The following is a 72,089-nucleotide window of genomic DNA, read 5'->3' as shown; positions in this document are numbered from 1 at the left end:
GTTACATTACTTTCTCAAACATGTCCTGAAATGCTGAAATGCACTGCCACATATTTATCGATTAACATATAAACCTGAGGAGACAGTCCTACGAGCTGACGCAGATCCCTGTCCTGATGAGGAGAAAAATACTATCTTTCGTTCAGTGCTTAAGTATGAACACAAAGCAAAGCTGAAAACCAGCACAAAGAGACTTCACTGTGATTCTACTGTGGAAATATTTCCAGGTACAAATGGAGGCTGCAATGCTGCAAGTCTGACTGCTCCTCACCGCCTTTGTTACCTGCTGAAGATCAGACTCTGGCTGCTGGGCTGGGGGCAGCATGCACTCAACCTTAACATCACTCTGGGTTCTTTTCTAGCTTTGTCTTTGCTAGCTGTTTGTGCAGATGTTTGCAAAGAACCCACGCTGTGTTAGCACTATTTTCTTAATGTAAACATTGCAGATTCTTGCAGACCGAAGAAATTGTTTCAGTTTAAACGTTTGAAATGTTTTATATGTTTAGGTTTGAATAAAATATGGGTTTATGAGCAAAGCATTGTTTTATGTGGCATGGTCCCCACATTTTTGGAATAGGGGTTTTACTCCAGAGTTCAATATTTTATAACCTGCTTGGGCCCAGCTAAAAAGTTCAAAGGTAGCAAAGAATAAGGAAGCAAACAAGCCAATGCTAACTAAGTTTTAGGTGTATTGTAACTACAGACCATCCAGACATCCATTTATTAGCCAGTTATCCAGTTAACGGTCGAAAGAGCGCCATCCCCATTTTTTTCATTGTCTTCTCAAAAAAATCTCATCTTTTCAAGTTGTTGCAGCATCTCACACTGTCAAATCTCTGAGACCCTGTGCCGCTATTTCATTGGCTATAATAGTGTGCTGTGCACATAAGGTTAGAAAAACTGAGACACCTGTAATGCATCCAATTTAGAATTGCCAGCAGCCTCCTGCCCCTCTGGCTCCTGGCAGTAGGATCTTTAGGAGTAAAAATTCCCAAGTTGTAGAACACATAATTGCAGGTCTTGGTAGATCTCCATGGGGTGCATATGAGCCTTGGTGAATTCAAAGCAATATTTTAAAAACTTGACCTCTGACCTTGACCTTGAGGTCAGAGTTGCAGAGATTTGAAGATTTTTTTGGAGAGATTTCATCTGAGATGTTTAGAAGATGTGTCTATGGTATTGATTTTAAAATCCTACGTTGCCTCATTCTCGAGTTATCGTGTTCACAAAGTTGGGCGTCCACGCCGCTTGCTGCCATCCTGGCGAGGAGATGACAGTACCCCATCAGGCTTTCGGCCTGAGGGGTAAAAAGTCTCCAAGGGTAACAGCTGAACTTAATCTTGAGTTAGGTACACTGTAGACCTTTTTGGTAAATATTGCAAAATCAATTGTTTGAACCTCTGAGGTAATCACTGTCTTTGCTAGAATATGAGAAACATTTTGTCTAATCAGCTCACTGAAAGTTTTACCATCTATTCCTCTGTTCTAACCACACAGCACTGAATCTGACCACTCACTGATACAGTACTTATATGATAAAGAGACTGACAGACAAACTTGCAGGCCACAGCACAAATGTAATGCAGAATTTGGCGGGCAGCTGTTGTTAATTTCCCAACCTGCCTGTCACCCAGGCCATTTTTGCAACTGAGGGCATTCTGAACTTCCTCTATGGCTCCAAAGAGGCCAATAAAATGAGCCATAATTGTTATGTAGATGAGGAGTGAGGTTATGTCCTCGGGTATATAAATATATCTTTATATGGGAGCATGGTAGGTAATGAGCAGTCATTATGATAGGAGCTGTCTTAGATTGCACACTGAGTCACATCCCAAGGGCTCCATGCTGCAACATAAACACAAACACGCACACAAACACACACACACACACACACACAATGCTGGTAGTTTTCCCTCTGGTCTGCAAATGGAAGGCCAGAAAAGGGGGGAAAGAAGGAGGGTGAACAGAACAGCAAGCTGAAACCGAAGCTTTTTAATGGTCTCGCAGAGAAAGTGAGATTCGCGGGGAGAAGAAGTTACACACAGAAAATACTGAACGAGAGAAAATCCCACCACCCAGCTGTAGGAATGTCTTGGCTTTTACACACGTCTAACATCAGTACAGAAAAAAAGAAAGAAAAAAAAAGAAGACAGGGAGGATCGGTGTGTTTGGCAGCAACACCCTCTAAATCAAACACAAGAGCCAGAGCGAGGGGAAACCACTGCAAGCAAACCATGAATATGATTTTATCAGCGTAGCTTCTCCTATCTTTTTGTTCCACTGCAGCAGTTTCTGAGCCTCATGCAGTAATCTCACGTTTGAATACTAGTGCTGAGTCAGATAAAAGCAAAAAAAGGCCACCACTATCATTTTCAACACAAGAGCACCCACATTCACAGCTTTGGCTCTCTTCAATAAACTAAACTCCGCTGTGCTGGCGAACACTAACTGGTGTCAAGTGAAAGTGGTTGCTCGTTATAATGAACTAACCGGAAGTTGTTGCCCACCCTGCAGTGTTTTTGCGTCTGTGTGATTTGGCCTCTTGAATTGTGCTGTTTTAATTCAGCAATGTTTGAAAAACTTTGACCTGTTAGATACATTATACATGTTCTTTTTTGGATTATACAGTATGCTTATAGAACAATGACAATTGTTTGCATTGAACACAATCTATATTAATCTACACTTATTGCTGATCTTCATTAGGGAAAGACAAAGACTTTAGGCCCTCTGACTTTTCATGCTATTTCTTTTGCTCTTTGCTGGGTAATAGGCTCTGCAGCCTAATTTACCATGACGCTGTACCCCGGTAAGAAGTGAACTGCCTCTGTAATACAGAAAGTCCAGGGTTAAACTTGAAGTTACCTGCTTCACAGTCCTTGGACTCCTGCTTCACAGCACAGGCCTCTGGTACTTTGTTGTTTTTCTGCCACTTTGTATCTTTAGCTTCCTTAATTGCACGTACTGCCTGTTTTCCCCTGTCTCTATTTTTATTCTAAGTGTTGGATTTCATAGACCTGCTGGTCCACTGTGTGGATGCCGCGCTTTGCCTGTCCTAGGCGTGAAATGGACGCGCATGCTTAAAGCTGCATGCTTAAAAGCTGCAGTACCACCAAGGTGTGATAATTTATTTAAAGCCAACAAGTCACTGTCACCTTTGTCCTTATTAGCAGCCATTTCAGTGATACCACACTGCGAGGATCAGTTAAGAAAAAGAAAAGACGAGACGATGGGTGAAAGGAGGCCAAATGTAAATACATATCAGCCATCTAGCTTGTTGGCTTTAAATAAATTATCGCTCCCTGCTGCTAGTGTGTCTCTCTGTGTGTTCACAGTGACATATACTTTTTTTTGGATTCCCGTTTTTGTTTCGCTCTTGGACTTCGTGTTTTCTGGATCTCAGGAGTCAAATTGCAGGCTCGCTTGTTTATTTTTTCAACCTGCCTCCTCATTCCGCATATGCGACCTCTTTTCCTTTAGTTTAACATGGGACACATTCTTCAGGGTGAAAGGCTTTTCTATGACCTTCTCATCCACCATGACCAAGACCCTGCCCATACATAGATATTTTCACTCTTTATTACTTTTCCCCTTACGGGACCAGCCATATTTAAGTGGTTTTCCCAGCTTCACAAAGTGATGAATACAGCAGAGTGACTGGTCTGTTGCACCGCTGGTCCTAGAGCAACACCGGCATGATGTAAAAACAACTGGTGCATGTCATGTAGTGAGAAAACAGACTAAATAAAGATTAATGTTCTGTGTCTGCTGGATGTATAAGTAGGTAACTATTAATTAACACATTAGAAATATCTTTAAGGTGTTGCAATGTCTTTTTTTTTTTTATGTAGCTTGTTCTGCTCCTAAGTTGGAGAAAAAAAATCAGCACAAGGTCAGCGGTTATCAAGCTGCCTGTCTGTCTGTGGGTGGAGTCAATGGACCACAGAGAAGGTAGAGGAAGAGGTAAGTGGAGATCTTATCTTATGTGTGCTGTGCATGCTCTGTTAAAAAAGAAACTTTTCTTCAACTGTCTATCAGGAAGAAGTTGTTTATTTACATAACATTTGCAAACCCATGAGATTAATCTGTACGGGCACCCTAATGAAAGATTTGATTTCTTTTTGGGTTTATTTTCTATTCAGACTATCAACAGAAAACCTGGCACATCTCGCCATGGTGTTAAGTGTGTCCTTAAAAAAATGAGGAATCTCAACAAGTGGAGGACAAAAGAAGAAGTGGCAGGCCTAAAAAAACACAGTAGATCCACAGTAGATGAACAGTATCTAAAAATCATGTCATGTTAGTTGGATTCCTCCCTCATGTCAAGTCCCCTGTGTTTAGTTCTGGCACCTGACTACCTCCAGTAAAGCCATCCTTGTTATTTCCTGTCACTTCACAATAAATCACGTTTAAGTTCTGCTTTGTTCTACGAGTCCTGCATTCTGGGTCCAGCCTCGCCTGCCACACAGCAAACCATAACACCTTTTGCTTGGGGAAAATGAGTATTCACCAAACAGTTGGCAAAAACCTCCCAGTAATTGCGTTGTTTGCAAGCATATTTCTGTGGCCGTAGTTTGAATGGAAGTAACACGCTTGTCTACAGCTTTTACTCTGAAGGCGAACCTTCATTTCCAGTTTGCATCCCACTTTTTCAAGTTTTTCTACCACTCAGCTAGTAGTTAGCGTGTATTTGCAGACAAAGATACAGGCAACTATGGCAATCTGCTAGCAACCAAAGCAGTACCTTCTTTGCAACCAGTTTCATCCAGTGAGAGCCAGAAAACTCCAGGAACCACTTGCAACGTGTCAGGGAACTATAGAAGTACATGGGAATAGCTGAGCTCTGACCTGACCTCTCTAAACACTTTCAACCAATCGGTATGGGTCATATTGAATATTACATTAAATCAATTATGTGAATTTTGTTCATACTGAGGATTATCTGGGGTATGCTTGGCTTGACCAGTGGCTTGTCAATAACAGTGAGACAGAACCCTTTGTTATTACATCCGGTTTCACCAAAATGGCAGAAAATGCTCATCTCGTGGCTTCAAAACGTGACTCCACAAACCAGTGTTTGACGTTACAGTAGCTATAGCCTGTTTATAGTCAAAATCCATGCATTATACGTATATATTACAATTATGTAGTGTACTACTTACATGGAAAAACAAAATCTGAATTGAGACCCATTGTTCCTTCCCTAACCTTAAACAAAATGCTTTTGATGCCAGAACCTAACCTCAGACAGGATCTGGTGCCAAGCTCCAGTCTTTCCTGTGACAGCTGTGCCTTTCACACCTATCATCCACCCCAACAGCCTCCTCATAGTTGCAGTGCATGCATGTGATGCTCCCCTCATTTAAACAGAATGTGTCTGAATGTAATGTAGTCCACAATTATAGTACACATAATTAAAAATAAATCTATTTAGAAGTATTATATTATGTACTTTATGGGGTTGGAAGATGATGCTGTGACACTGGTGTGTTGAGATCTTACAAAGCTGAGCAGACCTGATGAGAACTGCATGGATCGACTCTGTTCTTCTGGTTTTTCACTGCAAGCAAACCCCTTCACATTATAAACAATCATGTGAGCCATGACTCTCACACTTAGTCCATGAATATAAGCTTACCTACTTCTCTTTTTTTCTTGTTGCTATACAAAATCTCTTTGGTGATTCAGCGAAGGTAAGCGGGGGAAGCACAGTAAGGTAAACAGCTAGGATGAGATGAAGTTCATCATGAGCTGACAATAATATTTATTCAGGGTCAAATAAGGGAAAAAAAAACAGTAACAGATGGAACCTCCTGTGTACTACATGAGCCAACAGTGAGTAAACATGGATGCATGTGACTCAAACTGAAACTCATTTTTATTAGTTTGCACACTCACACACACCCAATATATATATACACATACATGAACAAGTTACACATCTTTTAAAATTATAGATTGAAGACACTTAAACTACTTTACCACATGTTGCTGAGTGGTGGATGAAATGAATACTCTGCTGATTGGAAAGTCAGAAATCTCGAGCTGAATGATGAGTTTCAGATCATGTTTCAACCTCAAAACTGACAGCCTAAAATTTTTTTTGGAAGCCAACATATGCTCCAACCACCGAGCCATAAGTTATGCCCTGGTAGGAAATCATGGAGAACACAGAGGCTCAAATTCATTCCTTGTCAAAACAGGACATACTACAGCGGCCATTAAATTGAAAGGAATGTAGGGAGCGCGTCTCATAATTTCTCTCTCTGTCTCTCTTAACCTCTGCCTTTTGGAAAAGCAAAATGAAAGACAGGCTATTGTTCACGTGCACAGTTTCAACATGCTGAACTATGAGGGCAAATGCATGTGTGTTTGTGTGTGTGGGTAAGTGAGGGATTATTAGATAATTTTTGTCGATCCCTTTGTCTCACTTTGTTTTTATCTTTCTACCTGTCCCCTCTGTTTTTGGGGGGTTTTTGGGTTTTTTTTTTTTGGACAACTAATAAAGTCCACTAATCTAATTAGGGTTTGCTTAAAGAGACAAAGTGGAGCCTCATGTGGACAGAGTTCCAGAAAACACAGACTTTGTTATGAACTGAGGTTTGGAAAATCTCCAGTCTTGAGGGAGGAGCAGGGATTTTTTCTTATCATCATTGCTTCACTTCCCACCTCTTTGCTGTTTGCAGGTTTGCTTCTATGTGGAAAAGATCATATCTCTGGGAGCTGCCTGAAAATTTCCCCAGGCCTCCAAAAAGTGCTGCACTTAAGGTGATCACACAGGCATATAAGAAAGATGCTCAGGTTGACTCAAGAGATAGGCAACAAGTGAAAGATGAGAAGCAGTTGTAAAATAAAGCAGGATTTAAAATGAAATTATTATTAATAGCGGTAGATTAATTCCTGGTTTCATGCCAGTCTTTTAATGTGTATTATATAGTCCATATTAGATGTAAGAGACCCCAGAATAATTTTCCATTCTGAGAAGCCACATATGGCTGATTAATAATGGCGATGGAGCTGGCAGTCCACATGTATACAATATGTTCAAGAACCGCTAACTAAAACAGTACACTGTAATGTATCCAAAACATGCCAAGTCATCATGATGGTAGCTATTATATTACAATGGAACTCACAGCATTAAAATGAATAACTATAAATATGCAGTAAGATAGGAAACCTGATAATGTCACACACATTATCATCTCGATGGTGCAGTGTTGCAGCAGCACTTGAGTTTTATTTGGCTTGTGGTACGATTGTGTGTGATTTTACTACAACAAGGGTGTGGCTGCGTTCAACTTTACCACACAAGGCACGCGCGCGAGCACACACACACACACACACACACACACACACACACACACACGCACACACACACACACACACACACACACACACACACACACACACACACACACACACACAGTGTCTTTCAGCAGTAAAGAGCCAGTCTAGTCATGAATGTGAAATCCTCACTGCTGTTTCTCTTGCGCGTGTGTAACAACGCATTAACTCCAGATTTATATTATTATTCTGATTTAGGTCTTAAGTTTTTCTGAATGTAAGCATTTTATCTAAACTGTATGTACACATATTTAAAACGGTTGTTTAATTCCTCATTACCACAAATATCTAATCAGCGTCTCTCGTGGCAGCACTTCATGGCATTCGGGCATGCAGACATGTAGAAGTTCAAACTGAGCATCAGAATGAGGAAGACAGTTGATTTGAGTGATTTTGAATGTGGCATGGCAGTTTGCACCAGACGGGTTGGTCTGAGTATTTCAGAAACTGCTGATCTGCTGGGATTTTCCCACACAACCATCTCTAGTGTTTACACAGAATGGTCTAAAAAAGAGAAAATATCCAGCGAGCACCATTTTCTCTGGGTAAAAAATGCCTTGTTGTTGTCGGAGATCAGAGCTGATGTGAAGGCGACAGCAACTCAAATAACCACTCATTGCTACCAAAGTATGCAGAAGAACAGCTCTGAACACACACCACATGAAACCTTGAAGCAGACGGGCTACAGCAGCAGAAGACCACACCAGATGCCACACCTGTCAACTAAGAACAGGGAGCTGAGGCTACAGTTCACACCAAAAGAGGACAATAGAAGAGTGAAAAAAATGTCTGATCTGATGAGCCTCAATTTCTACCGTCACATTAAGATGGGAGGGTCAGAATATGAATGCTGCCTTGTATCAAAGGTTCAGGCTGTGCTGGTGGTGTAATGATATGGGAGATATTTTCTTGGCACATTTTAGGCAACTTAGTACCAACTGAGCATTGTTTTAACTCCACAGCCTGCCTGGGTATTGTTGCTAACCATGTCCATCCCTTTATGACCACAGTTTTTTTTTCTTTCTTTTTTTTCTTTTTAAATGCCACTTCATGTTCATGTCACCAGATCTCAATCCAACAAAGCACCTTTGGTATGTGGCAGAACTGGAGATTCCCATCATGGATGTGCAGCTGACAAATCTGCAGCAACTGTGTGATGCTATCATGTCAGCATGGACCAGAATCTCTGAAGCACATTTACAGCACCTTAAAGAATCTGTCATGAAGAATTAAAGCAGTTCTCATGGCAGAAGAGGAAATCTCTTATGTGTACTCGGGCATCACAAATTGTGCGACTTAAAAATTGAACACAAACAGCTAAAACATGCGTAGAGGAGCTGTTTTTATTACTAGCAGTGTCAACCAAACCGGTCAAGCAAGCCAACAGGAGCCAAGTTTTTTTTTATCCTCCCCCAAAACAGTTGGGCGGTGACGTGGCTGCACGGGTGACAGCACATAAAGTTACAGCACAGAAGCAGGAGGAAGTATTTATTATAACTTGATGTGATAAGTTTAACGAATCATAAGGAAAGAATCATAGTGTGCTCCCCAAATTGTGTGTACAGTGCATTTATTGGCAACTGGGTGCGCTTGTTTACCTTTGCACACAGGTCCACGATTATAATTGTTTGAACACTATGACCCTCGTAGGCGCAGCTCAGTGTGAACTCTTGCGTGCGTGCAGACCGAGGTAAAGCTTTTACAGCGACAGCCGTAAATCATGTCATGCAGCTGGTGATTAAATCTGCATTACAGGCAATAAAATTCTGGGCTATGTGCTGTAGATCATCAACATGTGTTTGTGTATTTACATATGTCATAAAATTGCTGTTCCAGGATGAATCAGCAGTGATACGTCCACCTCAGTGCCAGCAGATACTGATTTAACACAGATTAAAAATACACATATTAGACACACAATATGTCACCTAATGAACATGACTTCCCTTTTGAATATCATTTAAATGTGGATTCACTTCCTTTTACTGTAGATTACTGAAACTCATTCCTTGTGTTTTATTACAGTTAACTGCACACTCACAAAAAGTCACAACTTACTCATTCAGTTGTTAAGCTCATATCAATAACTATCTCAGTCGAACTCCAGCTTTTGAATATTGATGCTTTAACTAATTTTGTATAACCCTGCCTCTCCAGCCTCAACTGACCTTTAGTCAGTATTCTTCTGGTAACCACCCTGACCCACAAACCACTCTGGATCACTTGGCTCTGGCTTTCCACTTCCCCTCTTAGCTCAACCTGGTAACATCGATCCCTCTGCACTGCAGGGATTAAGGGCAGCATAATATTAGACTTTATTAAAAAAAACTGAACGGCTGTGGATTTAGCTTTGGGCATCTGGATTTAGCTTTGGGCAGACACTCTTGTGCTGCTGGATTTAAAGAGTATTGACTAAAGAGGTTCTTAAGGCTAAAGTGCACACAATATAAAAAAAAACAAAGCCTGAACATAGATCGTATCAGGAATAAAACAAAGCCAGCAACGTTGAGTCACGTGCGTAAATTAGTGCAACTCCATCTTATTAATAACTTCAGCTCAAGCACATACACTGTATTTTGTGTTCTCTGATCTCGATGGACCAGAAAAGGCTCAGTGCATTAAGCTCTCAACCCTAACCTAACCCTAACCCTTTGAGGCATCCCTGTGTTTTGTATAAGATTTGTTTGAGCAGGGTGAGAGTGAATAAGCTAGCATTCAGTATATCACACACAATAGTTTTGTAAGTTGATAATATTTTAATTTCTTTTAGAAACCTGTTCTGATTGTTGTAAATACATCCAATCACCTGATAGCAAGGTCAGAGTTCCCCCAAAAGCTGCTGGAGGTCTGGGTCTGCTAAAATATCTCTTCATCTATCTATTAAACAGCAAAGACTCTAGCTTGATTACATCATCTTTAACTGCCTTGATGTACTGTAACTCCCCTACACACACACACACACACACACACACACACACACACACACACACACACACACACACACACACACACACACACACACACACACACACACACACACAGAGTCCCCTTACCACAGAATGAACTACCAAGTACTCCAGTACTCCCCGCCTGCCTTGTCTTATCTTGAGCTTTAACTTGAGCTTGAGCACTTCATTAGTTACACCTTGCGATTATTGGGTTGGACCAAGAAAACACATTACACCACCACACCACCAGTCTGTATTGCTGATACAAACCAGAGTGGATCCATGCTTTCATGTTGTATTTGCCAAATTCTGACCCTGCCATCAGATGTCCCAGCACAAATTGAGACTCATCTGGCAACATTTTTCCAATCTTCCAATGTCCAGTTGAGCCAATGTTAACTGTGACTTCGGTTTCCTTTTCCCATCAGCTCAAAGCGATTTTGGCCATTCTCTGAAATCAACAATTTCCTCTTTTTCAGGCCGTTCTCTGTAAACCCAGAGATGCTTGTGTGGGAAAATCCCGGTAGATCAGCAGTTTCTGAAATACTCAAACCAGCTCATCTGTCACCAACAGCCATGACACATTCAAAGTCACTTAAATCACCTTTCCTCCCCTATCATGATGCTCGGTCTGAACTTCAGCATGTAGTCTTGACCATGTTTAATTAGATGTGCATTTACAGCATGTTCAAGATCTAAGAATATTCAGTGGAATCTATAACAAATGTGTAAAATGCGTGAAATTAACAAAGCCAGCCTGTGGTTACTGGTTTGACCTCTAATACATCCCTGGTCTTATGAGAGGCTTTTGGGTGGCACGAGGAATCACTGTGTTGGAAAACTTCTAAATTAAGACAGAGGAAAAAGGGAAGAGAAGATTTTTTTTTCTTAGTGTTTGTTGACTATCTGTCAGGGTGCCATGGAAACCCTGGGTGTTGGTGCTTGTAGCCACATGTGTGTAGAGGAGATTGTTTGGTGACACAGCTTCCCTATCTCCTCTTATCCAACCTCAAACCAGGTGCTCACACAAGTATGCAACAACAATAATCCAAAACAGGAAATGTTGACAGAAACAGCAAGATGTCACTGCCTCTGTTGGTCTGTGAAAATGATTTGGCTTCACCAGCTGATAAATCAGTGAATGGAAAGGTGAAGAAATGTCTGTAAATGTCAAACAAAATCTAAAACTGAAATGTACCTTAATGGTCCTCCTCTGAGCCAGATTCTGTATAAAATGAAAAAGAAAAAAACCCAGAAAAACAGACCATTTTAAAACTTTTAGTTTTGCATTACATTAAAAGATCTTCTATTGCTCTAAACCATTGAAAGCTCAAAATGAACTGTTCCAAGTGACTGGAAAGAGCCTTTTGCATAAATAAAATTAAAAAGGAAAATTAATTACACTAACATATATCCCATTATTATAGCAGAACAAGCTGCTAAGTGCATACATGGATTAACAGAGCTATGAAAATGAGAAAACCTGGGTGAGCCGGATACATTCACAGCTCATTATGTATCACATTTTGTTTCACTTAAGAGGTATTTGTGCACAAATCAATATGCCCTGTTTATACTGATTTGGGTTAGGTTAATTGGTGATTCTAAATTGCCCATAAGTGTGAATGTGAGTGTGAATGGTTGTCTGTCTCTCCGTTAGCCCTACAACAGGGTGTACTTTGCCTCTCACCCTATGACATCTGGGATATTTTCCAGCCCCACTGTGAGAATGGATGGATGGAGCATCGCACAGTTGGTGCAGATTTGTCTGCTGCACATCCATGACATTCCAAAGGTGCTCTTTTGGATTGTGAACTGATGACTGTGGAGACCATTTGGGTAGAGTGAGCTCATCGTCATTGTCATTTTGAGATGATTTGAGTTTTGTGATATGGTGCATTATCCTGCTGGAAGCAGCCATCAGAAGATGGGTGCACTGTGGTCATAAACGGATGACGTGGTCATCAACAATACTCAGGTAGGTTGTGGCATTTAACCAACGCTCAGTTGGTACCAAAGGGCCCAAACTGTGTTCAGAAAATGTCCCCTGCACCATTACACCAACAAAACCAGCCTGAACCTTTGATTCAAGGAAGGATGGATCCATGCTTTCAAATTCTGACCCTACTGTCCGAAGTTGAGCAGAAGTTAAGACTCATCAGTCGAAACAATATTTTCCCAATCTTTTACAGTGTTGTTGAGCCTGTATGCTTTGCAGGCACAGTTTCCCATTAGCTGACAGGAATGGTACCTGGTGTAGTCTTCTGCTGCTGTAGCCCATTTGTTTCAAGGTTCAACATGCTGTGCATTCAGAGATGCTCTTCTGCATACCTTGGTTGTCTGAGTGGTTATTTGAGTTACTGTTGCCTCCCATTCAGCTTGAAGCAGTCTAGCCATTCTCCTCTTTTCTCATCTGTCTATATGTCTAAATGCATTGAACTGCTGCCACAAGACTGGCTGATTATAGTTATGTTAACAAGCAGTCGACACTGCAGATCTCCACATTTTCCCCATTTTACTGAACATTTCAAACACAGCTTTGTGCATTAGCTAGCCATACTAATGTCACTCATTGATTAGCAGACCACCAGCAGGGCTTTTTAAAAAAATTAAATACAAAATTTGGCTAGGCCTATGATCTGTATGAATATGGCCATATTGAATCCATCCATCCATCCATCCTCTTCCACTTATCCTGTTCAGAGTTGCGGGGTGCCTGTACAGGCTGTACAGAGTGTTGGAGGGCTAACACAGAGAGAGACAGACAACCATTCACACTCGCATTCACACCTATGGGTATAATACACTTAATACAAAATATACTTAGTGAAAAACTAAGATTGACTCCTCTGATTGATTTTTAAACAATATTAGAGTCAGTATAGTTACACCTTTAACATTAAGGCAGTTTTTTATTTTCTTTTTTTTTAGTTTTTTTTGTACTTTTTCATAGTTTCAGTTTTCAGCCCCAGAGGTTGTTGCTTAATAGAAACCCAGAGCAGCAGGATGTTCACTGAAAGCCAGTATCCCTCTAGCAATGCAAAATAATCAGGCTACATGGACATAATGGATACATTTTTAAAGAGTAGCTTTGAGTGGACTTGCACACTCAAATGTCAGATCTGGATAAAAATTAAGGCTCAGACGACCTTCTTTCTCAACCTTTCTTGCCAGGCTGGCGCCAAGGCTCCATGGATACCACTGCTGAAATGTCGCTCAGTCTTTCCACCTACTGGATGGCTGGCCAATAAATGTTGCAGAGATGGTGATCGTACCCAGATAATTTATTTATGTAAGCCTAAGGCGAACCCCTGGATAGTTTCCCTAAAAGACACATGCTGTTCATGATAGAAAGAAAATACTGAGGGCCACAATAGTTTTGGCATGGAGAGAGCAGCTGTCTGAAAGGACATTTCCTCCAAACAAACCAACAAAGAGTTTATGACTGCACATCACAACCAGATGTGATGGTGTCCTCGATGGGGTAATCCCATTAGCTTAAATCAACAGCAGCCTGGAAACCTGGATGCTGGCAAAGCAAACTGAAACATATTGTTTGCACGGGGAGGAGGTCAGATGAAATTTGAAGTGTAGTTGATCTGAAGTCCGTTGGCTAAAACACGCAGTCAGCATGGTTATTAAATGAGCACTGGAATCTGAAAAGATTTTGATAGTTTATCTTCATTCAGCATGATGTGCGCTGCTCTGCAGGAGAAGCTCACTTTATGAGAATAAATCAGCAGGACACCAGCCATTCCTCAGACAGAACTGATGCCTCAGTTTTGCCAAAACATCTAAAAAAATAGAAATAGAAAAAGAAATGGGCATATTCCAGAACAATTTTAAGTGCTCCCGACTCCAGTGTAAGTCAGCCGACAAATTTATCCCTCATTAATGATAATAATACCCTTTTAGGGCTATTTTCAGCCAGCAGTGGTTGCCATCAGATACATTTTTAGCCTGTTTAAATGCTCTGTGCTTTTTCCAACTCAGTTTCAGAGGGAAAATAGATGCTGGTGGAGAGACCTCAGACCGCAGCATGGAACTACGTCAGGCCCATTAAAACACCAGAAGTTCACTAAGTATAGGGAGCGCTCTTCAGGTCGCATGTCGTTCCTCTCCCTCCTTTTCTCTCTTAATGTGTGATTATGAGTGTGTGGTGGTTATGAAGTCCAGGTTCGTTTGTCAAGTTAACAGGAGGCCTAAAATTTAGTGGAGTGATGTAAAGTATAGGGCTGTAGTACTCAGGTTGACAATTTGCTTAGCCGAGCGTCCCCGGGTATTGAATTTCTTAATGAACTTACTGATTATTATCCAGTGGCAAAGAAAAGGTGAGCATTTTCAGCCAATAGGGAGGAAAAAGTTGGCAGTTTTACCCACACCTTCTTTTTTTTTTCTTCCCCCCATTGGGAAATCACACCAGGGAGCAGGATGCCCCGACCCTGCTGTGGTGTACTGCACACGAGTAGGCACCAGTTTTACCACCAGTTTTCATTGCAGTGTTTTGAAATCAAATCTGATTAAAATCAGAGCTTTTACCACAAACACCACCCTATCAGGTCATGAAATCTACACTTTTATTTACCATAAAAGTCACTGTGATATTTACACTGTCGTGTTTACAGGATGTTAAAGGCCAATTTTGGTAACGCTCACTTCACAAGACTTGTTTTCAAAATGTCAACACTGATATTGAGGTCATAACAGTCATGATGATGTGTGCTCATCTTGAGCAGGTCTTTTCTGTTATATGAGGACGGTTTCTTTATTTTATAGTGAGTGTGGCAGATTTTGCAGTTGCACAAAAAGAGACGAATCTAAACTGGTTCAAACGAGTTGACAACCTTGATAACTTTCAGGTTCCTTTTCTATGGAACCAGCTTTGGATTCATCTTTATTTTTAAGATTAGGCTTAAAACCTCTTATAGTTAGGGCTGGATCAGGCGTGTATGAGTCAGATACAACCAGTATGAGTCAAATACAACCAGTCTGCATCAAACCCTCTGCTTACAGTGCTGTGCAAAAGTCTTGAGCCACCCCTCATTTCTTTATATATTTCTTCCAAGAAGCCAGACTTAATTGTATTTTTTAAAGTGGTCTTGAGCAGCACCTTTGTACCTTTCTTACTTTGCACAAGGCTTTCTGAAGGTCTTTATTGGGACATTGGCTGCTTTTTCACTCATTTTCAGTCCAGTCCTTGTACCTTGCCATTTTCAGAGGAATGTATTTTGCTTGTTAAGCCACGTAACACTGACCTTTTTTAATTCAAGTATTAAAAAGGCACCCAACTCATGGGGTGAACCAGTGTTGTGTCTACAAATAACACACAACTTAGTAAAGAACCAATTTTAAATTGTATCTTTAGAGACTTTTGTTTCTGGCATCCTCTCACTAAAGCAAAATCCTCTCTTTAGTTGAATCTAAGAAAACTCTCAAAGATAACACAGTTTGACAGGCGTTAAAAAGTAGTTTTGCACCAGCAAGATGATTCTCAAACAGCTACCCAAAAAAACTTGGCATACCTCAGCATGGTGAGCAGTTTGTCCTTAAAATATTTGGCAAAACTGGACAAGTGGAAGGCAGATGGAAAAGTGGCAGGCCTAAGAAACTATCTGCAGTAGATGAACAGTTTCTGATAGTCATGTCCTTAAGAAATAGGACAAAATCCAGTAACCTGAGAGATGCATCTGGCCTTTCAATTGCTCCATCTGCTGTTCACTGAAGCCTGATCAGAAATGGTCTCAGAGGAAGGGTGGCTGTCAAGAAGCCATTCTTAAGGAAGAGAAACAGTGAGAAAGAGCTGAGGTATGCCACATTACGCAAGAACTGGACTGAAAATCAGTGGCTTTGTAACTGCATTAATCCAAGTTTGACATTTTTAGTTTCAAGTCATTAGTATGTACAGAGGAGGTCAGGAGAGAGGTACAACAGTGAGTGTCTACAGTCATCTGTAAAACAGTGGAGACTCATAGTCATAGTGTCATAGTTTAGGGCTGCATTTCAGTCAGTTGTGCTGGAGCTCTTGTCTAAATGGATGGAATTACGAGCACAGAAATTTTTATCCATATGCAATACCATCTGGGAAACACCCGATGAGCAATAGCTCCATTTTTGAGCACAACAATGACTCCAAACACACTCCCAATGCAGTAAAAGCCTACGTACGTGTCACTAAATCTTGCACTCCTGCTTACTCTGCTCATCACTGCACCCTGCCCACTTGACTCAACCACCAGCTATCGCTTCCATTGCCAGTTGGTAACCCCTCACCCTCTCCCTTCAGCTGTCATTCATAGTGAAATGAGTTTAACCTGTTTCTTTGTCCCTCTGTCTGTACCTGGCTTCACCTGAGAACAGAACGTTTATGTGTACATTCATGGCCTTTCATGCCAAAGAGAAAAATCCTGTATGACTGGTGGCGGTGCATCAATAATCACATTTTCGGGATTTATTCTTCCACACACAATAGATGCTAAAGATATTTTAAATAAAATGTTTATATAGAGAATATGATTATTGGACAGCTTCTGTCCAATAATCATAGCTTCTAAACTTTAATTGGTTTAAGTGCCAAAACATCACACCCCTCTGACACTCCCTTTGGAAGCTCAACAGTTGTGAACCTGCATTACTGCAACATCTCACTCTACCAGTTTTAATTTTACTATAAGGAAATGGCTGTAGATCTTTTTAACTGGTTATACTAGCGTTTACCACCACGTTATGGCTGAATGCATTCTGACGGCATAAGATGCTGCGCTGCTCAGATTTGTCAGATTTAGCTGGCAAAGTTTAATCAGAAACTTCTTTGACTTGACCCATAAAAAAAACAAAAAAAAAAACAACTAAGCATTTGATAGTTTTACACTGGGTGACACATGCATGATTCACAGTCCTGTGAACTGTTGCGCTTCTTTTGCACTGAAATATTTCCTAATTCAGAGCCTGCAGCTCAGGGACTTTCCTACACAAAGTTAACAAGAATCATTGATATTTCCTGAAATTGTGGCATGGATGCCTTATTGGGTCACTGTTCCATCCGTTTTAAAATGAAACTGGGTTTGTGTGTAAACCTGGGTGGGTCTTGATGAGCAAACACTGAGATGGCACAGCTATTTTTATTTATTTTTTAATAACAAGTAGTAGAAGATTAGGCAGAATTATTCAGGGCAGTGCCCGGTGACACTGTCATCTCATTACACGGAAATACAACCACAAAAAAAAAGACAAAAGCACAAACGAGACAGACTAGAATGGACTGCATGCCAAGCATAATCTTCCTTTCTCAGAAACGTTTTTTTTTTTTTTAATTTCATAAGCCCTGTCCTTTCAAGGCCAACGGGTGATTGAACACACCCTCTTTAGTCCTCAAGGTTTCATTAATAAAGAAGCATTTAATTGTACACGACGTGAGCCGACAAAATTTATATTTGTGATTTTTTTTTAACCACGGAAACCTGCATTGTGATCTACATAACATCAGCCTTATCAAGCAGCCAAGTGCACTTGAAAGTCGTATTAATTGTGATTACATACAAACATACTAAAGCAACATTACTTTACAGCATGAACTGAAGCTAAAACTAATGATTGAATGTGAGAGTGTTGAATGCTCATTCAGCATGACTAATGTCCATTTCAGTGTTGATTGCTGATCTTAAATCTTCATGGACTCTGGTCAGTCTGTGCAGTGGAAATGGGGTCTAACCAGAGCACCATACCCTTTAACTTCCCTGTGTGGTGGCCACATATATGCACATTTCACACCAGAATGCCCCAAGCTCTTATTGCGAAGAGAGAGACCGGAATAGATCTGGAAAAGGCGGGAGAGAGAGGCCTGGGATAAAAGGGCTTGACTCCTCCTTTTGCGGGAGTTATATTTGGAGTTCTAGTTGTTGTGTGTTTTACCGAATAAAGCTGAGACTACATACTTGCTCGTGTCTCCTTCCACCGACTCCTACATTGGTGACCCCGACTAAAGAACATGTCTGCTGACGACAGCTCAACGGCCGCGGCCGCTGTTTCCTCACCAGCCGCCGCCGTTTCCTCACCAGCCGCCGCCGTTTCTCCCGCTATTTTTGCGGCCACGGTCAAGCTCCCGGAGTTCTGGCAGCACGATCCAGAGCCTTGGTTCCAGCATGTGGAGGCCCAGTTTCACCTCCGCGGGATCACCTCAGACGACACCAAGTATTACCACGTCGTCGCGGCGCTGGACTCTGCTTCTACCCGCCGGCTGATGGGACTGCTCCGGGACCCGCCGCCTGCTAACAAGTATGGAGCGCTGAAGGAGAACCTGCTGCGGATTTATCAGCTTTCAGACGAAGAGCGGGCTGATCGCCTGTTGTCCCTGAATGGCTTGGGAGATGGTAAACCCTCCGAGCTGATGGAGCACATGCTGGCTCTGCTCGGCCCGGGCGACGCTTCGTTTCTCTTTACGCATCTGTTCCTGCGCCAGCTCCCCCCTCCCGTGCGCACCGCGCTAGCCAGCTCCGCTCTGATACGGGCCAAGGATTACCGCGGGCTAGCTGAAGAGGCGGACAAGATTTTGCTGGCATCCAGGCATTCCGGTGTGCATGCACTTTTACCGAGTGCGGCTCTACAAGGGGCGGAGACGAGAGAAGCTGGTGCTGTGGCCGCCGTCACAGAGCGCCGGAGGAAGGAGAGCGTGCTCTGCTTCTATCATCGCCGGTTCGGAGTGAAGGCGAAGCGCTGCATTCCGCCGTGTACCTTCCAGCACCAGGGAAACGAGAGGGCCGGTGCTCACTAGCAGCTGTGTGCGCTGGCAGCTCGGACAAGCTGCTCTTCATTGAGGACACTGCTTCGGGACGCCGTCTGCTTGTGGACTCGGGTGCTCAGCGTAGCATCATGCCAGCTTCAGCTGCGGACGCCTTGGGACAATGTCACGGACCCCTGCTGGACGCGGCGAACGGTACCCCCATTCGCACATATGGAATGAGGTTGGTGACTGTGTGTTTCAAGGGACGTCAGTTTAACTGGGACTTTGTGATAGCGTCTGTGTCAGTACCTATACTCGGCGCTGATTTCTTGTGTGCTTTCAGGTTGTTGGTCGATGTAGCTAATAGGTGCTTGATAGATGCTGTGTCTTTTGATACCTACCCCTGTACACTTGGTAGTCCTGGCCCCCTGCCCCTCGCTAACATGCTTGCCACAGGTGATGAGTACCAGCGTTTGCTTGCCGAGTTTCCCACCCTCACGGTTCCCACCTTCTCTGCAGCCGTAGCTAAACATGGTGTGGAGCATTACATTACCACTGTGGGTCCGCCGGTTTTTGCGCGTGCACGCCGTCTCGATGCCGCGAAGTTAGCGATAGCCAGGGAGGAGTTTGCAAACATGGAGCGCCTTGGTATTGTGCGCCGCTCAAACAGCCCATGGGCGTCCCCGTTGCACATGGTCCCTAAAGCTGACGGTGGGTGGCGCCCTTGTGGGGATTTTAGGCGCCTTAATAATGCGACGACTAATGACAGGTACCCGGTTCCCCACATTCAAGATTTTTCGGTTCATCTTGCGGGGGCAACTATTTTTTCAAAGGTGGATTTGGTGAGGGGATACCATCAGGTTCCTGTCCATCCGCGTGATGTGCCCAAGACCGCGGTTATCACTCCTTTTGGCTTTTTCGAGTTTTTGCGAATGCCCTTCGGTCTGAAGGGCGCGGCACAGACGTTTCAGCGCCTCATGGACTCCGTTTTGCGTGGTATGCCATTTTTGTTCGTCTATCTGGATGACATACTGGTTGCCAGCCCTTCCGCCGCGGAGCATTCAGTGCACCTCCGCCAGTTGTTTGAGCGTCTCAGTGAGCACGGTTTGATTGTGAATCCAGCGAAATGCCAGTTCGGTCTGCCGGCCATAGAGTTTTTGGGACACCTCGTTTCGCCCCAAGGGGCGTTTCCCCTGCCCGCTAAGGTGGAGGCGGTTTCTGCTTTTCCGCGCCCTTCCTCAGTGAAGCCCCTGCAGGAGTTTTTGGGGATGGTGAACTTTTATAACCGTTTCATCCCCCGGGCTGCTCACCTCATGCACCCTCTGTACAATGCACTTAAGGGCAAGAAAGGCAACCAAGAGATAGAGTGGACACCTGAGCGGGTGCAGGCATTTGACAGTGCCAAAGCTGCTCTTGCCAACGCTGCCCTGCTGGCCCACCCGTCTCCCGAGGCGCCTGTTGCCCTTACTACCGATGCCTCCGATTTTGCAGTCGGGGCCGTGTGCGAACAATGGGTGGGTGGTGCTTGGCAGCCCCTCGCCTTTTTTAGCAGGAAGCTTCGGGATGCGGAGAGAAAGTACAGTACGTTTGACAGGGAGCTCCTTGCCCTTTTTCTCGCGACGCGTCATTTCCGGTTCCTGCTTGAGGGCCGTGACTTTACCGCTTTTGTAGACCACAAACCTCTCACATTTGCCATGGCAAAGGTTTCAGAACCATGGACTGCACGGCAGCAACGGCAGCTTTCTGCTATTTCAGAGTTTACCACTGACATTCAGCACGTCGCCGGCAAGTGTAATCGGGTGGCTGACTGTCTGTCCAGGGCGCAGGTTAGTTCTGTGCATTTGGGGGTGGACTACTCTGCCATGGCTGCCGACCAACTTACGGATACGGAGATTCAGGCTTTTAAGGTGGCCGAGTCCAGTTTGCGTTTGGAAGATGTCTCATTTCAGGATAGTGGCGTAACCCTACTTTGCGACGTCTCATTGGGCAGGCCTCGCCCCTTGGTTCCTGCTTGCTGGCGTTGGCGGGTTTTTGAGGCAGTTCATTCTCTTTCGCACCCAGGAGTTAAAGCCTCAGTTAAGTTGGTAGGGGCCAAGTTTGTGTGGCCCGGCCTCCGGAAAGAGGTCAGGGCGTGGGCTTCCTCATGTGTTGCTTGTCAGCGCGCCAAAGTGCAACGACACACCAAATCCCCTCTGGAGCACTTTCCCATACCCCAGAGAAGGTTCGAACATGTCCATGTAGACCTGGTAGGTCCATTTCCCCCTTCCCGGGGTTTCACCCATCTCCTGACAATGGTGGACAGGACGACTCGGTGGCCTGAAGCAGTTCCTTTGGCGTCAACCACCTCAGCAGATGTTGCTCGTGCGTTCGTCTCCTCCTGGGTATCTCGGTTTGGCGTACCGCTTGACTTGACATCTGACAGGGGTCCTCAGTTCACGTCTGAGCTGTGGACTGCTGTGGCGGAGAACCTTGGCGTCAGACTCCATCGCACTACCGCGTACCACCCGCAGGCCAATGGCCTTTGCGAGAGGTTCCACCGTACCATGAAGGCTGCCTTACGGGCTGCGCTGGTGGACAGCAGCTGGGTTGACCGCCTTCCTTGGGTCCTGCTGGGCCTGCGTGCGACACCTAAGGAGGACCTGCAGTCTTCTTCAGCCGAGCTGGTCCTGGGCCAGCCTTTGAGGGTTCCAGGGGAATTCCTTCCTGGTGCATCTGCTTCGGGGGCCGACAAAAGGAGCGGGCCGGTTTTCCCGGGGAATGATAGGTTTTTGGCCCCAGTAGCGGCGCATCACTGCCTTCCACAGTCATATGTGCCAAAGGACCTGATGTCTGCCAAGTACATTTTTATCCGCCATGACGCGCACCGTTCTCCACTTCGACCTCCTTATGATGGTCCATTCCGTGTGCTAGAGGTGGGACCTAAGGATTTTTTGGTTGAGCTGGGAGGTCGTCAGGAGCGGGTTTCGGTGGATCGCCTTAAGCCTGCTCACATGTTTCCGGATGGTCCTATTGAGTTGGCCCAACCTCCGCGCCGCGGTCGTCCTCCCGTTTCTATGCCTCACTCGGAGGACCTGCCCCCAGCTGCTGTTTTTTCCCCTGCGAGGGGGCAGTCTCGCCGTAGTCGGGGCTATGCCCCTCCCTCGTTTTCACCACCTGTGGTCGCCAAGCACAGCCGTAGCGGCCGCCTTGTTAATCCCCCTAGGAGATACTCTTGATGTGGTATTTTATTTTTGCTATGTTGAGTTGAAAATGGTTGCTGTTTTTATTATTGTATTGTTTGCCATTCTGTGTGTTCAGGGGGGGCCTGTGTGGTGGCCACATATATGCACATTTCACACCAGAATGCCCCAAGCTCTTATTGCGAAGAGAGAGACCGGAATAGATCTGGAAAAGGCGGGAGAGAGAGGCCTGGGATAAAAGGGCTTGACTCCTCCTTTTGCGGGAGTTATATTTGGAGTTCTAGTTGTTGTGTGTTTTACCGAATAAAGCTGAGACTACATACCTGCTCGTGTCTCCTTCCACCGACTCCTACACCAGCACCCACCAGGTGGGGCATAAATCTCACTCTGCTCATATTTAAATTTCTGAATCATTGTTTGAAAGCACAAAACCTCATGTTGTACTCATTGGTAAACCATTTTATGCTAACAGTACCACAGTATCAGCATTTTCCTATTATGATCTTTTTTTTTTTTTTAATGAAAGTGAAAGCAAAATGTTAGTCTCTTATATATTCTATCATTGATGGGGGGCATAACTGTTCAATCACCAGCAAAATACTTCCAAGTTTTTAGTCTTTTTACTAAGAAATGTGGATTGAATGCTATGGTGAACATCACCTATCATTCACTCTTGTTGGCACCATTTTGCCCCCGATCAGCTACAGGGAAGATCCTGAGTATTGAGTCTTTCAGTAAGTGAACACAAATTAGTTTAAATATTATTCTTTTATTTTCAGTCATTCTTTCCATGGATTTCAGAAACAGTTTATTGCTTGCTTTGAAGGAGTAATTTAAAGTAATCTTTGTTTGCAGACGCAGTCTTTCCATCTGTTCAGCAATACGGTGGTAGTTCAGCACCATATGCATCTGCAGTGCATTCACTGTTAACACATTCCCAGAATATAGAGTCATCTTTGTGCACAAGGGACAAAGCTGAAAACAAATACTGAGTGGCCACGATCTTGGCAGTAAATTAAAAACAGACAGCCTATTGTTGTCAGTGAATATAGTTTGCAGCTGAAATTTAAAATTCTGCCATGCAAGGAAAACGTCGCCACCTTTCTGGGTCCACGCTTCTTTAAAATGGACTGAGCCAAAATGGAAAACTGTCCTGTTTTTATGAGATTCTGGATGCTGCATACTCCAGGCTACAGAAAAGAAGAGCCAATCAGCTGACTATGAGTGCACAGTTAACAGGCTAGCATCCGTGAGGGCATAGAGATGAATTAGTGCACTTGACACTGGTAACTTGCACATCTGTGAAGGCACCATTAAAGCTGAATTTTATTAATTAAAGTCATTGTTATTTATTAAACTTTATACTTAATTGAAAATAGACAAGCTGATACAAGTATAAAGTTCATGTCCTGTATTTAACTGCATTTTATACAGTGCCATAAACAGATATGAAAAACTGCTGAAAACAATTGGGGTGTGACTTGTTTTTAGATATTTAGTCATAGCCATCAGCTGTGGTTCCTTGTTTTATGACATTACTCAGCACTGTACAGTGCACTTTATCTTAAAGGGATGCAGGAGTATCTAGTTGTGCTAGATTGCGCAGTGAAAACAATGCAGTTTGAAAAAAAAACTGGGTGAGGTTCTCAAACTATTTCATTAAGGAATTTTTTTTGCTTAAAACTCACAAGAGATCCTGACCAGATGGCTTTTACGGTGATAACATTGTGAGACTGACACGCTGATTAATTTCATCCTAATTGTCTCACTGGGCTCTGCTACCATGGAGATATCAACAATATTGCAGTTTATTTTGTTTGTTTATGCCAAATGCAACTTCAAACTTGATTCATAGCAGACAGTGTGACATTAACCTTTATTTAGCTACAACAGTCTGCTGATGTGTGTGTGTGACTAGAGGTCAAGTTTGTCACTGTACAAAAATTTTCCTTACATATGACAGACACACCTAATAACATTCGCATATCCAGGGGCAAGAAGCATCTTAGTTGCTGCAATCTACACTTCTTTTACACTCAGCTAAAAATAAAAGTCGGGGAGCAAGACATCATACACATACCTTATGAGGTCTGAGCTATTGGGGCCCTTTATGGTTTCATATAAAAATAAACAAGTGTGCTGTCATCACAGAGACTGTTATATTCTAAAGCCAGGCAATTAAAAATGTGCTGATAGTAGCAGCCTAGAGCTGAGGCGGTGCCAGGGCACCATATGTGTGAGGGAGGAATGAACTCACAGCTAAGGTCACAGGAAAGAACAGAGCATTTGGTGGATGGCATTGTTGAGTTGATATGCAAGGGATTTGCATGTGTGTGAGTGTATTTACATTATGAGCTGGTATGTAAATGCTTTAAGCTGTTTATTTTTTGTGCGTAGGCCTCAATGTCAGCAAAGCACCTGCGAAAATAAAAAAGAAAGAGAGCTCCCATTATGATACGCATTATAAGTTAAGACCAATAGTTGCACCGTGACAGCTTAATAGGGTGTGAGCAAGACTGCTTTGTTTGCTGTCTACCAGAATTACTCAGTTAAGACGCAGGGTTGTTTGGGATGTGGCGTGCAAACAGGCTAATGCACTCAATCAGTCATCAGCGTTTATGACAGGTTGCACACAGGCGCACTCGCACACACACGCTCAACCTCACGCAGACTCCAGGAAAATCAAGAATTCTTTTCCAGCAGAGTGAGTTCACACTTTACACTCTTGCAGGGTGGCCCATACGGCTACATGCCAAATTCTGGCATGTGGGGAAACAAAAAGAGGAAATTCTATAAAATCTTATGGGTTTTACCTTTTTACTGCTCTGCTTTCTATTGTTTGGAACACTAAAAATAGCTTGAGCGAAGCAGCGTACAAATTCTCTTACCGACTGTCTCACAGTGCAGGTCTTTTGAAGAGTTGGCTCATGTTGCGAGATACGCAGAAATGGTGTAATTCATGTTTACACTGTAATCAAAGCTGAACTGAGAAAGTTGAGAGAAGTACAACACATTTCCACCACAGTGTTGCTTCTATCGCGCTATCCCAGGGAGGTCTGATGATAAGCACTGATGCTTATCACACATGCATTTCAAAACTAATATTTTGGGGTTTATTTTTTATGTAGGGATGCAGTTTAAAGTATGCAGCCATTTCTGCTCAGTGTATTTTTTTTTTCTCACCTCTGCCTCTTTGGAAGTGTAATGAGTCAATAAGTACAACAGTGCAACTAGCCTATCATCAAAAAAAAGAACCAGCTACATTTGCTGTGCCCAAAGACTACAAATTTCACCCATCATAAAGCTCTTTATTGTGTCAATTAAAGTGTATCCCATTAGTTTAGATCAGTAAAAAATAAAACTGTGAGTCTTTCCTGGAGCAATTGCCTGTTAGCTTAGGCCTCAGTCACACAGGCCTAGAGACTGGTTGGCAACCAACTGGCAACCAGCTGGTGCTAGGGGGAAATGAGTGTTCCTCAATCAACTGGTGAGTAGTTGCTGTCTCAAGTGTGAAATTGTTTGCGAGAAGGTTTTTAGTGCAGCACCAAAAAAATTCCTTCCAATTGCTTTGGTTGCACCCTCTTTGCAACTGATTTTACTCAGCAACAGCCAGAAACCTCCAGCAATCACTTGCCAAACAGTTGGGGAATACACATTTTACCCAAGCAACTGGAGGTTGCTGGGGGTTCAATGATTGGTCTCTAGGCCTGTGTCACTGAGGCCAGTGACACAGGCCATTGCAATTCTTAGTTAGCGATAGCTGAACATGTTGCACTCCACCCTCTCAGTCAAATATGGTCAGCTATGGCTCCAAAACAAAACACGGTCAGGGTTTCAAATGTTACATCAAGGTTTCAAAATGGAACTTCACAGACCAGTGGGTGATGTTAAGGTAGCTATCTCCATCTTTTGTATACAGTCTATAGCTTCAACATGAATGAAAGTCCACTGTCACGTCGCCCACAGAACTCAGCTTAACACTGGGAGCTCATCCTCTATCAGTGGATGATAAACAAAGCAAACATATGACTTGCTGAGTCTGAGCAAGCAGGAGTCTTGTTTGATAATGATGTCACCGAAACTTGGATAAGGCAAACACTGATATGCAGAGTCATAAGCATGCATGCACACACACATGCACACACACACAAAGACACACACTGTAAACCACAGGCACTCAGGTAAAAAAAAGGGGTTTGTCTGGCACGAAACAGGGAAGAAGTGGGTAGTTAGCCCAAGCAATTATAGCCATAAAAAAATCAGACAAAAGAGCCACATAGAAACCTTGTGCAATCAATAAGCAATAAAAATGATTATAACTTTTGTTTCCAATAAGTGTGCACCACCAAAACACAAGAAATTTGAATCAAATGTTTTGGGCGTTTCAGTTGCTGTCCACATAAATTCCCTGTAATGTACACTCCTAATTCACAAAAAGAGTATCTGTACCATTTGGGTATTGGATGAAAATGTAAGAACACCCTCAAAATAATGAAAGCAATCAAAATTTCATTATACACACACAGATAAATCAAATGATATTCTGTACTTTAAACCAATGTGAAGGAACATGCGGTCTACTTTCTGTGCAGCCAAAGCCAGCTAAAGCTTATTTCTCTGTGCCATAAAGTCTGATTGTTCCCCAAAACTAGTCCAAACACTTCAAGCAACACTATTGAGCATAGAAACATGGGCAGTGTAGTTTATTTTCAGTCAGTCCCACAGCCATTGTTCTGCTGTCATAAATACTAAAGCACCAAATGTGTATCAACGGGCAGCTGAAAATTGTCCTCAGCAAGTATGGTATTGCTGAGGTCACCTTTGAGAATAACTACCAGCTGTTCTTGAAAACTAGTTCACCCCTTTTACTGAAAGAATGAACATTTTATAATGATTTATATCACAAGCATGAGCAAGCGGCCGAGATGAGAGTTAGTCCAGGTGAAAACCTTCCAGTAAGTTATATTTTGTGATGAGAGAACCAGCTCTCACGGAAGCAGCAGGTAATAAGAAACAGAAATCCACTCCTGTGGCTGACGAAGGAAAACACACTGGGAACACAAGCTGAGCCTGTTTACCACACTGAACTGGCAGATAATCTGGCAGAGACTGGGTAGTCCAGCTGGTCCATGTATACTCTGCATATATACAGTGCAGCTGATGAGGCACAGGTGATCCGGCCGGCTCCACCCAAAGTGAGGTGAAAACCTGCTCAACCCTTCCTGGACTCAGAGTTAAAACACACAGACCAGTGGCAGACTATGAGAATTACAATGAAAGAGATGCCATTTGTCCTTTTACGTTTCAGTCTTAGATTAAAAAGACTCTTAAACTGTTATGCTAAGTGTAATGGAGACCAGGCGTTCCATTACCTTTACCTGCTTATATTATTTTATGAAGGATTGATATTTTTAAAAAGTTATATAAAAAAAGAACACACATTGATTGTTTGAGTATTCTTTATTGTGTTTTTGAGTTAGATATTATGGGTGCTATTGTTAAAGTGATAGCTATGAAAGGTGAATAAATGGTGGGGGACTGGTCATCCTACCTGTGTAGAAAAGAAAAGTTTAGTCAGAACTATTCACAATATATTATTTGTCTTGTAATCTTTGATTCTGTGTTGTATAAATAATAGGAGTGTGTTAATGTTAGCAGCACTCACCTTCTCCTGTCTCCTCAGCAGGATGTGGAGCAAAAGAATGAAAGGAGCTCAATCACCTCCTTATGAGCCCCTGGAGGAAACCAAAGTGCCAGGTTAGGAGGGTTTAGGTTAAAGTGGTTTAATATAGATATATAAAATCAATTAAAACACATGTTATTGAATTATTTATAGAAATTTGCATGTATGTAAATATTCCTTCTTTGTGTTATAATAAAGACCACAAGTTGATGGATGAATTTTTTTCCAGCCTCGTGTCTTTGCTGAAACACCAAGTGACTGCTGGCCACACTGACACTGAGATAGAATATCCATCCATCCATCCATCCATCCATCCATCCATCCACTTTCTGCTGCTTATCTGGGTCTGGCTTGTAGGGGCAGCAGGCTAAGCATAGTGGCCCTCTCCACGACTATCTCCTCTAGCTCTTCCCAGGAGACAGCTTAGAGATATAATTTTGTCAATATGGCCACGCCTGAAACCCCTCATCTTGGAGGCATCCAGGTGGCATGCTAGTCAGTGCCCGAACCACCTCAACTGGCCATTCGATGCAGAGAAGAAGCAGATTTATTCTGAATCCCTCCCAAATGACCAAGCTCCTCACCCTATCTCTAAGTCTGAGACCAGGAACCCATGGAGGACACTTATTTTCAATGCTTGTATCCGTGATCTCATTCTTTTGATGATTACCCAAAACTCGTGGCCATAGGTGAGGGTAGGGACGTAGGTAAACTGAGAGCCTCACTTTCACACTCAGCTGTCTCTTTACCACAACAGACATCTGCACTGCCAGTGCTGCACCAATATTCTGTCAGTTTTCCACTCCCTCCTTCCCTGACTCATGATCAAGACCCCAAGATACTTAAACTCCTCCACTTGGGGCAGCAACTCCTCCCAAACCCAGGCACTCCATCCTTTTCTGACTTAGAACCATGGCCTCAGACTCGGAGGAACAAATTCTCATCTCAGCCATTTTACACTCTGCTGCAAGCTTGCCCCAAGTGACCTCCAGCTCTGCTCACTACAAGCTAGAGGTTGTCTGCTGATGAAGCCAAGAGAACCACATGATCCACAAAAAAGCAGAGAAGTGATATTGAGGCCACCAAACCAGAAACCCTCTATGCTTGGTAACAAAGCCAGCAATGTGAACTGAGCTCTCACTACAGTTGTACAGGGACCAAATGGCCTGCACCAACAGGCCAGATACACCCATACTCCCTAAGCATCCCCCACATGACACAAGTTCACAAAACACCCTGGAGAGCATAAAGAGCTGGTCCAGGTGGAGGTAGAGTCGTAACACATTATTGGTTACCTGAAATACTTAAATAATAATGCTTTAATGCTAAATATGAATGTGCTTACAAGTCTATGTATTTCCTCTAAAAGCTGTGTTAAAAAAGAACCAATTCCTCGCCACTCAAAGGACGTACAAGGACAGAGAAAAACACAGAGAATAGGGGAGGTAAAAGTGGACGAAAGTAATGGATATTTGCAGAATGCATTTACCTGATGTCATCTCTTTCCAAATGAGCTGCGTAACTGATCCTGCCAGCCAGCTGGTCTTCACCGTCTGTGGCTTGGGTATAATGAAAGAAGGAAGGGAGGAAACAGAGGATGAAAAGTATAAATGATATACTGAGGTGGTTACATTTACTGCAGCAGTAATTTCGAGCACTTACATCTGAGTCACTGCCTCATCAGTCATCATCTGTCTCTCTCCAGCTCTTATTACCTGTTTCTGCTCTAATTACCTGTTACAATAAATTTTTAGGCTCCTTCTAATATAATTTTGACTAACAGGAGAAAGGGAAGGGCGAGGATATTCTATTTGATTCAAATGAACACTGACACTGTACTTACAGTGAGTGTTTTACCAAGCTCGCTTCTTAGCTATACGTGTGTGAATGAGGCTTTGTGTAGTAAATAATTTTAATCATCATCCATGCTTTCTCTATATGCCTGCTTTTACCTCACCCCTCTCCTTTAGACACTCATCCTCCCCAGCGCTCTCTCTTGTGCCAAGACCCTCTGTTTTTTGTGCCCGAGGAGAAGGGGGGGGGGTATGTCTCTCTTTCTATTTCTTTACCATGTCTGCACCACAGACAGCACACGTGACTTGCACTTGTCCATTAATGCTTCTGGATCAAGAACAGGTGGTTAATCTAGTTCAGTTTGAAGGCTTTTAAAGTGATGGCTGCACGCCCTGTATTGCCAAGTAGAAAGATTGCGTGAGTAACCATCCTTAGTATTTATACAAGGCCATTATAGGATTAAAGGTATAGAGGGTGTTTTGCTCCTCTGATTTTTGCAGTTTTAGAAAATGCATGTCCGATGACAGGGAGATATGGGTGTGTTGTGCATGCATTGAGAGAATATCGCACCTGCATGACAGTCAGCCCTTGTTAAGCAAGTACAAGAGAGTCTTGTTTGACAAGATAACATCTTGCTGTGGAATTGGTTTCATCTCTTCTGCAATGCATAACTCAGAAATATGGATAAAGACATAATGATGGGCTTACATGTGGCTGTCTTCCAATAGTTCATGACAAATGTGTCCTGAGCAATTTCTCTAAATAAAACCGCAGCAGGTGAATCTCAGGAACCCGCATGAAAGTACCCGTAGATGGAGCTCATTTGTTTACTCCACCGTTATGGTGACAAGCCGGCGCTGCAGGCTTAATCCCAGGTCACGTGTTCGCACAAGCTTTTACTATTTTGGCATTGCCACTTTGATGATAAGGTAACATAACAGTACCTGAACTGATTTATCAGCAGTCCACAGAGTTGGCCAAAGAATCTTTCTTCTTTCTCAGAATGAGACATTTTTACATGAGAACACACATTCCTATTCACACACAAGCATAAGCATACTTTCTTCTGCCAAACAGAAGGTGGATTGGGTTGCTTTGCTTGCAGCCAGAGCTGTGTGCCTGAGATGACTGTATCTGAATAGCTCCTCTCACTGATATCATACAGAGCTACAAGTAGAAAAAAAGCTTTTGGCTCACAGGGATTACTTGTACATATGCTGACCTCATTATATGAAACCTTGGCTATGTTTAATATGAGCATCCACGTTGTACCTGTGCAACTCACTGGCTACTTCATTAGGTACTTCTGTTCAACTGCTCATTAACTCAAATATCTAAGTAGCGAACATCAGAATGGGGACATGGTTGTTGGTGCCGGGCTGCTCTGAGTATTTCAGAAACTGCTGATCTACTGGGATTTTCCCACACAACCATCTCAAGGGCTTACAGAGAAAGAGAAAATGTCCAGTGAGCAGCAGCTCTCTGTGTGAAAATGCTTTGCTGATGCCAGAGGTCAGAGGAGAAAGGCCAGACTGCTTTGAGCTGATAGGAAGGCGACAGTAACCCAAATAACAACTTGTTACAACCAAGGTATGCAGAAGAGCATCTCTGAACACACAACACATCAAAACTCGAAGCAGATAGGCCACACCAAGCACCACTCCTGTCAGCTAACAATAGGAAACTGATGCTACAATTTGCTCACAAAAGTTGGACAATAGAAGACTGAGAAAATGTCGCCTGGTCTGATGAGTCTCAATTTCAGATGGTAGGGTCAGAATCTGGGGTAAAAAAAATAGATCCATCCTTACATCCTGGTGGTGTAATGGTGTGGAGGATATTTATTAGAACATTATTATAGTCCATAATCTCTGAGCAATGTTTCCAGCAACTTGTTGAATCTGTGCTACAAAGAATTAAGGACACATAAACTTTGAAAAGTGCAGAACTCCAAACTTGTGTAGTAACGAAGTCATTTGCCATTTATCAAACTCTGTAAAGTAGTAAGGCGTTTAGCTCAGTGCTGACAAAAGGAAAGGAAATACTTCCTTTTTGTTGTTTTATTACAAGCTTAAGATCAAGACAAGCTATCGTTTGGATCAGCAGTTGGTTGGGTCCCAAAACATAGGTGGGTGGGTCAGCTGTACAAGTAAAAAAAAAGAACTGCACTTTTAGATATGATACCTGAGATTCTGGGCCTGCTTAACAAAGTTGAAATCTCTGTGCGTATATTATGGCTATATATTTTGTGTGGAAAATCGCTCCTTTTTTTCCCCCTATGATTGCGGTAAAAAGGAACCCAGTTTGTTACTTTCAAAAGAAAGTAAGAATGAAAGAAAACAATGGAAAGATTGGATAAGTTACGAGTAAATCAATAATTAAGTGTTAAAGACTGAGCACTACATTACACTCCAAAAGCACTTAAGATAATGTTATAGCAAGTCTTTACCTAGAAGATTAAATCAGTGAAAATCAGTGGAAACCACCGTTCCAAGTTCTTGATGTCTGGATTTCCACAGAAGCAATAATGAGTTGTATGTGATCCTTACATTATGGGCTAAACATGGAAAAGCCATCAGGCCTGGGTCACCTATGGGTGAAGAAAATCCGTCTTTTTTTCCCTTTCCTGCGTGAGTCCATGGAAACCTACAAAATGAGTGATGTCATACCAATTACAGCACAATGAAGCTGGTGCAATAAACCCACAGAGTTTGGCTGTTTTATTAAAAGACCATCAATAGCGATGGCATATTCTCTTTTCCCCTCACAATATTTACATGATTCTTCTTTATTTCTTTCCACATTTTTGGGCTTTTACCCCATTTTGTCTTTTTGAACGGGACAGAGAGAAATGAGGGTCAGGTCGGATCCGAATGGTGAAGCGATAGAAAAATAAAAGGAGCCAGTAAGAATAAGGCCTGCTTTAGTTGGAGGCTGGCCAAGTCATGGAGCAAAGAAAAAAGAAAAAAATGTGCAGGGGAACTGCCGCAAAGACAGTTGGGATATTATCCACTCAGGACATGCACACTCCAGCTGATTTATAACAGCGACGTGCAGTTTGCCAAGCTTCATTTCTCAATAAAAATTCTACCTCTGAGTTGTTCATATGGATTAAAATGACTGGTTTCTGGCGTAATGCCTGAAGTAAGCAATTTGATATTTGGTGTTGATGCAGTATTTTTGACTTTGATTTGCAAATGTCTCTTTCCATTCTGCAGGAAATGAAAACAACAGATTATGCTGTGCTCTGCCAGAAGAGCAGAGCACAGCATAATCTGTTGTTTTCCAGGTGGTTGCTGATTGGTCCCTACACCTGTGTTATGGAGGCCCAATGAATTCATGCACCAAGGCCTTAATTTAAAGTTGTCTTCAGCACAACATGACCTTCATTCTGTGAACTCTCTCTCGTGTTTGCTTATATTTTTCCTTACAGACTAAAGCTATTTGCCCTTCCTGCTTCTGTGTCCACATCCAGCAAGTTTATTAAAGTTTCCTTTTGTTGTATTCCACCTGCCATGTGTTTGCATTTGAGTCCTCTACCTTGAACTGAGCTTGATGTTACAGACTGAAGAAGAAGAAGAAAATAGTGAAGATCCATTGAAACCTGTAGAGAGGAATGCTAAAATCCCTTTGAAGAGCTCAAACTAGATGCCATCACACTAGCTGCTGCTAGATGTCACTCTGGATTAACTCTCTTTATCCCTCTGCTCCCAGAAAAGGTGCAAGAACTACTGTACCTTGGAAAACTCACTAATGCATTTGTAGCGCAGCCCTAGTTTTTCTTTAAAAGTGAAGCAGGCCAACCATTATAATCAAATTAAGCCCCCGTCTGGGTAAAGTATGTGTGCAGTTTATGAGCCAAAGCAATGACTACCAACTGATGAGTGGAAATATCTATAGCATAAATACAGGGTCCAGTCAGTGCTGTGTGTTGCCTCCCTCCCTTCTCCTCCCGCTACTCCCCTCTGCCCTCCTCCCTGTCTGCTTTCCCGCCAACTGAAACTTTCCCTCCCTCTGTCTCCCTCTCCCTGTCACGCTCTCTCTCGCTCTCTTTCTCTCCCGTCTTGTTTTCTTTCCTTTTTTTTTCATTTTCTTTATCTCTTCTCTGACTAATAAACAGGTCTCACGTGAGCTCTTCCCCCCCCGTCCGCTCAGAGAGGACACCGCCCTGTCTGGCCTCTGTGGCGGCCTGAACTGCACTGTGATTGGATGAAGCTTGAGCACTGCAGCAAGAGCGGCTGCAAGTGGCAGGCATGGCGTGTCTGAGACAAAAACACGGGGCATCCTGCCAGCTGTTGTCCCCGAGGGGTTAGGACTTTAAGTTGGAGAACACTGAGTGAGTGCCCGCCTGGCTGGAGGACAACTCGGTGTGAAGGGTTTCACTGCAACACACTGTACATCTGTTTTGCAACCATTTTGTCCCCACATGTTGAATACTTCAGAAATGCAGATGGTTATATCCTTTTAAACTGAAGTGTTTGATTCTTCATAAACAAATTACACAAAAATCATGCATTCCAGCACTCATTATGTAAGAGAAGCTTTTGCGGGTCCTTAAAGGATATCAGATTTAGAAATGAGACCCTTGTGTACTGGCAGCATGATGAAATAACTCGATGTTTCAGCATATGACAGAAGCTTGAAACACCTCATGGAAAAACTAACTAAATCTTCTTGTCAGTATTAAAAGAGGTCTGGCAATCAGCACAGCTCTCAAAGTAACATGAGAAAGCTGAGCGCTATTTTTTGCCTCATGTTGACAACTAAAATCATCTATTCCCAAACTGTAGCTGCATCTGATCAAGACGGCTGCAAAATTATTCAATGTGGCAGAGTGAAGCAGCAACACTCGAGGCTGAAAACTGAAATCCTGCAGTTCCTGGAGTGGCCACTGGAGGCTGGCTTCAAAAATATGGCAATTTCCATCTTATAATGTCAAATTCAACAGCATTAGAATATGTGAACAGCCTGATACTATGAAAAACATGTACTGGCCAGCTGTGGATGTGAGTGTGTGTCTTTCTGGGTTAGCCCAGTAATAGATTGGTGACATATTCAAGTGTGCCCTGCCTTAATGATTATAGTGGGGGGTAGGCTCTATTTTCGCTGTCCACCTTATGTCTCTTCTGTTTTGAATGGGACATGTTTTCATCAGAAACTGTTGTCTGGCCTCCCACCAACGGTGTAAACGGCAGTGCTGCATGTCAAAAAATGTTGTAAAGTGCTGTCCTTCTTCTTCTTGAGTTTAATGGCACCATATCAACAATATGGTGCGTTACCGCCACCACCCGTAAGGAGTGTGAATTACATGCCATGCTTACAGTTTAGTCACAGCTTCTTTAAAATTTTTTATTTATTATTAGAGGTAAATGGGCAGTGGGCCCGTCCAAAATGACTGATGGGCCAGTTCTGGCCCTTGGGCCACCAGTTGAATACCCCTGCCATAGACTGTATATAAAGGATGGACGTAGCACTTGTTGCCATATGCCTGATTGTATAAAAGGTGTTTGGAATATGACTCTTTCCTGATGAGGCTTCAAGTTTTATTTACTAGAATATATATTAATTATGCAAATTATGGTTCCCAGTAGAATCAAAATGAAGGATAAAGCAGAGTAGGCTTTACTTTGTGAGCGTGCAGTGTTCCCTCATCTCTCCCATTCTGTAAATAAACATTTTACAAATTTTATTTGTGGGCTGAGTCTGCTCCTTGGGTCCAGTAATTGCAAAATCATGACATTCTCCTGGCAACACTTCCAAACAAGCCATACTTGTTCAGCCTTTTCTAATTTAATTGTCATGAACTTTAACATTTAACATGCTAACCGAGGCCTGTAGAGTCTGAGATGTAGCTCTTGGGTTTTTTCAGTTTCTCTGTGCATTGCAAAGTCTGACTTTAGGTTGAACTTGCTGGGATGTCCACTCCTGGGAAGATTGGCAGCTGTCTTGAATGTTTTCCACTGCAGAATGATGGACTTCCTGTTGTTTGCAAATGGCCTTATAACCCTTCACAGACTTATGAACAGCAACAGCAATGATCTGTAAGATCACTGTTGATGTCATTCCTCCTTGGCATTGTGTTTACATACACCAGAATGCTCCAGACACACAAAAATGTCTAATGACAATGACAACTTGATGACATTTCAAACAGATCACTGTAGCACTATATTTTTTTGCAACATATTGCAATAAATTGATAATATTCACTACAATCACTGCAGTAGTACAGGAGGTAGAGTGGGTCATCTACTAATCTCAGGTTCAGCGGTTTAATTTCTGGCTTCCCTAGTCTACACACTGAAGTGTCCTTGGGCAAGATACTGAACCCAACATTGCCCCCCAACGGAATGCATTGGATTGCGAACATGTATGCGAAAATGATAACAGAATTATGGGTGTCTGGTCAATGTGGTTTATAGCAAAAAGTGAGTTCTCAGCTAGAGCAGAAAAGCACCATATAACAGTCTGTTTACTCTGTACACATGAAGAAATTTATTTAAACTGCAACTTAATGAGCTTGCATGGTCATTCAATCATAAGATGGTCATATTAGAGGGTTTTTGTTATTGTTTGAAATGACACCTCATTTTAGTGGCTGCACGAAGAACGTACAGAAAGCACAGAACCAATGCAAAATGTAAAACAGATCTTATGTTTGATGAATTAGGTTAGTCCACCAAATGAATGTGTTAGAAGGGGGTTGGGGGCGGGGGGGGGGGGGGGGGGGGGGGGCAGACAGCAGGTAAGCCAAGACAGGATAAAACAAGAGAAGCGCTGGAAAGAGAGACAGGATTTCACAGACATCCCTGTGTGTCAGTGTCTCACTGCCACACCCTAAATCTCTTCCCCCCTTTGATAAATAGCATTTAGCTTTATATGTCTGAACCTGCCATGACTGAGAAACTCAGCTTCTTAGAAAAACGTCTCTGTGTGTCATACAAATACTGACCTGTGATTATATCATAAGCTACAGCAGAAGTTTTAGTTGCTTGCACTGAAGCCAAGCGGCCAGACAGGCCTCCAAACATGCTGATCTGAGTTCAAGTCCCAAGTTGGTAATTTCTGGAACTACAGTTTTCCTTGGATTAGACGACATTTGGATAACAGAAAATAAAAGACACACAAGCAACACTTCCTTGTATGCTAAAATTAATCTGCAGTCTTCCCCCCCCCCTCTCTTCACGCTCGGTTGTGAGAAGAAACTGCCGCCAAAGTGCTGAATGAGCTTCTCGCAGACTCATATCCTAAAGCATTACAGCGTTACCAAACCATGTCAGGGTTTGAAGTGTGTAAGCCATTGAATTAAGGGGGATTTGGGAATGAGGTTACATTTCAACATATGAGTCAAAGTGTGTGTGGAATCTCAGGTTATGTCATATCATTGCATTGTCTTCTATCACATTAACGCAAAGTCTTGAAACACAATATGGCAATTATGGTTGAAAATCCTTACAAGCCTCATTAGTGTCTTAACAACACAAAATTTGTGGTTGTTAGAGGCACATTTTACTCCAGCCATAATTTGCCAGCACAAGTGTGTTGACTTTCTCGAGTTTCAAGCTGACTCATTTTGAAATCTTTGTCAAGGTTTGAAATATGCACTAGATGATAGATTACATCTTGCTAAAATACATGTAGATGATACTGACGTGCAAAAAGACCACTGAAACTGGTTTAAGTTGTTGAGTCCAAGTATCACAATTATAATAAGGAAAATTTAAGGTCACTTTGTATTTTCAAATCATATGTTTTACTTGGTTATAGAAATATCAGCTTGTTTGACATGTATAATCACATCACATTTGTTTATAACACAGTAATATGACTTATTACTGTTTTTTTAGTTCAGTAATGACTTTGGTCACTCAAATAATTTTGTGACTTGTGTTATATAATGTCTTCAATCATCTGCATAATTGGAGGATAGAAAAAAAAACAAGCATACTTTTTCATGCATGCTTGTGCAGTCACCTGAGGCATCTGAGAAGTGGGAGGGGAGGAGTCTCCAAGTGGGATGGAGAGTGATCACTAGGGAGAATGGGCAAGCAGGCAGCATTGTGATCCAGTTTCTTTCTTCATAGGACTCCAGCTGTGGTAAGCCAGCTGCCAGAGCAAGAGTTAAGTAAAGCAATTGAATTAAAGTATGCAAAATAAATAAATAAACGAACTAACTAAACTAGAGCCTAAGATTTTATCGCTGAAGTAGCTGTAATAATTTGGCAAAGAATGGGTGCTGGACTGGTCCATACCTACCCAGAAAGCTTGATGAGAAAATGATGTACAGGTGCACAGCAAAAGACTCAGGAACACTTGTTTCCCACTTGAGATGAGGGAGAGCGAGGGAGAGGAAGAGATAGAGAAGGAAGCAAGCAAGGAAGCAAGGATGGATACTGCCACTAATTTAGAATGTGGAGAAATTTACTGAAATTCAACAACTGAAGTTTTTACAGAAAAGAGACCTATTATTCTTTTCTTCATTAACTGTTACACTGGTTGATGCTCATATTAAAAATAGCATAACTTTCAAATAATGAAGCCAACATATGCCCAAGCACACTGAGCCAAAGGGTTCGCTTCAGACTGCTCTAATGCTGGGGGTTGTCTACTCTTGGTTTTGTATGATGTCAGAGCAAAAGCACATCATTTATATGGTCATCCAAGGCATGCACCTCTGGCTGCAGGTGCAGAAACCCCACTCACCTACTGTTCAAACTTTCTGAAGACAGCAGGGTTAAAATGGCTTGTTTCAGACAAATGGCACCAAGGACCAGTATTAGACAAAAAAGGTTTATTACAAACTGTAAATCATGCAAAGCAGTCTAGTGGTGAATTATGGCTCTGGAAATGAGCATAAAAGGTCCTCTTTAAAGTCGAGCTAAAGTGGTTTCAGATAAGAGTCCAGAGAAAACATTACAACCTCTGTAAAAAAAAAAAAAAAAAAACATTATCACAATGACCTTTGCCTAGAAGCTTCCTGCATTTTTGGACTTCAAAAGACCCCTAAGTAATCACCATCACCCCACGAGCTGTTTGTCCACCAGGATGTGATGCATAATGACAAACCCTGGTTCCCAAAAAAACAATAAAAAGCAGGACCTTCCTGCTGCAGGAATGTGAGTACTAAGAAAGTCATCTCTCACTCATTGCCTCTTTCAAAAGACTAGCAGGGTCAAAAGTGTGTTCGGGTCAGCGCTAATGTACATGGCAAACAGCAGTTACAGACAATAGGAGCATATGTAGGAATGAAAGCTTTATCTCCTACGTGTAGCTTTGTGGAGGCAGATGAAAGTGAGAGCTCTTCACAAAGGTCAAATATCAGCTCAGTAATCTGGGTTCATATTGCACATGTGCTTCACGCAGGCTTTGTTTTGGCAATGTAAAAAGTCGAGACAGAAAAGCTTTGTTAATTTGTTAATGTAGGAGGAAAATTACTGTCAAATTTGCCCAACTTTTTTTAATTTGGCACTTCTTGTAACTGCATCACACAGAAATGCAGATGGACTGACATGCTTCCTTAACTGCTCGCGTGACTCACGAGTGAATGCGAGCCTCGCCGGTGTCCTCTTCCTCCTCGCTCTTCTCTTTGTTCCAATTATAAAAGCCTGACATTGATAAATAAATAACCTCTCCTTGGACTTTCAAATGAGTCAGTAAAGCTTTTCATCACACACCAAAGTGTCAGCGGGTTCAGACGTCTGTAATTCGATCTGAGCTCAGAGAGAGTGCAATGCTGCCCTTTGACCCCTGGACTGGCTCTGCATCCTCTCATCTCTCATGAGACGTGATGCAAAGCTACAGAGTTTAAATGCTGCCAGGCCTCCCAGACATCTGAGCACTGTGATTTCTGTCCTCAGTCTGCATGCTATAAGGACAAGAGACACAAGTCACAAATGATGTCCCTGATTGATGTTGCTGTTTCTGGGTTGTTGGGGTTTTTTTTCCCCCCACCCTATATATTTCTTCCTGTGTGCCTTTTTTGCATTATTTCTGTCATAGTAAAAAGAACACAAACACCTCCTACTGCTTTCGTTCCCTTTCACCATAATCCCCCTAAAACACCACCCTCGGCCCTACATTTTTTCTCTCTCTATCTTATCACTGTTGCATGTGTTGTCATGCTGCAAGGCAAATGTGCAAAACCTATCAACACACAGTCCTTGTACAGGTTTATCTTGACATTTATGCCAAGCTGGGATGTTACGTGAGCAGACTTGAGTTTATATTTCTCCAGAAAAATGCAGGATTACTCAAATTGTGTAATGCAGTTTGGTTGCATAATACTCTTAAACCTATATGTGCCTTGTAAAAACTGACCTCTTTCATATCTCATTCCTAGTAAAACTGGACTCTAGCCAGAAAGGGAGAGACATAAAGTCATATGATGATTACTTTTCCAAACTTCTAGAAATTCCCTTTCTGAGTCACGTTGGGTGTATTGTTCAGTATCTCTTTTGACAAATGAATTATTTGTACTTTCCATGATTCACAGTTTAAAATAATCCTTATTTATATTATGCTGGGCCTTAGAGCAGCCCCCTCAAGCTCCCTTTAAGCCAATTTTCTTCTGATGGGTGGGCAGAAAGTGGGTGGGGCTTCAGAGCTGCATGTCTGAGATGACCATATTAGGAATATCCTCTCTCTTTGACATCATACAGATAGAACAGTAGAAATAATTATCTGAAATGGAGCATTAAGAGCAGTCAGAACTCTGAGGTTTTGGGTCACCTCATCATTTGAAATGTTGCTCATGTTAAATATGAACATCAACGGTTGTAACTTCATATATATGACAGAAAATAAGGAATTTGCGAAGTTTATGACCATTATAGCAATGCTATGGAACACGTTTGCTTCCATATGAGCTGCACAATACACATTGTTGGTGGAAATGTTAAATTATTATAAGCTAATTTAAGGCAATTTTAAAAAGAAACTGTGTTGGCTCCAGGAAACCAGTATTGCATCTCTAGCTAAATGTTTTGGTTTTAGAGACTGTAATTTAAAGGTTAGCACATGCAGACCTGCATGCACGCCTATGAAAAAATAAGTACACCGCTTGATTCGACAGCTTGTAGAATCACCTTTGGCAGCAATAAGTAGTGATGAGAACATTAACATGCTAACTGAGCCTGAGATGTAGCTTTTTTGCAATTACATACTCTGGCTCTGACCTCGGAGTGAATTTGCCGGGATGTCCACTCCTGGGAAGATTGTGGCATTGTTTTAACACACACCTGGAAGCTCCAGAGCTGCAAACCGCCAGAACATTGGCTTTTATAGAGGTGCTCATACTTGCTGATAATCAGTTAATTAAGTGTATTTAATTAGCAGTATTTGATTAGCAAATACTAATATTTAATATTAGTATTTGGGTGCTACTTACCCTATGGAAGGAGGAAGTGTACTTAGTTTATCACAGGACTGTCTTTTTCACATGACTGTATGATGCATGCATACACTACACACTACACACACACACACACACACACACACACACACACACACACACACACACACTGAGTTGTACTCTAAGAAGGAAAGAGACGTGGAGCTGTGACAGATTTATGCCCCCTAAAACTATGCCAGTCAAAAACTAAGAACCAACCAGCCTTGACATTGAATTTTGCTTTTTTTTGTTTCTTTTTTTTAACCTGCTGGAGAGTGTTGATTAATTTAGCTGGCAGTGCAAATATTTAACACAAAACATCTGTTTGCCCAGGATAACTCCATGTAGAAAATGTTAACATTTGCTGACATGTTAACACTTGTTTGTATCCTCATGAGTGGGTTGTGTTTGAACAACAGAGGGGGTGGTGTGTGATAGAGCTTGAGATAGTCTGTTGATAACTGCTGTCTGGTGTAGCAAACCGCACAAGGCTGTGAAACCACTGCTGAGGTCTGAATAATGAGGAACTCTAACTGTCAAGTTCAGACCCCCGGCACAGAAACACACACACGCACGTTTAACACCTTAAAACCTTTACCAGTATAGATATGAAACATTTCATCGGTTGGTTTTAGGTGAAATCCCATGCAGCAACATGTAAATGTATTAAATTAACATGACTTCACAGCTGCTTTATAAAGTTAATGACTGACTGAGAGAAAAGATCTGAAATGTTGGACAAATGTGCAGCGTGATTGCATCACCCAACTTGTCCACCCCTTTCTCCATCAACCACAGACACCTGATTAATACTACATACACACACACACACACACACACACACACACACACACACACACACACACACACACACACACACACACACACCCTGCATGCATGCCAGCACACTGCAGCACATGACTCACATGCTCCAGCCTATCATTAAAACTGGATACGTGATGGGCATGTGGTGAAAGAAAAGGCAGAAGAGTGCCAAGGAAGAGGAGAAGAAGAAGAAGGAGGATGTGGAGGTCAATGGGTTCCTCGGTTGCGCTTACTGGTCATACCACAGAATCACGTCTAGCTTCTCCTCCTCCTCTCTCCATCTCTTCCCAACAGGCATGTAGCCTTACCACACACTAACGGTCTGAGTCAGAGAATGGGCTGCTTATGAAATCCAGGTTTACCACAGCGCAGCCCCTCACTCGGTTAGATAAAAGAGACATAAGTCAGCTCTGTTTTTTTGGCACTCTCAAAGATACCAGTGCCCTACTATTATTCCTGCATACATGTGTGCAAGATCTGGTGCGTCTGTGCTTGTGTGCATGCCTCCATGTTTGCGGCCTGCTTGTTGATACATGGACCATTACATTTTCATGGTTGAGCATGGTCATAACAAGCCAGTTGAACATGAAGCGCTTGGCAGATGTTCAAAAGGACTGACCTATATAATAAACAGAAATCGATTTGATGGGTTCGCTTTTGGGGGAGAGAAAACGCAGCTTTGTGTTTCAGATATTTTGCAGAAAGACATGCAAGCAGCAAGGAGATATCAGAGAGCATAATCCAAAGCTCGGACGAACACAGTGCTGCTTTTTACAAATAAAATAAACCAACCGCACAATTAGAGTCAAGCTTTCAGGGGTTTTCTTTCAGTTAAATAAACACAGAAGAGCAACAGAGCAGTGCAGCGGGAATAATGACACACAATTAGTTTCTTCAGAGTTTACATGTTGGTGCAGCAAAAGTTTCCCATCATTTTGAACGTTCACGTTTTCCACTAGAGAACAAAAGTGTGTCCTGAAACTTGCAGCTGTCATTATTTGCAAATGGAACTGAGTGCAACAGATACAAAACAAAAATCCCAGTCATAATAAAAGACAATGCCATAGAAGCTGCAGCACACATACACGCAGTTTCCTCACAAGTTTACAGGAGCTCACTGATGTTTGCGCATTTTGCATCAAGTCAAGTGAAGGTTAACCGACACATCTTCTATAGGTAACAGCTTTAATTGAGAAATGACATACTAAATACAGTACGCTGTATTTAAGCAATATGTTCCAGTGTTGCTAAACTGTACTTTCATGCTCTAGAGCAGAGGCTCTTAAACTCTCTGCGGCCAGAGAACGCTCACATGTGTCTTCAGCATTCAAAAAAATTAAAAAATAAAACATGCTGCCTATCTTGGCTTGGCCCAGGACACCCTTGCAAAACCAGAGTTCCTGTTAGCTCAAACACATTCTGGGAACCCATCAGCTAGTCAGCAGACTTAGCCTTCGCGGGGGGGGCTTCTGGTGTAGCCAGCAGAAAAAAAGCTACACCAGACTCCATGTTCTGCCTGTCTTCTGTTCTTTGTTTTTCTTTTACAAATACATATAATTTTTAAAAATAATGCTAAACCATCCTTAGATAATAGCCATGATATCAATATTTGCATTTATGGCAATAATGCAACACACATCTGCATGCAACCAAAGCCTGCACAGATGTGAAAACCACAGCAAATGAACTACAAATACAAACTAGTAAGCACAGGTAGTAAAAATAGTTTCCCTTGCCCCCAAACTGTGCGTGTTCATATACAGATACCTTTAGCTCAGAGATAATATTTAATATAAGAGCAAAATTCTGTGATTTAAAGCAAGTTATTTTGTGGACCTCTTGCCCATCGGTCACGACTTCTTGAAGGTCCCCTGACTCCACTTTGAGAACCCTGTCTCTAAAGGATAAGAAAACATTTTGAAGTACCTGTGAAATTGGATAACATCTGCTGTGTAAATTTACTGTCCTGAGGGGAAGCAGCTCTGCAGTCACTCTCAGGTTACTGACTGAAATGAGTCCCCAGAATTAAAGACAGGAAAAGTTACCGATATGGGGTTGCTTCAGGCTAATGAAAAGGCAGCTCGGGTTGCAGCAATCAAACAAGAACTATAATAACAGGAACAACTCTGAGCCTATACCAGCCAGTGTCTCTTAATACAGGATCATCAGACATAAGCCATAAAAAAAAAAGATTTGACATCAAGGAGTACACAGCAGGGCTATGATAAACATGCTATACATGTCGTGTATGTGGGCTCTCAACAACTGCTGCTTATAGGCATGCGGCAGTGTTTATAAAAGGGATTTAGACCCTTAACATCCTTTTTTTTTCATGCACTATTTGCATTATCTCCTTCCCCCACTGTTTATCTAACGTATCCAAAAGGGCAAACAGAAGGATAGAATTATGCAAAATCATGTGCTGAAGGCCATGATTGTACCAATAAAAAATAAAAAAAAATAAAAAAAACTGAATTAACTGTGGCAAGGAAGTCAAACTCAGCAGCAATCCTGACAGATCACATGACCCTTGTATAGGGAACACCGTTTATGTTTCGCACCTGCAAACTGCTTCGCAACCCACCACACACACACACACATTTTTCATCCCGCATCTGACTTAATTAATGGCTTAACCTTAGTCTGCGTTCACTGACATCCTCTCTGTTGCAGCTTCTTTCCCCACCTCTGGTTTTTCATTGCATGAACACAGAAGTCCCGTCCCACCCAATATGAATTACTGCACATCAACATAACACTTTCATTTTGACTGCAGTGGGCCTGACTGAATTATTATATGATTTTGAGGTCTCGGAGTTCATGTCCCGAGAATATATTCCATAATAAAATTAGCAAAGCCTCTCTTTTCAAAACAAACCACTTCCTAGGAGGAAAAAAATACATTTCCAACACCATTTCCTTGTAGAGATGCAGCCACAATTGGCAGAAACACCCTGATGTGCTTCTTCTAGCTTGACAGTTTTACCGGCTGAAGGATACTTTGGATAACAAGCACTGACTACCACCACCAAGCCACATTAAACTACATCCAGCCCAACTGAAAACATGCACATACATTCTTTTTTTTTTCCATATAAGAAAGCAAGAAAACAAGGATCCTCTATTGCTGTCTTGCGGCCAGTAACTTTCCTTCAGGGCACCCATGGGAGCCATACATTTTCACTTATGGCAAGCTGAATCTGGATTTTATGAGATGAATTGTTTTTGGGATTCTGTGAGAAGAGAAAGAGTAAAACTTTAACTGTCTGTGGCAAGACAGAGTGAAGAGAGAGAGAAAGATGTTTTGACCCACAAAAAACAGTTCAGAGCGCAGTTACGACTTTTTTTTTTTTTAATATAGATGAAGATGTAAAAAATTTATTTTAAAAGGATAAAAAAAAACTCTGCACTTTGATGTGAGTTTCCTGGAGATTGCTTTTGCAGCACATTTCCATGCAAGTTGAACTCTGCTCATTCTAACAGGACTGTTGGCCTCTTTAAAAGCAGCATCTGCTTGCAGAGACAAAACTATCTTAATCTTTACAGTTTGATGCAATCTTTGCACACTGATCCCACCCGAGATAAAAAAGAAAATTTAGAGCAGGATCTTTCTTGAAGTGTGTCAACAAACAGAAGATCATTGTGTCCGTCCCGGGCATGGTTAAAAATAAATAAATAAAAAACTCTTTTCAGTGTGTTCTGAGAATTTCAGAGTAGATGTTGCATCGGCTTGTTTTCCAATAGTGAGCTGAGGCCTTCTAACTTGACCTCAGTGACTGTGCAGGCAGCAGACAATGAATGCATCGCCCCCTGCTGGACATAAAACTGGAAGCTTAAATGTGTGTGTGTGTGTGTGTGTGTGCATGTGTTAATTAAATTAAAGAATGTTGAGTGCAACTACATTTACTTCATTTCTGGAAATGAATGACTGCAAAATAAACACTGGAAGTGGCAGGCGCAGTGAATGAATCGTTAATTAAATCACACATTTTATAATATTCATACATTGTTTACTGAATGTTGGCTAAAGAATAGCATCAGTTAGCTTCTGATCACTGCATAACATGTAGAAAATAGGTAAAATAACTTCCCTGATCCTCCAGAAGTAAAATACTGTATTCATGCTTCCTGACTTCTTCTGTGTTGTTTTTCACCTGCTGTGAGGTGACAAACAAAGCAGGTGAGGTTTAAGCATCGTAGGTACTTCGGCTGAAAGTAGCTTGGTAACTCGACCACTTTGCCAGGACAAAATGCTATTTATTATGGGATTTGTATCTCTATGTCTGTCTCTTTACTCCTGGAGAATCTTTAAGTCTTTAAGTCTTTAAGACGGCCTGGAAATGCAAACAAAGTGTCAATTTCAGTTCAAAAACACAACCTGAAATGCATTGTTAAAGCTTTAAATGTCAGCACAATATCAGAGTCACTTGTATTGGTCATTAACTGACACCTTGCAGGAAATGCTGTGGTCATTTTTTCCTATGGGGCTCTCCATTTAAAAAAGCTCAGGATAAGATCGCATTAAGTGTGCCATTTTCCTCCAAAGTAACCACGATCTCAACTTGGATGGTATCATCCCCCAGTTCCCGCTCACCCTCCAGCTTCCAGGCATATGACTGTATTATTTATTTGTGCGCAGCCTAGTTTATTTTTCACCCGGTCTTCCTGAAAAAGGAGTTTACTAATCTCAAGGGGACCCTGTGAAAAAGGTTGAATGAAATAAAGCTCTGCTCCTTCTTTCCTTCCAACCCCTCCGCCCTAAACAACCTGTAAACCTCTGATTTACTGTTATTACAGCTGAGCTGAATCAAGGAGTGGCAGGGGCACAGACAGGAAAGGCAGCAAAGAGGGAGGGACTTGATGTAGCCCGGGGCTACAGTCTGCAGACACTACACTGACTTTTAAATGGAGTGAGCTGATATGGCATTTTAACATGTCTGTCGCAGCAAACTCCATTTCCATGTCGTCTGGAAGGAAATCAAACTCATTTCTGAAGGGCGAAGATGGTATGTGCTGTGACAAGGACCCCTGCATTGGTTTGTTTGTGATAAAATATGAATAATAACACACACAGTAATAGGTTAAAAAGAAGGATAAATAATTTTCTTTATGATTCACCAGACGTCTGGCACATTCCAACTCATGTTTGTCCCAACCTCTGCAGCACTGCCTTCTTCAGTCGCATTTCTGCCTTAAAATACCAGAAAGCTTTGTCAACTTTGTCAAAAAGTCACAAGCAATGAAGCCGAGACCAAGACACCCTGCGCTAATTGCATATTCTTGAGCACCGTATACAACATAATCATGTTTTTCCATCCTTATTTGTCCAGTACCTTCAGACAAGTATCGTAAATCAGATGGAACGGAGCTCTCTGTCTCAAAGTCACATGATTGCTGTGCAAAAGAGGAGAGCGCAGTAATTGTCCAGATGTTTCATCGTTTTGACCCTCTTTTAACATGATACAGCTGTATACAGCTTTGCTGATTGACTGACTAATTCACCCAACAAAAACCTGCTGGCAATATGTTTGCAATCAAAATGCATAATCTCTTCAATACGGCGAGGAACGGTTCTCGGATAAGTGATGTTTTAAGCGATTTCCCATAAGTTTGCATTTGGCTTAAAGACATAAAAGATCAGCAGTTACATGTTTACTTGATGGTTTATGGCCAGTTTCCTGCAAATGGCATTCCACTCGACCTCAGTTGTAACTTTATGTTAATGGTAATTAGCGAATGCTAAGCCATGCTGATTTGAATTATTGTGATGAGAGAACTGCATCAATTAGAGTGTAACCACAGGTAAAAAATGAACACACACACATCTGAAAAATGTGCTATATGTATTAATAGGTTTGATATCTTCCTTTAGCTTCTGTAATGTTCTGAAAGAAACGGCCTGTGTTTCAAAGAGGCAGGTCGTAAATCAGTACACAGATAAATGTTATGTTTCAAATCTGTGAGAAAAGCATACAGCACATATGCATGTGGGTTTTTTTAAACCACAGCATCATGTGTAAAATGTGCACTATATCCTGTCACCCTGTAGTTTCCTGCTTCTCAATGCCCACAGTTTCACACGCTAAGTTCCCACCGTCTAGTCCTGTCTTTCCCACTACCGCTTTTCCTTCCCGCCATCCAAATGCCTCTACTGCCCTGTATCCACTTACTGCCTCCTTACACACCTAAATCCCTCCACTTCCCTCTCATCCCATTAACCCTTTCTTCCTTCACTTCTTTCTACTAATTCTCCTCAGCTCCCTGTGAAAGATCACGCTTCTTTCTTAACCTGTCACCCCATCTTTCTTTCTCTCCTTCTCCTGGCCCTCTTCTATCCCACTTCTCATCTCCCTGACACTGTATCTCCCTTCTGCCCTCCTGTTCAACCGTGAAATCCATGTCCAGCTGAGTTCTTCTGGGAGCCAGTGTTACCAGATGGCATCGGGCAGAACCCAAACATCTGTGTTACCCAGCTCGGCCTGAACCAGGCTCCGAAGCATACGCAGCTGTATAAACAGCTTGTGTGTAAAAATGCAAGCTATGCAGCCAAGCAAAGGGGTCCTCACCAGGTCGCCATGAAAAGAAATATTATTAATAATGATAATAATGACAGAGGAAATACCTAAGGTCGAGACGTGACTTTGTGTTTGTGTGACAGTGGGGCATGGGAAAGATATAACACAAAACCCTGGGGCCAAGATTAGATAGTTTGTGAGGCTCAGCACATTAAAAACATATTGGACTGTATAATTACAGACACTGCCACAAACAATACTTACAACACATGATACATTCTCATGTCTGCACCTCTGTATGTAAGGTTAGTTTAGCTTAGATAAGCAGTAACAGAACTAATTTTCAGTTAATGTTAGTATTGTTTTTCGCGAGTACTGAGGTTGCTCAACAGTTGTCTGCAATATTGGATGTGATTGAACCATCAGCCGTGTATATTCCCCAAATGGTTGGCAAGTGGTTTCTGGAGGTTGCGGGCAGTCGCTAGGTGAAATCAGTTGCAAAGGGGGTGTAGATTGCTTGAGTCTACTGTAGTTTGCATGGAAGATGCCAGTTTGTCTGCAAACATTTGCTACTTTTGGAAAAGTATAAAGCAAACTGCAAACACAGAACATTCACCTTCAAAGCAAAAGTAAAACCAATGCAATTACAAGAAGCTTTGCACAAACTGTTGGGGAACACACATTTTTCCCTAGGGGGTCACTAACTGGTTTCCAGGCTTGTGTGACTGGGACTTTAGCAATCGATTTCACAGCAACCAGTCACCAACCAGTCATGGGAAATACACATTTTTCCCATCACAACTGGTGGTTGCTAAATGGTTGCAGACGGGTCTCTAAGCCTGACTGGGCCTTATTCAATTGACCCTACGTTGTCACCCATCCAAAATGGCAGAAGAGTTATCTTTGTGTGGTTAGTTATCATGTGACTGCAAAACCTCAATAAAACTAGTGTCTTTTAGTCAGTTCCTTGCTAGCTGATTCCTATCAAGTCCAGTCATTTTGAGTTTAGCTAATTTGCTGGTTAGCTACATTAGACATGAGTCTACGTATTAGCTTAACTTAGGAAAAAGGTAGGCTTAAAGCTACCAGTTACCACTTTTAGAATCAGCATTTTTTAACTATTACACAAAATAGATACATACATATCTTTTAGACAGAGCTTAGCTTTTTCCTAGTTATTAGGCTAAGCTAAGTTACATAACACTTTTGGCAACTTTTTACTAATAAAGATAAGTACAGTAAAAATACTGATAACAAAAAATATATATATATGTGCGTGGTTCACTATTTGCATATAAATCCTCTGTTTTTGTTTTTGTTTTTTTTTTTTTCTATAAGGATGGTCCTTAAGCCTATCCATGGTACTTTTTAAAAGTCTGTTTTTAAAGTTGCTACAATATTTTGAGGACAGTGTGACAAAGTCAAATTTGTAATTTATGTTTCTGCTCATGCAGTGACAGAACTATGGTAGACTTCCAAAGCTTTGTAAACTGCAACTATGTGTGGCATGAAAAATGCAAAGGACAATGGGACACACACACACACACGTCTCTACACAAGGTAACAAAAACTTCCCTTCTGGTGAAAGCTGAAGTGTTCACAAAGACCAGGATATACAACAACAATGAGGCAGCACACAGTACATGACCGACTAAGCCGGGCTTGATGAGTCTGGGCTAAACTAGGATTACCTGCATGTGGACTGTAACACAAGTAACTCTTTCATGGCCTCGGAAAACTCAACAAAACCCCGATCTTTCTCATGTCATACCGTTTGCTGCGATACATTCTGAAGAAACACAAATTTGGTCAGCTCTGTGCTTGTGTGTGCATTTTGAGTGGATTATAATAGTTTATCTCACAGGGAGCCGTTGGCCTATTCTCTTTTGCCTCAAACTCCAAAACAACACTCAGGCCCACTTGAGAGTACTCTGGGGCTTGGATGAGCTTTGCCTCTGGCACAGAGTCATCTGCACAAGAATCTGGCTGCTCTCCAAACACAATATTTGTCAGAGTAGCCTTGTTTGAAACCTTTACTGTTTTATTACATTCTGTAGCCTGGAGATGGGGGTTTTGAATTCAACCTTAAGATTCCAATTAAAAGCCCTTTCATGTTTTTTTAATCACTCAAAAATGTGTACAGTGTGTTCAATCAGTCTGCACAGCTGCACAGAGTGGAAAAAAAACATGCATTAATTTTTCATCTGCATCATATGGTTTGAATAATTTTCTTTCAGTATTCTTTGAGACGTTGACTTGAAGATCTTCTGCTTCGCATGTCAGCCCAGAGGAGAGGAAAGATGTAAGCAATCTGAATTTGGAACCGTTAAAGGCCACGATGAAAAAGGGAAAAAAAATAAATAAATAACATCTCACCCAGTTTCAAATTCGTACTTTGCTGAAAAACATTCCAGCTGGATGGAAAATGCTTCATTGCTGCTACAGATTTAGAAGTCCATCTCTTAAGTTGCAATAAATCTAGAAGCAATGGAGCAGAAATTCCTGTTTTAATCAAAATAAATTTAACATGTGCGCTTTTATTGCTGTGTTAGAATAAAAGGTGTAAAAGATATAAAATGAATCTCCTGGGAAGCTTACTTTTCCGTGCCTGGGCTGAAACACTGCTGTTTGGCATTTGTGTAGTGAAAAAAGAAAGAGAGAGAGAGAGAGAGAGAGCTGGCTCCTGTTTAGTCAAATCTTTTATTGAATGCTTAAAACAAAGACAATGCAACAAGACTCTTAAGTCAGCACTTTGGGTCAAGTATCAAAAGGGAGCAGTGTGTGATGAATCCAACTATGCCCAGTGTGTAGAGCTGTTAGCTTCCTGCACCTGCAGGCCTGGCATATGGATGAAGTCTGGACCTCCCGTGATAAGTCAGTCACAATATTACCAAAATAAATAAATCAACATACATTTAGAGTGTTGCAGTGGGACCAAGATTTTCAAAGATTAGTGGTGTAACACTCTTTCTTCATGTTTGTTGCTTTCTTAGCTTTCCTCACTTTTTAGGTCTGCTCCGTGGCTTTGTTTCCAATGCATAAAACACACCAGAAAACCAGATCATACTGTCTTTTCAGCAAGACCTTCAAACTCCTTTGAAGATCAAAGCAGCATGTGTACTTTTTGCATCTGAGCGTGTGCCCTCACATTACCAGGTTTAGTGCCAGGTCCTTCCTGTTAACCGTGGCCCGTACTTCTGTGGATGGCAGGCAGCCACGGCTCAGGTTTCTCGCCATAAAGCAACGGAAACCCATTCTGTCCATTGTTTGAAAGTGCTCCCGATGGCACACCAACCGCAGCTCTCAACAGTGCAGATTTGCAAATGTTCTGTGTAACGTTAATAGAAAATGAGCACAGAGGTCCCCCTTGAATGACTTTCCAGCACATTAGTGCCAGGAAGCCGTTCATTTTAATGTCAGTGGTGTATTAGAGCTGCTATATAGTGTTTTGACTGTAACTATCCCGGCATTTATTCTAAATATACACATGGCATTCTTTTTCTCCCAAGCATATCTTTAAGGCATAGTTAAGTAATTACTGGAGATTTTAAAATAAACACATCCGGTGCACAGGCTCAGTTTTGTTAACAGGACAATGGTTACCACCCTTTCATGGTGTAGCTCCAGCACTGTTTAACACTTGACTCGGTGCCCAGAGCCCGTGACACATGAGGTGGAGTGCTGCTCAGGGCTGCGGTCCAGCGTCTCAGCTCTGCAGTATCCATCATATTTCACACTGTCTCACTAAAAGAGCTTTTCATTTTTAAGGCCCTGGCTTCCTGGTTACTCAAGCCTGCTGGCACGTGTGGTATGATGGTCGTGCTGTGCATTTAAATCTGGCCCATTTCATACAACTCCCTTTTCCCCTTCTTATCTCACTTTAGTGAAAAAATACATTAGGAATATTATGCGATAAACATCAGCAGGCATTCCAGTAAAAAAAAAAACAAAAAAAAAACTTTGAGTCATGTTGCACATGTACTGAAGAGACACCTGGAGCAAAACAGACGAGTGGAAAGTCAGAGCGAATACTGTATGCAGTAAATTCTGAATGTGAGTTCAAACAGAAACGGGCAAACTGATACTTGAAAAATGTTCCAGTAAACTGCTGCAGCTTTTTTTGATTGTGAACAGGCTACTTATGTTTATAATTTGTCATATCTGTAGAATAAAGTGGGCCCATTATGTCCTTCCTTATTTTCTCTCATATATACTGTTACAATAGTGGATGCAAATGTTATACAAGACCAAATTTTCATATAATGAGGTCAAGTAATCTGAACCAAGACGTCAGGTTCTGTTAATGCTCTAAATCAGTGGTGTCACGCTCATTTTTGTTCATTGGCCACATACAGTCCAATTTGACCTCTAGTGTGCTGGAGCAGTAAAAACCATTCCTATAAAAAGTCTTAAAGTCTTTAAGCTGCAACACTAAAGAGATGCACACATCAAAGTTAATAAAAAATGATTCGGAAAAATGTCATTTCATATAACGAGTACCTTTACTTCAGGTACTTTAAGTGTATACAACTCATGCACTATTAAGTTACTTAAGTACTTAAAATACCTGCTTAAGTAAAAAGTCTAAATACTTTTCCAACTTTGCAAACAATTATCCTACACAAGATTATGTTGAATCCTTGTGCAGCCTCCCTTTCACATAATAAATCTGCAAGAGGGCACAGGGCTGCACATTAGCCTGAAAAATAGTATTTTCTACCCTGTTATCTACACTGAGCCCTCCCTGTGCCAGCCCATTTCAAAGATCCTGGAAACATCCCTGTCCAGGGTCACAGGAGGGCTCTGGCCTATCCCAGCTGTCATAGGGCAAGAGACAGAGTACACCCTGAACAGATTTCCAGTCTGTATCAGGGCTAAGATTTTATTTTCATCTTTGCAAAAATATGGAGAAAAATTCCCAAAACTGTCCGCCTTCTCTGAAAATTTTTACTCTTTTCAAAGCTATCCAGTGGTGTGGACTGGATCCTTCGGTGGGTCAGTTCTGGCCCACAGGCCCCATGCTCTGACACCTCTACTCTAAATGTTCTGCTTCAGTCAGGTTTTTTTTTCTCTTGGGTCTTTATGATGTCACTGAGGCTGTGAGCACAGAAGTCCCCCCCCCACCTGCTATTCAAGCTTTCTATTTGTGAGGGACTTAAAGAGGGGATGACCTAAGAGGGAGAAAAAAAATGGATGTAAAGACAAATAAGGATTATTCTGAACTACAAATCACGCTAATAGTGTTCAAGAATAAAAACAGGCAGATGTGAAAGGCATAATAAGTCCCCTTTAACCATGTTCACCATCTCAGTTTAGCTAGGGAGAAAGGCAAGAGGTCATCAAAGTAATTAAGATGAATGATAAGGGCAACCAAAATGGCTATACTAAAAAAAAACTGCTGAGACATTGTATCCATAGACAAACATTGTAGCCATAGAAAATAAGGGAGTAAAAACACAGCTGGTTAAGTTCACATTCTGTGTACGGGAAATTAGATGGGCTGATCATTTACTTGGATAACTTGTTGTGGCTTTACAAGGTTTCATTAGTATCTGCTAAAACCATTGTTTCCTCAGCCTGCATTGTCTGTAAATTCACTGTCTTGGTATTCAGCCTGGCATTCGCTGCATTCCAGCTATCATCAAGGCCAATCCCCACAGTCTGGCACTAGTCAATGGTATTACAGTAACATCCTGTCCTCTCTTCACAAGGAATGCTTGTTTTGGCATATATTTGGATGTGTTCTCTATTAGAGGCTTTAGCACTCTTAGTCGCTGCATTAACTGCACTCATTAATGACTGTCAAAACACAGGAGGGATGTTACACTGCCAGACGTAGAGCAGGATACTTGACACCACTTCTAATCTTTGTCTGCTTGAAATACCAACCATGATGTGAACAGAGGCGCAGACAAGGAGGGAGAGAGATCGTGAATGTAATGCTTGTTGAGGGCAGTGAATGGATTTGGGCGCGAGTAGTTCAGATTCTCCTAAGACAAACTGTCACACTGGAAGACACAGGAGTGTGTTATAGTTACTGTGGATAGAATATGCATTTTTGACCATATTTGTTACCATATTCGGACAAAAGTGGAAACCTGAGTAGATACCTGCAACTATTTTTTCATACATTAAATGGGATGCTAACTACTGAAAAATAAAACAAACGGTGCTGTCTTATAAACTGTAAGTGTCAGTTTCTAGTTGCCAATATAAGAGGTATGGCATAAAAATGATTTAAGTAGTGATTAAAAATTTTGTTTTTGAGGACCCACAGCAGGCAGCTATTTTTAGCCAAAACAACAGCCACCCATCAAACAGCAGACAAGGTTAGTGGCGACTGAAGAATATCAAACAACTAGAAACTAAAGCTGCTCTATTTTTCTTATAGAAGTTCCTAGCAACCAAAATAGAGTTATTGTTAGATCCATAGTGGATTTTAAATCAGATGATTAAGGTGGGATTGGCATGCAGACTTTCAGCTTTAATTCCACGGATTTAACAAAAGTGCTGCATTAAGTGATTAGGAATTAGGTCTCCCATTTTCAGAGACTCAAAAGTAGTTGGACAATTGACTGACAAGCAGTTTTGTGGCCAGGTGAGGCCCGTTCCCTCATTGTTCCACGATAAATGAAGCATATGAAATATCTACTAGCTTTTTAATGGAACTCTGAATATGAGGTCCAAAGAGACATCAGTGCAAGTGAAGGAGGCCATCATTAGGCTGAAAAACCAGAATAAACCTATTGGAGAGAAAGCCAAAACTTTAGGGGTGGACAAATCAATCGGTTTCATTCTTAAAAAGAAGGAATGCACAGGTGAGCTCAGCAACAGCAAAAGGGTTGAAAGACCACAGAAGCCCTCCTAACCCTCAGTCATAATTCCTTATGTACAGTTTATAATCTGTAAATAAATCATGTAAAGTGGACTATTCAACTCCTAATGATTACAACCCTCAGGTATATACATCACATATATATATATATATATATATATATATATATATATATATATATATATATATATATATATATATATATATATATATATATATATATATATATATATAGCCTGTAAATAACTCATGTTCATTCCAAATGTGCCATATTCTTTTTCTTAGGGCCAATTTTACTGGGCATGTATGTAAATATTTGTAGGTGTGTGTGTGTGTGTGTGTGTGTGTGTGTGTGTGTGTGTGTGCGTGTGTGGGTATGTCATTTGTATTTATATATCGGTATATTTATGCTATTAAAGTTTATTTGATGCACCATGTGAGGGAGTATTGCCTTAATTTCGTTATGGTTGCATAATGATAATAAAATGTCTTGAATCTTAAATCTTGAAGACAAGTCAAATGGATGGTGACAGAATTATTTCCTCGGTTAAGAAAAACAGTTTCACACAATCTAACCAAGTCACTCTCAAGGGGTTAGGCGTATCATTGTCAAAGTCTACAATCAAGAGACGCCTTCATGTGGGTTTCCAACAAGATGCAAACTACTGGTTATACTCAAGAACAATAAGGTCAGATTAGACTTTGCCAGAAAACATCTAAGTTATGCAAAAAATTAAAAAAAAGAGCCTGCACAGCTCTGAACAAATGAAACCAAGAATAAACAGTGCCAGAATGATAAGAAGAGAACAGTATGGAGAATTAGAGGAACAGCTCATGATCTGAAGCATACAGTGCTACACTCTCTGCTCAGATTCAGCCAAATGCTGCAATACTGATTGGACTGCACTTCACAGTGCAAATGGACAATGACCCAAAGCATGCTGCAAAAGCAACCCAAGAGTTTCTCATGGCAAAGAAATGGGTTAAAGTCAGTCATCTGATCTCAACTCAATAGCGCATGCCATCCATTTTCTTCTGCATATCCGATTCAAGGTCACCGCTGGCTTCAGCCTGTCTCAGCTGTTATAGGGTGATTTCCAGAGTACATCCTGGAAAGGTCACCAGTCTATTGCAGGGTTAACACAGAGAGGCAGACAACCATTCACACATACAGCCAATTTAGAATCACCAGTTTTCCTAACATACATGTCTTTGGACTGTGGGAGGAAGGCAGACTTCCTGGAAAGAACCCGTTCAAATACACGGAAAACATGCAAACTCCACACATAAAGGCCCCAGCCAATGGATTCAAACCCTGGACCTTCTTGCTGTGAGGTGATGGTGCTAACCACCACACCAGCATGCTACCATCCAATAGAACATCCATCCAATAGAACATCCATCCAATAGAACATCCATCCAATAGAACATCCATGCTTTACAGTTATTAAATACACTGAAAGGCCCACGAAGAAGCAGCAACTGAAGGTGGCTACAGTAAAGGTCTAGCAGAGCATATCAAGGGAGGAAATGCAGCATTTGGTGATGTCCATGAGTTCTAGACTTCAGGCAGTCATTGACTGCAAAAGGATTAAAAACAATTGTTACATTTAAGATTATGTCAAACTGACTGAAATAGAGTAATACAAGAATTGTGTTCATGAAATTAACAGGTGATGACTTAAATGAAGTGTAACACAGACCCGTAAAAGCTAATAATATTCAATGCTGCAATAATAAACTTGCACACTTTTGCAACTAATTCTTTTCCAAGAAATGGAGAAGCATTATGATTAAATGATTTGCAGAAATAGGATTGGACCTCCTAGGAATTTCCAGTACTTAAAATCTGTTCTTGCTCGGGTCAAGTTAATTTGACCAGACTCCCTCTTCTCATGTGCTACCAGGTCCCCTGCAAAAGGTGAGTTGTGTAGCATGCTATTAGCCAGGAAGCCCGGAGGTGGAGAGTGCACTTGAGGTCAGGCAACAGCTAAAATTAATTAATGTTAATGTAGCACTTTACAGCATATTTTAACCCAGGTTCAGTAGTAAAGTCTTGGCTTCCTGCTTTATTTTCATTTTACATCCTACATGGGGTAATATGTTTCTTCAAATGAGAAGCCTTTTGCTTGGAGACAATCTACCATATTGGAAGCACATTGCATTAAGATTCATCCCGCAAGCTCTGTTTTCTGTTGCCTTAATAATGAGCTGGTCCAGAGCCCAAACCCCTGGGAGCAGTATAATCACAGTTTAATGAGCTGTATCAGGACCAGTGCCGAGAGCCAAGGGATTTGGAGAGTTACTGATGAGGCTACAGGCCCTACCTGTTACCCCAAATGCTCCCATAACAGAACATCTGGATTCAATGGCAATAAAACACAATTTGTGTGACTGTTATTTACACCGGTATTAGATTTGTCCAGACCACCTCATATTTATCAGCAAAATGGTTCCAGAAGAATAAGGGCAACAATCTTCAGCTGTTTCTTTCATATTTGGCAGTGGTTCTCAAACTGTGTACAAATATATACATAATGCTCCTGCAGGTTGTCAACAATATGTGGAAATTCTATAAATGTGGCATTTTAATTACCAAGAAACGCTAGAAGGGTTTTTGTCATGGTCAAATAAAAGCAGCACACACAAACAAAGCTGACAACAGATCCGGCACACCCCTTGAAAAATGAGCCACAGCCACAACTGTTCATGCAAGTAAATATCATAAAACAGCAGCAGCAGATGTTTTGGAAATGGACATTTTCATTGTCTGCCCAGTGAGTATATGTGAGACATACACTCACTGGGCACTTTGTTAGGTACACCTTGCTAGGTCCGAGCTAAACCCTATTTTTGCCTTCTGAACAGTAACTAACAGGGTGAAAGTAACTGGAATAGTATGATAACTGGAAGTACAGCAAACTGTTTTCTTGGAAGAAAGACATCTACGAGGGTGGCGCTGTCACTTGGTGTTGGCTCTCACTGCGGTATTGTATCACTTCCTGTTCCTGTTTCGGAGCACAGTGTTTTGCTGTCTGTTAGCTGTTATATCTGTATAACTAGATTTATCTGGATAATAACATATTTTAGTGTAATCTTCACCTACTTTAAATAGCATACTCTTTGCTGAATTACCTGTATTCACATTACTCACTTTATTTGTTTTTAGAAATTCGCTAGCTTAGCTTAGCTAGTAGCTTAGCCCTTAGCCGACTCACTACCAGCATGGCTTCTTCTCCTGTCTCTCCTGCACTTTCCTGCTCTGGGTGTCACATGTTTAGTTACTCCTCGGCCTCCTTTAGCAGTAACGGTACTTGTAATAAATGTAGTCTGTTTGTAGCTCTGGAGGCCAGGCTTTTTGAACTGGAGACTCGGCTCCGCACCCTGGAAAATCCTACATCTAGCCAGGCCCCTGTAGCGGGTGCGGACCATGGTAGCTTAGCCGCCGTTAGCTCCCCCCCAGCAGATCCCGAGCAGCAGGGAAAACAGGCCAGCTGGGTGATGGTGAGGAGGAAGCGTAGTCCTAAGCAGAAGCCCCGGGTACACCACCAACCTATTCACGTCTCTAACCGTTTTTCTCCACTCGGCGACACACCCGCCGAGGAACAAACTCTAGTTATTGGTGACTCTGTTTTGAGAAACGTGAAGCTAGAGACACCGGCGACCATAGTCAAATGTCTTCCAGGGGCCAGAGCAGGCGACATTGATGGAAATTTGAAACTGCTGGCTAAGGCTAATCGTAGATTTGGTAAGATCGTTATTCACGTCGGCAGTAATGACACCCGGTTACGCCAATCGGAGGTCACTAAAATTAATATTGACTCGGTGTGTAACTTTGCAAAAACGATGTCGGACTCTGTAGTTTTCTCTGGGCCCCTCCCCAATCAGACCAGGAGCGACATGTTTAGCCGCATGTTCTCCTTGAATCGCTGGCTGTCTGAGTGGTGTCCAAAAAACGACGTGGGCTTCATAGATAATTGGCAAAGTTTCTGGGGAAAACCTGGTCTTGTTAGGAGAGACGGCATCCATCCCACTTTGGATGGAGCAGCTCTCATTTCTAGAAATCTGGCCAAATTTATTAACCCTCCTAAAACCTGACTACCCAGGGTTGAGACCAGGAAGCAGAGTTGCAGTCTTACACGCCTCTCTGCAGCTTCTCTCCTCCTGCCATCCCCCCAAAACCCCATCCCCATAGAGTCGGTGCCTGCTCCCAGACCACCAAAAACCAAAGCTAAAATTAGCAAAAAGATATTTAAGCATAAAAATTCAAAAACAATAAATAATACAGCTTCATCAACTGCACCAAAGAATAAAACAATTAAATGTGGATTGTTAAACATTAGGTCTCTCTCTTCCAAGTCCCTATTAGTAAATGATTTAATAATTGATCAACGTATTGATTTATTCTGCCTTACAGAAACCTGGTTACAGCAGGATGAATATGTTAGTTTAAATGAATCAACACCCCCGAGTCACAGTAACTGTCAGAATGCTCGAAGCACAGGTCGAGGAGGAGGATTAGCTGCAATCTTCAATTCCAGCTTATTAATTAATCAGAGACCCAGACAAAGTTTTCATTCTTTTGAAAGCCTGACTCTTAGTCTTGTCCATCCTAATTGGGAAAATCAAAAACCTGTTTTATTTGTTATTATCTATCGTCCACCTGGTCCCTACTCAGAGTTTCTGTCTGATTTCTCAGACTTTTTATCTGATTTAGTGCTCAGTTCAGATAAAATAATTATAGTGGGTGATTTCAACATCCATGTAGATGCTGAGAATGACAGCCTCAACACTGCATTTAATCTATTGTTAGATTCAATTGGCTTCTCTCAAAATGTAAAGGAGCCCACCCACCACTTTAATCATACTCTGGATCTTGTCCTAACATATGGCATAGAAACTGAAGACTTAACAGTATTCCCTGAAAGCCCCCTCCTGTCTGATCATTTCTTAGTAACATTTACATTTACTTTAATGGATTACACAGCAGTGGGGAATAAGTTTAATTACAGTAGAAGTCTTTCTGAAAGTGCTGTAACTAAGTTTAAGGATCTAATTCCTTCATTGTTATGCTCTTCAGTGCCATGTGCCAACACAGTGCAGAGCAGCTACCTAAACTCTGCTCCCAGTGAGGTCGATTATCTCGTCAATAGTTTTACATCCTCACTGCGTATAACTTTGGATACTGTGGCTCCTCTGAAAAGGAAAGCTTCAAATCAGAAGTGCCTGACTCCTTGGTATAATTCACAAACGCACAGCTTAAAGCAGATAACCCGAAAGCTGGAGAGGGAATGGCGTCTCACTAAATTAGAAGATGCTCATTTAGCCTGGAAAAAGAGTTTGTTGCTCTATAAAAAAGCCCTCCGTAAAGCTAGGACATCTTACTATTCATCATTAATTGAAGAAAATAAGAACAACCCCAGGTTTCTTTTCAGCACTGTAGCCAGGCTGACAAAGAGTCAGAGCTCTGTAGAGCCGAGTATTCCTTTCACGTTAACTAGTAGTGACTTCATGGATTTCTTTACAAATAAAATTTTAGACATTCGAGAAAAAATTATTCATAACCATCTCAAAGATTATTCTTCATGTTCGGCTGTTTTCAGCACTGCTGGTATTTGTTTAGACTCTTTTGCTCCAGTTGATCTTTCAGAGTTAACTTCAATAGTTACTTCCTCCAAACCAGCAACATGTTTATTAGATCCCATTCCTACTAGACTGTTCAAAGAAGTCTTTCCAATTATTGATGCTTCAATCTTAAAAATGATCAATCAGTCTTTATTAGTTGGCTATGTACCACAGACCTTCAAGGTGGCTGTAATTAAACCTCTGCTTAAAAAGCCATCACTTGACCCAGCTGTCTTAGCTAATTATAGGCCAATCTCCAACCTTCCTTTTCTCTCAAAGATTCTTGAAAGAGTAGTTGTAAAACAGCTAACTGATCATCTGCAGAGGAACGGTTTATTTGAAGAGTTTCAGTCAGGTTTCAGAATTCATCACAGTACAGAAACAGCATTAGTGAAGGTTACAAATGATCTTCTTAGAGCCTCTGACAGTGGACTCATCTCTGTTCTTGTCCTGTTGGACCTCAGTGCAGCTTTTGATACTGTTGACCATAACATTTTATTACAGAGATTAGAGCTTGCTATAGGTATTAAAGGTACTGCACTGCAGTGGTTTGAATCATATTTATCTCATAGACTCCAATTTGTTCATGTAAATGGGGAGTCTTCTTCACACACTAAGGTTAATTATGGAGTTCCACAGGGTTCTGTGCTAGGACCAATTTTATTTACATTATACATGCTTCCCTTAGGCAGTATTATTAGAAAGCACTGCATCAATTTTCATTGTTATGCAGATGATACTCAGCTTTACCTATCAATGAAGCCAGATGACACACATCAATTAGTTAAACTGCAGGAATGTCTTAAAGATATTAAGGCCTGGATGACCTCTAATTTCCTGCTTCTAAATTCAGATAAAACTGAAATTCTTGTTCTCGGCCCCACAAATCTTAGAAACATGGTGTCTAACCAGATACTTACTCAGGATGGCATTACTTTGGCCTCCAGGAACACTGTGAGAAATCTTGGAGTCATTTTTGACCAGGATATGTCCTTCAATGCACATATTAAACAAATATGTAGGACCGCTTTTTTGCATTTGCGCAATATTTCTAAAATTAGAAACATCCTTTCTCAGAGTGATGCTGAAAAGCTCATTCATGCATTTATTACTTCTAGGCTGGATTATTGTAATTCATTATTATCAGGCTGTCCTAAAAGCTTTCTGAAAAGCCTTCAGCTGATCCAAAATGCTGCAGCTAGAGTACTGACAGGGACTAGAAAGAGAGAGCAGATTTCTCCCATATTGGCTTCTCTTCATTGGCTCCCTGTTAAATCTAGAATAGAATTTAAAATTCTTCTCCTCACATACAAGGTCTTGAATAATCAGGCACCATCTTATCTCAAAGACCTGATAGTACCATATCACCCCAACAGAGCACTTCGCTCTCAGACTGCTGGCTTACTTGTGGTTCCTAGGATACTTAAGAGTAGAATGGGAGGCAGAGCCTTCAGCTTTCAGGCGCCTCTTCTGTGGAACCAGCTTCCAGCTTGGATTCGGGAGACAGACACCCTCTCTATTTTTAAGATTAGGCTTAAAACTTTCCTTTATGATAAAGCTTATAGTTAGGGCTGGATCAGGTGACCCTGAACCATCCCTTAGTTATGCTGCTATAGGCCTAGTCTGCTGGGGGGTTCACATAATGCACTGTTTCTCATTCACCTTATTTACTTTGTTTATACTCCACTCTGCATTTAATCATTAATTGATATTAATCTCTGGCTCTCTTCCACAGCATGTCTTTCTCTCCCCTCAGCCCAACCGGTCGCGGCAGATGACTGCCCCTCCCTGAGCCTGGTTCTGCTGGAGGTTTCTTCCTGTTAAAAGGGAGTTTTTCCTTTCCACTGTCACCAAGTGCTTGCTCATAGGGGGTCGTTTTGACTGTTGGGTTTTCTCTGTATTATTGTAGGGTCTTTACCCACAATACAAAGCGCCTTGAGGCGACAGTTTGTTGTGATTTGGCGCTATATAAATAAAATTGAATTGAATTGAATTGAATTGAATTGAATTGAATTGAATTGAATTGAATTGGAAGAACTGCTAACAGTATTTTGCAGTTATGGGCACATGCAAGCAGGCCAAGTAGTAGCAGCAGTAGCCTGTGAGGCTGAAAAATTAAACCAGAACAGTACAGAAGTGTAGTTCCTTAAGTGGCCACCTGGGGCTGGTGAATCAATCCCCATCCATCCATCCAACCATCCATCCAACCATCTATCTATCCATTTTCTTCCACTTTTCCAATTCAGGGTTCGATTCTGGAGTCTATCCTAGCTGCCATAGGATGAGAGGCAGGATACACCCTAGACAAGTCCATCCCCATACATTCCCATGTGAAAATGTATAACTTTAACATTAAAATGTTCATCTCCTGAGGCAAAAATAAATAACAGTTTTGGCCTATATATAATTTTTCCCTCCATAACAACTGTGTGGGGGCTTTTTTTTCTCTTTTTTTTTTTTACATAACTCAGCCATGTAGCCCCTTAACTGGCAAGGGCCCGGTGACGGGCCGTTTGTAGTCCCTTTTATATGGCAGGCTAGACCCTCCCATTTTTATTGACACGTCATTCGGCCAATCATGTAACTGGCTGCACCAAATCACCTGACAAAGCTACGTGACGCCCTCTGAGTATTATTGGCTCTGGGAAACCCATTTCTTAACATGATTGGCCGAATGAGGTGTCAGTCAAAATGGGCGGGTCTAGCCTGCCATATAAATGCACTTCATTCGGCCCGCGGACCAGACGCAGCCGATTAATAGGCTATGAAATGGGTTGTTCAGAGTCAATAATGACCAGAAGGCGTTATGTAGTTTTTGTCAGGTGATTTTTTTGCTGCCAGTTAAGGGGTTAAATCATATTAAGGCTTCAAATTATGCTAAGTTAAAGGATATAGAAGACAGCTTTGAGTAAAAGGTGGATTTTGTTTTGTCTTGTTCAGTTCTTTTGCATTAAAGACTGAAAACTTTTCCTGAAAGTGTTTTTCTGTAGCCAGAATTAACATTTAATATTGCACAGAGTTACATACATGCCTTGCTAAGGAGCAAACTAGCCAGTGTTACATTAGCTGATTGTTCCTCAGTTTTACCCCGTCATGCAAACATGGTCGCATCTGGTTTCAACAAATTAATAACTAAACAAGATGACAACAGCCAAGATGCAAAACCTGAGGCTTGAGTAATGTCCAGTGGGTGACATCACAGTGGCCAGTCCATCTTTTATGTACAGTTTATAAAATTAATCAAGCACTCCTTTAACATAATGCCATAAACATGAATACAAGTAGATCAGCAGGCCTATATTATCTTCAGATAAGAGTTTGGTTTGATAGCTGAAACAACATTCATGATTTAATTTCCCAGTTTAAACAGTGAATGAATATCCAGTCGAGTTAAAGCGTTTCTGCTCTTGTTGCTTTATCACTATATTAGAAAAGACTAGTCATACTCATTGCCTATAGACCAATAAAAAAGTGACAAAAGTTTCTTGTGTACTGCTAACAGTCTATAATGTCATGGTCTCCATTGCCAGGTCAGGATGTATTTTGGTTCTTTCTGAGTGGAAACTGCCTGGAAGGAGACCCTTCCCCGGAGGCTGCTCTCTGAGCCACCAACAGCCAAACTGTATAAAGGACAGAGTCTGTGTTTGTACAAGTGTTTCACATAAGACCAGTCCCAGACATATTTCTGAATGAGGCTAAGTGACGGATGATTTTCGGAATCCCAACTTTTTCCTCTGTGAAGGGTCCAGTGAGATCTTCAGACACCTGCCTCACTTCTCAGGAATTTATCTGCAGGCTACGTTCATATCCATGTATTACTAACTACACTTAAGTTCTAATTTTGTTATGTTTCCACAGACAACTCATTAATAATAAACTGAAACAATGATGCACAGTTATGGTTGCCTGGAAATTATTAATGCAACCCATGATACTTCAACCATTAGACCACCCTCTCCCGTGTTTATTTGACATTTCGACACCTAATTGATTGTAAAAGCTGCTGAAATGTAAACTGCATTTTTGAATGGCGGGCCAGGATTTTTTTTGTTTACTACTGTAGCTCTCTCTTCATATCGCTGGGTTTGGAAGAGGAGACAGAAAACTATGAGCTATGACCACATTGAGGATCTACTGTATACTAATTGATAACATGTGTATAGGGAGGTAACGTGATACGAATCTTGTGTACAACCCAAACACAGGCCACCTGCTGTGGTTCTGGAGAGAGGCGAGTTTAACTCCCACCACAGTAGAGGCCATTCTGATTCAAACAGTTCATATGAGGACACGCTGGCCAGAGTCCATAAGTCAATCAATCAGCTTGCTCAGTCCAAAGTTGAAAAGCTTTGGCTCCAGTGGTTGCTTTTGCAGCAGCAGAAAATGTCTTCTTCCAAGATGCAACTTTAGAAGGGCAAGAAGACTTTTGGCGACTGTGATTAATCACTGTTTCTCAAATAAAGAGAGTCTGACATGTAAAAGTTTTATCAATGGAAGTTACTTTACTATCTCACTGTGTGCTCTTTGGCAAGACATCGTTTCACCTTTTTCCAGTAATGGTTATCTCATTTTGGAACAAAATGTCCAGGGGTTGTTGCTGCCAAATTGCCTCATATGTCATTCAGAGGATTTCATTAAATGTCTCATATGTCCTGTATTCATTAAACGTCTTCGGTGTGCTCTTTAGCCAAATACGAGCTTATGAGCTCGATGCAATTACTCTGTACTTTCCGTTACAGCATTTGTTTTTCTCACTCCAGACAGTTTTCTACATATCAACTCGTAGTGCTTTGGAACATCCTGGGGAGAATTAGCTGAAACCCTCTGCACCGTCTCTCAGGCTCATTTAGTTGTACAGAGAAACAGGCTGCCAGCTACCACACACACAACTGTGCTAGTCACTCCCAGGACACGGCTCAGTTAGTGGCTTGGACAGTACATAGATAAGATAATATGCAGCCCAGCCACTTCCCCTTTTCCCACATTTATCAAAACAAGGCCCAGCTCATGCTAACTATAAGTAAAGTACGGTATGTAACATGTAAGAACCACTGAAGAGTCAACCCACCCAAATAAACTCTGATTTCCCCCTGAGGCAACGACTTATATAAACAACTTGCTCCATTTATTAATAGGATTATCACTGATTTAAAGCTTTCAAGCTGGATTGGAATGGCAACACAGCTTGTTTTCACTTGTAGGGGTCTGGCAACCTATAAGGAGCTGGACTGCAAAGAAACACATTTTCCACATGTATCCTTTACATAGGAGATGGATAGTCAACATCTCCAGAGCTAGATTTTGTGTTCCAAAAGTTTTACAGAAAGAAATGAAATCATATTAATTGTCCACAGAGGCATGTTCCAGGCTGAGATGAGTTTTGCTCATTTTTTCTTGGAACCACAGTCCAGTAAATCTGACATCCTGTTTAACCTGCCATCCATTGACAAATGACCACAAATTTGAGGCTGAAGATAGCACCCCCTACAGTACAAAGTCTTGAGCTTGTATTTTATTCCATTCTCTGTCAACATGATCCCACACTGCTTCAACGATGTTGATGTCCGGGCTCTGAAGAGGCCAGTCCATGGCTCATAGTGCTCCATTGTGTGTTTTTCTATCCAGGTATGCTTTTGCTGCCTTTGGTAGTGTGTTTGGGATCATTTTCATGCTGAACAATGAAGCTGCTGACAATCAGAAGCTTTTCAGATGGTACTGCATGGTGGCGCAAACTGACTGTACTTTTCTGCATTCATAATTCCATCAATTTTGACAAAATCTCCAACTGGCTGAAATGAAGCTCCAAACCATGACAGAGCCTCCACTGTGTTTTATGGATTTACACCCTGGTACAACAACAAGCTTGTTCACTTCATCTCTGTAGTTGTCCCTTTCGTAACAACTGTATGGTCGGTCTTTTATATATATATATATATATATGGTTAAAGTTAGGAGTGTGGTTACGTTTTAAGCAGCTCTGTAACTGTTAGCTCTCTGCCTCACATGAACTAGACGACTCCACTCTGGTTCTGGATACTTTGTGTGTTTAATGCACCATCCAAGATGTCTGTTCTTCAGTTTTTTGACTGAAATTTAGTATTTGTTATTTTGTTACTTAGCACAAATTGGCAGGCATCTGTGCTTGTGTGTTGCACCAGTGCTTGTGACATATGCAATGACAATAAATTGAATCTAATAAAATCTACTTATTAAGGCACAGAACTTTTTTTTTATGTCTCTTTGATGCACACCTTTTTATTATTGCACACTACACTCTAAACTACTTGCCACGCATTAAGCGAAGGTTCCTCTGACTTTTTGAAAACTTAACAGACCTTCTAAAGTGAATTTCAGTCCTCATTTTTTCGTAATTGCTGTTCAGTCTGGATGACATTACAACAATGTAATGCCATAATCCTGTTCTGTTCTCTCTATAAGTGACTCAGTACCATCCACAACCTGCTCCAGTGGAAAAGGCCCCTTTTCAGACCAAAGGCCTACAGGAGAACACATCACTGTGGGACTGGCTGAAGTGGAAAATGAAGAGAACCAAAATAAAGCAGAAGCATGTCTTTTTCATCGCAGCATGTTTTCTATTACTGTCATCTTAAGTGGAGAACAGCAGGAGCCAAAGAGTATTACGGTAAAGATGCAACATTTGGAGAAAAGGAATATACTGTCTTTCATCAGATAGTACCTTGGCAGGACACATGACAAACCTGAGGAAAGTTTCAAGGGTGTTTGGACAAATGTACAGGAGCCCAAAATGCAAGTCAAATATTGTTGAATAGTGGTGTTTTTCCAAGATGATACCATTTAGATCAGGGAAGAAAAATAGGCATATAATAAAAAAAAAACCCAAAAAGCTACACCTGAGTGGAGGTGTTGATCATCCTGGATACATGAAGCGACAGAAGGAAAAAGCACTTGTGTGACAGCTCCAGGGGAAAATAAACATGACCACCACGAGATAAGCATTTCTAATCCCCGGGAATAAATACACAGGCTGATGAATGTCTGAGTGACAGCTTAAAGACAGAGCTTATTTGTATGGGCGTACTTCCTCATGGCAACATTACTCACAGGCGCGTACAGTTGTCAGGCAATTTACCCTCTCTGCAAATAGCACCACTCTCTCAAAGCACTCGGTATGCGCTGCATGCCTGCACATTAGCCCTGATTTTAAAAAACACCCTCATTTACTGCAGTTTGAAAAATTATGGTCAACAAAAGTTACAAAAAGTTAAACAATATTTATTGCAGAAATAAGATGTTAATGCACAATTTGACTGGTGCACGCACGCAAAAAAACACATAAAACACACACACTAAAATATAGGGCTTATGTTAATGTGAAAACCACGTGTTGCTGTATATCTTCTCTATAGTACTTGTCACTCAAGCAGTTTTATGTTATTCTGGCCATTGTAAAACTGTGTAACAGTGAGTGACATCGCAGGTATGAGTGGATCACATTTCATCTGGATTATCACTTTAACAGATGGCAGACTTTACAGGAAAAGATATTATGATTGTTGTGTACTCTGATTGGCAGTCATGGTGTTCATTTTGGCAAGCTATCAGGAAGCTGAGAAGGAAGGTGAAGAAGGAGAGTGAACAAAAAGGAACTTGTGCAGACAGGCTTGTAAACTTGTGTCGTTTTGTTCATACCAGCACAGTGACTGTGCATTGGGCCACCCTTTTGGTCCAGATCAAAATTACTACAATCTTCATGTTGGTCCTTGTTTGTTGTTGTAATTCTTACTTGTTTTGCTTTGATTGTCTTCTTTTTCCATGTGCCTCCTGTTCTGTGTCGTTTTCCTTCTACTTCCTCCTTTATTTTGAAGGCTACTTCCTCTTGTGACATTTTCTGTTTTTACTTCCTTTCTTTGTTTCTTTTCCCACCCTCCTGCTCAATGTCAGCAAAACAAAGGAACTGATCGTGGACTTCAGCAGGAAGCAGCAGAGGGACTACCATCCACTTGTCATCAGTGGTGCTGAGGTGGAAAGAGTGGACACTTTCAAATACTTGGGAGTGACCATCTCACAGGACCTGTCCTGGACTCATCACATAAACATCACTGTGAAGAAGGCCAGACAGCGTCTCTACCTCCTCAGGCGGCTGAGAGACTTCAAGCTCCCACTCAAGGTGCTCAGGAACTTTTACACCTGCACCATCGAGAGCATCATGCGTGGGAGCATCACCACCTGGATGGGAAACTGCACCAAGCAGGACTTCATGGCCCTAAAAAGGGTGGTTCGTTCAGCTGAACGGACCATCAGAACCACCCTCCCCAACCTGCAGGACATTTACACCAAGCAGTGCAGGCTGAGGGCCATGAAGATCCTAAAACAGCCCAGCCACCCCGGACACTCTCTCTTCTCCCTGCTCCCATCAGGCCGGCGTTACCGCTGCCTGAGGGCTAAGACTGAAAGGTTGAAGAAGAGTTTTTACCCACAAGCCATCCGTCTGCTCAACTCTGAGCCCTAACTGGACCATTATTGCACAATGTAAATATTATAATTTATAAAAGTGTGTATAGTGTATAGTATATAGAGTATAGTGTATAGTGTGAATTACTTTTTTTTAATTTTTATTCTTCTTATTTATATGTGTGTGTATATAAGGTTGCAGGTACAAAATACATTTCACTGTGCATTGTACTGTGTATAACTGTGCATGTGACAAATAAACACTATCTTAAATCTTAAATCTCATTATTGTCTTAATTGCGTTCACCTGTGCCTTATTACCCTTCTGCATGGTATGTGTATGTAGTCTGTGCTATCTCCCTCAGCCGCATACACTCAATGTTAAAAGCTGTTAACAGGTGCATCAGTGGAAATGGCTGTGTTAAATGATTAAGGGAATTTTTGACCATTCTTCCAAAAGTATAGTACCAGTCTGTATATTTGTAAAGTCTGGCCTTCTCTCATGTTGGATGAGAAGGCCTGGCTCACAGTCTCCACTCTAATTCTAATTGGGTTTCATGTCAGGACTCAGTGCAGGCCAGGTCAAGTTCTTCCACACCAAACTCGCTCATCCATGTCTTTATGGTCCTTGCATTGTGCGCTGGTGCGCAGTCATGTTGGAACAGGAAGGGACCATCCCACAAAGTTAGGAGCATGAAATTATCCAAAATGTCTTGGTATGCTAAAGCATTAAGAGTTCCTTACACTGGAACTAAGGGGCCAAGCCCAACTCCTGAAAAGCAACCCTACACCATAAAACGTCTCCACTGCTCTAGAGTCCGGAGGCGGCATGCTTTACACCACCGCATCCAATGCTTTCCACTGTGCTTGATGATGTAAGGCTTGGACGCAGCTGCTCAGCCATGGAAACCCATTTCATAATGCTCTCTACTCACTGTTCTTGAGCTAATTTGAAGGCCACATGAAGTTTGGAGTTCTGTAGTGATTGACTCTACAGAAAGTTGGCGACCTCTGCGCACTATTCACCTCAGCATCCACTGACCCCGCTCTGTGATTTTACGTGACCAACCACTACATGGCTGAGTTGCTGTCATTCCCATTCATTCCACATTCATAGTCCTGAAAGGATGAATCTGTCTGAATTTGGTGACTGTAGCACCCCCATCAAGCCAAGCCAAGCCAATTTTATTTATAAAGCACTTTAAAAACAGCAAGCACTGACCAAAGTACATGGTAAACAGGACCCAACAGTACACCAGTACACAGTATCACATCAGGTAAACATTTTTATTTATCCAGTGATATATCTCAACTTAAAGGCTGATGGATTTGGCAAAACATTTGTACAGATATTTATGGTGCCCAAATGATGAACCTCAATGCCAATCCATTCACCTAGCATCACCAAGGCGATAAAATGAAGCCATTGTGGATTTGTTTTGACTGTCTCCAAAATCGAGTCAGTTCATGTAGATTCCCATTTAAAATACCCAACTTCACTGATAGATTAAGATGTTTACAGGGCGGTACAGAAAAAAGGCAATTGCCCATACAGCTTATGAATATGCAGCTTGCTAACCAAGCTACCGTAGTTAGCATTCGCTGCTAACTCAGCATTAAATCCTGCCATCTAAATATGATCATTTCTGACCTAAGAAAAAAAAAAAGGCAACGGCCAAGAGGGAATTTTTTTATATACCGTGTATTGTTTAATTGTAAGTTTGACCTTTTTGTTTATCTCCACTGGATAGATTTCCCTTGAACTGGATACAGATGTATATTTATTTAGATATTTGTTTTATGCTATCATCAGATCAGATTTTTAATATGCCCACCGCTCAACTTTATATCTGCAAAAATAAACTAAAATTTTCCTTCCTTGTGGAAAATTTTACCACAAACTTTTTACACTTAGATTTTGTGCAGACAAAAAAAAAGCAATGTGGAGTGATTTTGATCTTTTTTCTACAGCAGTGAATTTTCTGGTTAAAAACTAAAAACTAAATGGCTGAATCTTCGTGCTTATTACATTTCCAAAAGATTTAATATAACCACTCAGACTCCTCAGTCACGCACAGTGTCCACACATACAAACCACATTAAGAGAGACATGAGCCGGCATACTGACACTTAAACACCAGACCACCCTGTAACTATTCTGACAAACAATCCCCTGCAGCTAGTCTATGTGTGCATGAGTGTGTTTGTCCATGTCCACTCTGCAGGCTCCAGACTGACTCCTCTCCATGCTCAATGGAGACAAAAAGTCAGACAGTGGTGAGATAGGAAACTTTAAAAAATTGGGGGTATGACCCTTTAAAAGATCCTTTGAGCTGAACGACTTATAGAAAAAAAACAGAGGACGGATTGGAGGATTTTAACCCCTGTCATCAGTTGCCATGACTAATGGTGGTGTAATAGTGGTGTGGATAAACTTGGACACATATAGGAGACCACATGCAGACAGGCCTGACTGACGCACCCTCAGGCCTGGAAATCTATGTGTGTGGCCTGAGCTTCCATGGCCCCCCACACCCACTACTCTTCTTTCTCCCTCTTTCAAGCTCTATTTCTGAGCCTCACCGTTTCTCCTCCTTTCAAAATCTGAGATTAAAGGGAGAGGCCAAGAAAAAGAGGTCAAACACACAATCCACACTTTATTTTCCTCTTCTCAAACTACCCTTGTGTTACATGTTCAGCACCCCATTCTCTCCTTTTCCCCTCCTTACACTTTGCTAGCTTCTGGTCAGGGAAATGGAAACCCTCCCCTCCTAATCCCCTTTTCTCTACTCTAAACCTA

Source organism: Archocentrus centrarchus, chromosome 23, assembly GCF_007364275.1.
Source record: "Archocentrus centrarchus isolate MPI-CPG fArcCen1 chromosome 23, fArcCen1, whole genome shotgun sequence".
NCBI classification, from domain to species: domain Eukaryota; kingdom Metazoa; phylum Chordata; class Actinopteri; order Cichliformes; family Cichlidae; genus Archocentrus; species Archocentrus centrarchus.
Note: the sequence above shows the minus strand (reverse complement) of the source record.